General features: G+C 47.5%; 4 protein-coding genes across 12 annotated transcripts in view; 2 read left to right on the plus strand and 2 right to left on the minus strand.

Annotated features, from left to right (window-relative positions):
* The window catches only part of LOC123021008 (vomeronasal type-2 receptor 26-like), a 12127-nt gene extending 11327 nt beyond the window's left edge, over positions 1 to 800 (minus strand). Inside the window, exon 1 of the mRNA XM_044425375.1 lies at positions 500 to 800. Coding sequence (XP_044281310.1) covers positions 500 to 800 — 301 coding nt within the window. The remainder of the gene's footprint in view (positions 1 to 499) is intronic.
* A 10001-nt stretch (positions 801 to 10801) lies between these two features.
* LOC123021009 (vomeronasal type-2 receptor 26-like) lies at positions 10802 to 26179 on the plus strand. Its single transcript, XM_044425376.1, has 6 exons — positions 10802 to 10866; positions 17498 to 17789; positions 22120 to 22368; positions 23121 to 23183; positions 24107 to 24247; positions 25292 to 26179. Exons 1-6 carry the CDS (start codon positions 10802 to 10804, stop codon positions 26177 to 26179), a joined length of 1698 nt encoding a protein of 565 aa, XP_044281311.1.
* A 1867-nt stretch (positions 26180 to 28046) lies between these two features.
* On the minus strand, positions 28047 to 43091 carry LOC123021003 (zinc finger protein 436-like). 6 transcript variants are annotated; one of them, XM_044425363.1, is made up of 8 exons: positions 42758 to 43091; positions 39523 to 40347; positions 38904 to 39018; positions 37991 to 38049; positions 36451 to 36577; positions 34672 to 34767; positions 31034 to 32416; positions 28047 to 28127 (listed from the first exon to the last, which is right to left on the minus strand). In XM_044425363.1, exons 2-8 carry the CDS (start codon positions 39934 to 39936, stop codon positions 28117 to 28119), a joined length of 2205 nt encoding a protein of 734 aa, XP_044281298.1. In that variant the 5' UTR covers positions 39937 to 40347; positions 42758 to 43091; the 3' UTR covers positions 28047 to 28116. The 6 variants fall into 6 exon arrangements, with proteins under 6 accessions (XP_044281298.1, XP_044281301.1, XP_044281295.1 ...); XM_044425366.1 differs by lacking the exon at positions 28047 to 28127 and adding an exon at positions 28173 to 30541; XM_044425360.1 differs by lacking the exon at positions 28047 to 28127 and having other exon boundaries at positions 28173 to 32416.
* Positions 43092 to 44173: 1082 nt separating this feature from the next.
* LOC123021004 (zinc finger protein 397-like) lies at positions 44174 to 58505 on the plus strand. Of its 4 annotated transcripts, none has more exons than XM_044425367.1 (7): positions 44174 to 44213; positions 45419 to 45481; positions 45657 to 46097; positions 46790 to 46919; positions 48911 to 48993; positions 51736 to 51883; positions 55277 to 58505. In XM_044425367.1, the coding sequence occupies exons 3-7, from the start codon at positions 45684 to 45686 to the stop codon at positions 56443 to 56445; spliced, it is 1944 nt and encodes a 647-aa protein (XP_044281302.1). In that variant the 5' UTR covers positions 44174 to 44213; positions 45419 to 45481; positions 45657 to 45683; the 3' UTR covers positions 56446 to 58505. The 4 variants fall into 4 exon arrangements, with proteins under 4 accessions (XP_044281302.1, XP_044281304.1, XP_044281303.1 ...); XM_044425369.1 differs by lacking the exon at positions 44174 to 44213 and adding an exon at positions 44231 to 44296; XM_044425370.1 differs by lacking the exon at positions 44174 to 44213 and adding an exon at positions 44987 to 45026.
* The last annotated feature ends 4828 nt before the right edge of the window (positions 58506 to 63333 follow it).

The raw sequence follows: 63333 nt of genomic DNA on the forward strand, positions 1-63333 counted from the left end.
CCGGGTACTTACTCTCCTAATTTCTTTCATGGAGGGTTCCCGGAGAAGGGACTCTCCCGCAGATCTCAAAGGGCGGTCGGGCATATACGGACATAAGCGCTCATTTAGGTAGCCAGGACCCAAGCCATTTAGGGCTTTGTAGGTCATAAGATGGCAGCCAGGATGCCCATGTAACTGAGGGCAGCATAGAACATGGCCACAGAGTCTTTGTTGCACTTCAGGACAATCTGCCCATGCTGGGAGTACTTATCAGAGTCAGGGAAAGGGGGAGAGGTTCCCAGCCAGACGGTGGAGAAGACTACTTGGACACTGGAACAGGAGATGACAATAAAGTTGGCCAAACTCTTTCCCAGCCATCTCCTCACCCTGTTTCCAGGATTGGTGGCCAGGAAGGCCAGCACCACAGTGATTGTTTTGGCCAAAAGGGAAGACACAGCCACTGAGAAGATGATGCTGAAGGCTGTTTGTCGGAGGAGGCAGGTCACTTTCACTGGCTGACCAATGAACAGGAAGGAGGACAAGAAGGAGAGCAGGAGGAAGATGAGCAGAATGAAGGAGAGATCCCAGTTGTTGGCTTTCACAATTGGAGTGTTCCGGAAGTGAGTGAAGATTGCCAGCACAAAACCTGCGTTGACAGATGAGAAGAGGGCGCTGGAAGCCAGTGTGATCCCCAAGGGTTCTCCATAAAACAGAAAGCTGATGATCTTGGCCACACATTGATCTTGTTCCTTGTTTGGATGCTGATCTTCAAGACACTTGGTGCAGAGGACTGCATCTGTCCAGGGGAAGAGAAGTCTCATTTACACCATTCATCATTCTCTCTTCTTTTGCCTTCAAGGCAGAGAGCTTATGGTATCAAAAGAGCCAGAAAGGAAGGCTGGAGGAGAGGTTGCAAATTCAAAACATTATAGCTGTGTTTGCAGATATGAATAGTCAATATTTTAAAGTCTTTTTTAGGGAACCTATGCTGTTTTCCTGCTTGACTGTTAGATGCTCCTTGGTATTCAGGTCAGGCCTCAGTAGGATAATGTAGCACTTGGGCAGGAAGATGCAGCCCAGCAGCCCAGCGCCAGAGGCCAAGATGGAGAAGACCTGCACGGCCACCATGTACTTGCCCTTGGTCCTCAGGTAGGTGGGCACGAAGGAGACCCAGACACTGCAGAAGACCAGCATGCTGAAGGTGATCAGCTTGGCCTCGTTGAAAGCCCCAGGCAGCTTCCTGGCAAAGAAGGCCACTGTGAAGCACACAGCAGCCAAGAAGCCCATGCAGCTGGGGGCAGTGTAGAACATGGCCACAGAGCCTTCGTTGCACTGCAGGATGATCTTTCCTTCCTGGGAGTGCATGTCAGACTCTGGGAAGGGTGGAAAGGTGCCAAGCCAGAGGGTGCAGATCATATCTTGATCAGTGGAACAAATGATGACAATAGAGTTGGCTAAACTCTTCCCAAGGCATCTCTGTACCCTGTTGCCTGGCTGTGGGACCAGGAAGGCCAGCACCACAGTGATGGATTTTGCCAAGAGGGAAGAGATGGCCACTTAGAAGATTATGCTGAAGGCTTTCTATTGGAGAAGGCAAGTCGCTGGTCTTGGTTATCCAATAGACAATAAAGAGGACAAGGAGAGCAGGAGGGAGATGAGCAGAATGTAGGAAAGGCCCCGGTTGTTGCTTTGACTATGGGAGTTTCCAGGATCTTAATGAAGACGCCTAACATACAGCTTGTTGTTACAGGCAGGAAAAGGGCAAAGGACATTCTGCATAGGAGAGGAAGCTGGTAACTTTGAGAACACATTGATCTTGCTTCTTGTTTGGATGCTGATCTTCTGGACATCTGCTACAATGTTCCACATCTGAGGACAGGGATTAACAAAGAAAAGGAAAATGGGTTGTATAGTATCGACCATCTCTCTATCCTTCTGTCCTCTAGAGTTCTGTCTTTTTTTTATAAAGATTTTTATTAAAATTTTTAAACTAAAAACTAAAAACATCAATCATCAAATACATCAGACGTACTGGGTCAGCCCCTTATAACGTATCTTTTTAACATTCTATAATCAAATTCAAATCAATTTATAAAAATGTTAAGACATCTTTAAATCTAAGCCGAGTCCCGTTTCTCCAGCCAATCTTTAAAAAGGTCCCAAGTTTGATAGAAGTCAGTATCTTCTTTCTCCTTCAGTAATAGAGTCAATCTGTCCATTTCGGCACAGTCCAGAATCTTTTTTAAAATCAATTCCTCAGTGGGTAATTCCTCACTCTTCCAGTATTGAGCAAGCGCAGTCCTCGCCGCTGTGATTATATGTAGCATCAAATACATTTCTTGTTTGCTAATATTTTCCGGTATAATGCCTAACAAGAAAGTTTCAGGTTTAAAAGCTAAGGGGTTTTGTAGCATTTACTCAAGCCATTTATGTATTTTAATCTAATACTTTTTCACATATTCACAGGTCCACCACATATGGTAAAAAGTGCCCACATCATGTTTACATTTCCAACATCCATTTGACATATTTGGAAACATCTTAGCTAATCGACTTGGCGACAAATACCATCTATAAAACATTTTATATAAATTTTCTTTATATGAAGTTGCTAAAGTTACCTTAATGTTTCTCTCCCATAGCTTTTGTCACTTTTCTAATTTAATATTATATCCAAACTTTTGTGCCCATGTTATCATAGTTTCCTTGACCTGTTCCCCTTCCATTTTCCTCTCAAGTAAGAACTCATAAATTCTTTTAATCATTTTCTCATCTGTTTTTAGCATCACTTGATCAAAGGCTGTTAGGTCTTTATAAAACCCCCATATTTTACAATTTTTAGCATATCTTGATTGCATCTCCACCTTATACCACCAAGAGATATTTAGTCCCTGTTCTTGTATTTCTAGTTTCAGACCTCCATCTTTGTCCAAAATATCATCATATCTTATGATCCCTTCAAAATTCAATACATTTGGATACACAGAAGCTTCCATAGGTGAAAGCCATCTTGGTAATTTATTATACAATTTTGACTTTAACTTTTCCCACCCTGACATTAATGATCTTCTAATAAAGTGACTTTAAAAAGTCCCATGAGACTTAACCTTCTCGTACCACATATAAGCATGCCAACCCATTTGCAAAGCATGACCTTCAAGGTACAAAATTCCCTTATTTTGCAAAGTTATCCATTCTTTTAGCCAAGTTAAAATAGACACTTGATAATACAACATCCAATCAGGAAGACCAAAACCCCCATTCTTTTTGGTTTCTTGAAGCAATATTAATTTAATCCTTGATTTCTTTTTTCTCCAAATAAATCTCAAAATTTGAAGATTTAAATCCTCAAAAAATTTTTTATCAATTTTTATGGGAATCATTTGGAACAAAAACAAAAGTTTTGGTAGTATGTTCATTTTAACAAGTGCTATTCTTCCCATCAAAGACAATTGTAAATTGGCCCATTTTTCCAGGTCACCTTTAATACCCTTCAATAATTTATCATAATTGTCTTCTTTCAAAGTTCTACATTTAGCTGTAAGATAGATTCCCAAGTATTTAACCTTTTTAACAATCTGCAAATCCATTTGTTCTTGGAGTCTTTTTTTCTGATCTTGCATAAGATTTTTAACTGCAAGTTTCATTTTTTCTTTATTTATTTTCCTCCCCATAACCTCACTATATTCTTCATTCCATTGTAAAAGTTTAGGGATTGTTACAAAAGGTTCCTCTGTTATGAAGACCAAATCATCTGTGAATGCTTGCAATTTATAATTTTCATCTCTAATTTTAGTACCCTTAATGTTCTCGTCATCCCTAAAATTCTATTCAAAAAAGTCAGAATGAACAATAGGGATGACAACGGGCATCCTTGCCTTGTACCTTTTTGTATCTCTATAGCCCTTGTTAGTTCTCCATTAATTAAAATCCTGGCCGATTGTCTTTGATAGATACTTGATATCGCATTCATGAATTTTCCTCCAAACTCCATTTGAGCCATCTGTTGCTTCATGAATTGCCAGTTAACATTATCAAAGGCTTTCTGGGCATCCAAAAACAACAGAGCAATTGATTTTTCTGTGTGTGTCTCATAGTATTCTAGGATATCCAAGATAGTCCTCAGATTGTTCTTCATTTGAATTTTAGACAGGAAACCATTTTGGTCTGGGTGAATAAAGTCTATTAAAAACTTCTTAAACCTTTCTGCCAGTATAGAGGCAAAAATTTTATAATCCACATTTAGTAATGATATAGGTCTATAATTTTTAGAGTTCTGTCTTTTTAAACCCACAGTGATGAATTGAATAACATTTGTACATATTTCAGAAAACGATTTCTCAAAGAAAATGATTCAGAATTTCTCTTCTATGGTCCCAATAACCTTCCCTAGTTGAGAGGGAGGACCAGCATAGCAGCAAACTGGTTTTTCTTCCTGAATCACCTTGATGTATCCAGGGGAGCAGCTCTTGGAACACCTTGATTGTGGGAATGTCTGGCAATACAGAGAAGGAATATTGAGGTGAAAGTGCAAGTGGGAAAGCTGGAAGATCCAGCCATGGGAAAATGAAGAGGCATCATGGAGAGCTCTAAGGGGATTTGCCCACACTAGTGAAATGGACTTCAAAATGGACAAAGCGGTAACATGCCAGCAAGTATAGAGGGATTCATAACTGGGGAAAGAACTCCCAGCTCCACGGTGAAACTGGTGCGATGTCAACTGGTGGAGAAGGACCAAAAAAGAGGCGTTGGGCTTGCAGTAAAAGTTAAATGAGTATTTTGCATCTGTGTTCTCCCCAAAGCAGGATTGGGGAGATTCTATGGGGGATCGGATTAAGCCATGGATTTAGGAGCACAGATTAGAGTACTCCCCCCAGAAGTCAAGATGTTCCTCAGGGCATTGGACGTTACAGAGTCACCACACCATGATTGGATACACCCGAGGGTACTTAGGGAATCACCTGGGGTTCTCTCACGGTCATTCTTGAGGCCTCGTTGAGAACAGGTGAGGTTCCAGAGGAATGGAGGGTGGCATCAGTGGTCCCAATTTTCAAAAAAGGGTAGTAGAAGGGACATGGGGAACTACAGGCTGGTTAGCCTTATGTCCACTGTTGGGAAGACAACGGAAAGGCTCATATTATTTTATATTGTGTGTGTATATATACATATATACATACATATATATATACACACACACACACACACACACACACATACATATATACATACATACATGTACATATATATTATTATTATTATTCTAATATGTATATTTTAATTTCTGTGGTTTTAATTTATTGTTGTAAGCCGCCCCGAGGCTTCGGCGAATGGGGCAGCATAAAAATGTTTTAATAAATAAATAAATAAATAAATAAATAATAGGGAATGCTCTGGGATCCCTAGACAGGGAAGGGGATGGTGGCCATGCAACATGGCTTCTGCAAAAACAGGCCCTGCCAGAGAAACCTTGTGGAATTCTTTGACAAGGTCTTGAAGTGATTAGATGGAGGGGACATGGTGGATGTGGTTTCCAGGATTTCAGCAAGGCCTTTGACAAAATGTTGCATGATATCCTGGTTGTGAAACTGAGGAAATCTGGGATAGACCAATGCACTGTCTGATGGATTAGAGCATGGCGGATGGACAGAAAGCAGAAGGGTTACTATTAGTGGGGAATCATTGAGATGGGGCAGCAGGGTCCCCCAGGGCTCTTTCCTGGAACTCACCCTGTTCAATCTGTGTATCAATGACCTGGAGAAGGGGGTGAGAAGTCTGCTGGTCAAAATTGCAAATGATACAACAATGGGGGTGGAAGCTACAACTAAGGAGCAGGTACTGCAGATCCAAAAGGATCTGGAAAAATTGTGGAAGTGGGCTGGGGACAACAGGATGGAATTCAATGTAGATATGTGCAAGTTCCTGCAGTTGGGGCATAGGAATGGGTGTCAGGTTGGAGCACAAGTGGCTGGAGAGCAGCACTTGTGAATAGGATCTCAGGGTGCTGGTCGACTACATGCTAAACATGAGTCAGCAGTGTGAAGCGGAGGTCAAGAGGGCAAATGCCAGTCTTGGATGCATAGCAGGAAGCGTGGCTTTGAGATCAAGAGAGATATTACTGCCACTCTATACAACTCCGGTGTGCCCACAGCTGGAGTATTCTTGTTCAGTTCTGGGTCCCTCCTTAGAAGAAGGATATAGCAAAGTTGGAATCAGTGCAGTGAAGGGCCACTAGGGTAGTGGCCAGTTTGCAGGGTACTGCGCTTTGCTTTGTTTTTCTTCCGATTTATTTTATCCTTGTGTGTTTGTGTGTAAGTGGGTTTTTGTCTTGGAGAACTGGGCGAGTGAGAGGAACTGTAGGAGAAACAAGGCAGGGGGCCAAGGTAAGGTCTCAGAAGGGATAATGATGGCAGAGCAGGAGATGGCCCTGGCAGGAGTCACGGGTGTTGCTGTCCACAGGGAGAGCTGCGACATGTTCGCCCTTCTCCCCCAGGAGTGGCAGGGATACACTTGTCCTCGGTGCAAGATGGTGACCCTGCTAGAAGAGGAGGTGAGGTGCCTGAGGGCCGAGAGAGCAATCCAGGCCCCCCGAAGCAGCCCCCCTCTGGACAGAGGGTTGAGGGAGAGACCACGGGAGGAGCAGCTGTGGAAACATGGATGTATGTCACCCACAGGTGGAGGAGGCCAGCACGGCCTCCTCCTTCTCCTGGCACCAAACTGGAGCTGGGAAACAGGTTCTCTCCACTTGGGGAGGCTGGGGCTGATGAGGCCTTGGGGGAACAGCAGGACCCCCAGCCTGGGATATCAGGCAGCAAGGAGGCCGCTGTGGGAGAGGCAAGGACCAGGGCATGGCAGCCCACCAGCACCGGGAAGGTATGACGGCATGTGATTTTTGTTGGGGACTCCCTGCTGAGGGGCACTGAGGTGGCAGTGTGCTGCCCCAACTTGGAGACAAGGGAGGTTTGCTGCCTGCCGGGTGCACGCATCGAGCATGTGAAGGACAGAGTGGAGCGTCTTGTTCGCTCCAGGGGTCACCAGCCGCTCCTGGTGATCCATGTGGGCACAAATGATGCGGTAAGGCAGAGTGTGGTTGGGACCACCAGGGACTTTGAGGCCTTGGGGAAGAAACTCACGGAGCTGAAGACCCAAGTGGCCTTCTTGTCAATCTTACCTGTCCAAGAATTTGGGCCAGGAAGGGGCAGGAGGGCCTCTGAGGTGAACGACTGGCTTAGGGTGTGGTGCCAGAAGCAACGCTTGGGGTTCCTTGACTATAGCACTCATTTTCTTGCCAATGGTCTTCTGGCAAGGGATGGGTTACACCTCACGAGAATGGGGAAAAGGTCCTTTGGAGATGCTCTAGCAAGCTTCGTTCAGAAGACTTTAAACTGAGCCAGAGGAGGGGTGAGTTCAGGCCCCCCAGTAACGTGTCTGTAATGGACAAGTGTGGGGGGAAGATCACGGCTCTGGGAACAGGGTTTTAGAGATACTTCAGGGACTGAAAGGACTCCGACAGAGAGGGGCCAGGTATCAGGGAGGATGGGAGGAAGGAGGAGGCTGGGAACTCCAAGGAAAGGAAGCAGTGGGAAGGAGTTGAGGTGCATGTACACCAATGCTAGGAGCATGGGTAATAAGCAGGAAGATCTTGAAGTTCTCCTGGGAATAGGAGGGTATGATCTGGTGGGAATCAGAGAAACCTGGTGGGATGAAAGGCAAGTCTGGAATGTGAACATAGAAGGGTATCACATTTTTAGAAAGGACAGGAAGGGAAAGAGAGGTGGAGGCGTGGCTTTATACATCAGGGAAGGGATAGGATGCAGTGAGATAGAATGCAGCACAGATGGGGATTCGGTAGAGGCAGTCTGGGTGAAACTTAGCGGTTTTGACAGGGAAAGAGACCTGACAGTGGGGGTATGTTATCGCCCTCCAGGTCAACTTGAGACACTGGATGATGTCCTGACAGGCTACTCAGGGCATTGGAATTACTAAGGCGCCAGGCCCTGACGGGTTACACCCGAGAGTACTTAGAGAGTTAGCAGGGGTTCTCTCACGTCCACTGGCCTCCATTTTTGAGACCTTGTGGAGAACGGGTGAAGTTCCAGAGGACTGGAGGGTGGCATCAGTGGTCCCAATTTTCAGAAAGGGTAGTAGAAAGGACATGGGGAATTATAGACCGGTTAGCCTTACGTCCATTGTAGGAAAAACAATGGAAAGGCTCATAATAGAGAGAGATCTAGTGATGCTAGATAGGGAAGGGAGGCTGACAGCCACACAACATGGCTTCCTCAAAAACAGGTTGTGCCAGATAAACTTTGTGGAATTCTATGACAAGGTTTTGAGATGGCTAGATGGAGGGGATGCAGTGGATGTGGTATACCTGGATTTCAGCAAGGCTTTTGACTAAGTGCCCCATGATATCCTGGTGGAGAAACTGAGGAGTTTTGGGATACACCAAAGCACTGTCCGGTGGATTAGGGCATGGTTGACTGACCGAAAGCAGAAGGTAACCATTAGCAGGGAATCATTGGGATGGTGGCCAGTGACAAGCGAGGTCCCCCAGGGCTCTATCCTGGGGCCGATCCTGTTCAATCTTTTCATTAACAACATGGAAGAAGGGGTGAACAGTCTGCTAATCAAATTTGCAGACGACACTAAAACTGGAGCAGTGGCCACAACTGAGGAGCAGGTACTCCAGATCCAAAAGGATCTGGACAGACTATGGAAGTGTGCAGGAGACAACAGGATGGCATTCAATGTGGATAAGTGCAAGGTCTTGCTCTAGGGGCATAGGAATAGCTGTCATAAGTACAGGTAGGGTGACAAGTGGCTGGAGAACAGCACTTGTGAAAGGGACCTCGGCGTACTGGTTGACTGCAGGCTAAACATGAGTCAGCAGTGTGATGCGGTGGTCAAGAGGGCAAACGCCACCCTTGGTTGCATAGCCAGAAGTGTGGCTTCTAGATCAAGAGAGGTATTACTCCCACTCTAGACGATTCTGGTGAACCCGCAATTGGAGTATTGTGTTCAGTTTTGGGCCCCTCATTACTGAAAGAATATAGCCAGGTTGGAGTCAGTGCAGCGTAGGGCCACAAGGTTGGTGGCCGGTTTGCAGGGGATGGGGTATGAGGCGAGACTGAGGGAACTGGGTCTCTTCAGCCTGGAGAAGAGAAGACTCAGAGGGGATATGTTGGTGACATACAGGTATGTGAGGGGATGTCACATGGAGATGGGTAGAGACCTGTTCTCCCCTGCAGAGGAAGGCAGAACACGCTCCGATGGAGCAAAGCTCAGGGAGCCAAGGTTCCGTTTGGATGCCAGGAAGCACTTCCTGACAGTCAGGACCCCGAGGGTGTGGAATAAACTTCCACAAGAGGTCCTTGAGGCCCCATCGGTGCGGGTGTTCAAGGATAGGCTGGATGCCCACATGGTGGGCATGCCGTGAGCTGATCCGGCTGGTGCCAGAGGTCAGACTAGATGCCCCGGGAGACCCCTTCTGACTCGCTCTGTTTCTATGTTTCTACTTTATTTAATATGAAAAGTAAATGTGCTCCGTTTTCAAAGTGTATACCCAGCGCTTCAAATAAATTTTCCAAGTTGCCAAGTTCTAAAGAAACTTTCTCTCTCTCTTTCTTTCTCTTTCGCTCTTCCTTCCTTCCTTTCTTTGACATAGCCAGGGTAGGATTAATTCAGCACGGGGTCACAGGGTTGGGGACGAGATTGGGAGAAATGCCTTAGGAGATGAGAGTGAGGGAGCTGGTCCTTCTCAGCCTCCAAGGGGATCTTAAAGTGACATACAGGACTAAACAGTGAAACACAAAAGAGCGTTGTGACCTGTTCTCCCAGAAGTGGAAGACAGGAAACTGTCCAATGGGGCAAAGCTCAAGCAGCCAGACTTCAGGTTATAGGTCAGGAAGTCCATCCTGATGGTCAGGACCTCAAGGATACAGAAAGGGCTTGCATGGGAGGTGGTGGAGGCCCCATCATTGAGAATGTTCAAGGAAAGTTGGAAAGCACATGCTGGAGCCAGGGGTCACACTAGATAGCCTGGGAGACCACTTCTGACCCCCTATTTCCCCATGTTTCCATGTATCTATGTTGGCTTGCTTTTTGGCTTTGCTAAAGAACACACTGGTATTACTGTCGTGGTTACTTTCATATTCTGCCTTTTTCCTTCCTCAATGGGAGTTTGCATGGTCTCCCTTCTCCCATGGTCCACTTTCTCCATACAAAAGTCCAATGAGGTAGGATAGGCCAAGAGTCAGTGACTGGTTCAACATCCTCCCCCTCCTCCTACCCAAAGTGAACTTCATGGCTGAGTATGAAGTAGGACCCGAGGTCAACAGCCCAATGGTGTAACAACCACGCCATGATTCTACTCCAGGGATTCAGTATTTCCTCACAATTTTCTGCAAAAATATTTTTTGCAGCAGCAAACAGGAAGCTGCACAGAGAGTTGCCTGTTGGGCAGAGGTCCTCCTGCACGTTGCAATTATTACACTCATATTAATTGGCACCAGCACCCCAGGGATTGTGCCAGGAAATGCTTTTGAGACCAGACACGGAAATAGCAGGTTCTGCTACAAGAGGAGGCAATATTTGGCACTGAGGATGGAATCAAAGGGGTGCTCATGCTTTCCCCACAGCTGAGGCTTGGGAGGTGCCTGACAACGGACAGGGAAGCTGCAACAGCATGGCTCAAGCAGCTTGTGCCTGGAGCAGAAGCTCCTCTGTTTCTGCATGAATAGAGCCACTGGCTGCCACATTCTTCTTGCAGGAGCTGCTTGGCTTTGCCTCTGGGAAAAGCCACAAGGCAGAAACCACAACAGGCATGCCCTCCAAGACCGTCCTGCTGCTCCTGCTGCTCCTGCAGCTCATCTGGGAAGCTGGGGCCAGGCAAGCAACAAGATGCCCCCTGCAGCTAAGGAGAGATCAATACGATCCCACAAATCTCTTCCGACCGGGAGACCAACTCATTGGCGGTGTCCTCCCTTCACTGATGGCCACAGAGCTACCGAGCTCCTTTGACAGACCGCCATTAATACGCATAAAAATGTAAGTGCTCCTACAGAGATGTATTTTGTGCTCCTCCAGTGAGGTTTGACCTTTTAAGACACCCAAACAAGCCCTGTCAAGCCCTGGGTTCTTGAAAAACAAGCCTCATCTTAGAGCCATCCTGCCATCTACACATTTCAGGATCCATTCCCTAAGTCGGAAAACTTGCTCATCATCTCTGCCACTGGGGATCATTCTCAACAGTTCCCGTTGATATCAGACTATAAAATGAGGTTGGAGTGTCATTTTAATTCCAACAAACAAACCTGCCTTTCCATCTGTACCTATCTGACAGAGCACAGGCTAAGCAACTTCCTTCAAATTTAAGTGCTGAACACCCTCTTGTGAATCTGTTCCTTCAAGACCACTAGGAAAACAATTCCACAACAGCAAAGGGCCACCAAGCAGATGCATGTTCAATGAGTTCCTGTCTTAGCAGCACACATTCCTTCATCCTGTACTATGAGTTCAGAAAGGGGTCTGCACCTCTAACTTAAAAGTCTCCACCAGTTTTACTTCCCTACAAACCTTAAGATGTGAGCAAACACCACAAACAGAATCACAGTTATTGCTATGAGCAATCTCCTTTCAAAACTCTTTCCATAAATTCTTTCAGAACTCTTTTCAAAATTGGATCAACTCTTTTCCCTTGGGATATTTCAGGGAGGTAGCAAAAGGTGTAAATATGGGAAAGGGGGAACTGGACCTGCCTTTTCCCAGCACTGTCTTTTAACTATATGTGTTTTCTTCTGAGTCTGCTACTTAAGGTATGAGAAACACGGTGTGCAAGAACACAGACAGGTGCAAGGGAATTCCAAGATGCCCGGTCAAAGTGTTCACAGCCTTCTCCTGTTCTAAAACACCTTGTTTGCCTCTCTCCAGAAATCATATTAGCTTGTGCATGTTAAGTGCACTCCCCAACTATCTGACACCCAAATTTCTCTGGGTGGTACACATCCACTAAACCAGCACAGAAATGAAATGTTGGTGCTTTGCACAATCCAAAGTCATTCTTCGGTTTTTCAAGACAACTCCAACAGCTCCTGAAATAGAAACTGCTAGCAATGGATTGCTTATGCAACTTTCCTTATAATGTCATCAAACCCATGGCATTCCTTGCTGAATACAGGAACTGCCTGGATGTTCAACCAGATCACTGTGGGAGATCCATGCTCTACCCCGCCTCCACTGAGCATTTATGAGGAATCTCATTCTCCCCCACCATGGATCAGGCATTCATGAACTTGCTGATGGGTGCAGGGTAGTCTCTAACAGGTGTGGGACCAGGCAAGGCAACTCTTTCTGGCCCCACACAACATCCAGGAGAAGGAAAAAGGGGAGAAATGGGGGTTTCTGGTGCTGCTTTTTGCAGGGGAATCACCATGGCCCCCTTCATGGATCACTACCTTGCTGTGACAAAGGGGCTTGTGTAGCTTGGTGAAGCTCTGAGTTATGGTGTGTTGCGGCGCCCAAGATGGGCAGGTCATAGCAGAGAGCTCTGACAAAATGAGATCCACTAGAGAAGGAAATGGCAACCCTTCCAGTATCTTTGCCATGAAACCCCCATGGACAGGACAAAAAGCAAAAAGATATGATACCGGAAGATGAGCCTCTCAGGTCGGAAGGTGTCCAATGTGCTACAGGGGAAGAGAAGAGGGCTAGTACTCATAGGGTCAGAAAGAATGAAGCAACTGGGTCAAAGTCTAAAAGACATTCAGTTGCAGATGTATCTGGTGGTGAAAGGTGAGCCTGATGCTGTACAGAAAATGACAATATAGGAACCTGGAATGTAAGATCCATGAATCAAGGCAAGCTGGACGTAGTCAAACAAGAGATGACAAGACCGAAAATCAACATCTTAGGAATCACTGAACTGAAATGGACAGGAATGGGTGAATTTAATTCAGATAACCATCAGGTATACTACTGCAGGCAAATTTCCCTCAGAAGAAATGGAATAGCCTTCATAGTCAATAAGAGAGTAGGAAAAGCAGTACTGGGATACAATCTCCAAAATGACGGAATGCTCTCAGTTAGAATCCAAGGCAGACCATTCAACATCACTGTAGTCTAAGTCTATGCCCCAACCACTGGTGCTGAAGAGGCTGAAGTTGACCGGTTCTGTGAAGACCTAAAACACCTTCTAGAATTAACACCCAAAAATGATGCCCTTATCATCATGGGGGATAGGAATGCTCAAGTAGGAAGGCAACAGATAACCAGAAAAACAGGCACGTTTGGCCTTGTGGTACAAAATGAAGCAGAACACAGGATGGTAGAATTTTGTCCAGAGAATAAGATGGTCATAGCAAACGTTCTTTTCCAACAACCCAAGAGACAACTCTTCACATGGACATCACCAGATGGTCAAAACAGAAATCAGATTGACTATGTGCCCTGCAGCCTAAGATAGAGAAGCTCTATACAGTCAGTAAAAACTAGATCATGAGATTCTGGTTGCAAAATTTAGGCTTAAATTGAAGAAAGTAGGGAAAAGCAATAGGCCACTCAGGTATGATGTAAATTCTATCTCTGATGAATAAACAGTAGAGGTGACTAATAGATTTAAGGAATTAGATCCAATAGAGTGCCTGAAGAACTGTGGATGGAGGTTTGCAACATTGTACAAGAGGTAGCAACTAAAACCATCCCAAAGAAAAAGAAATATAATAAAACAAAATGGCCATCTGAGGAAGTTTTACAAATTGCTGAGTAAAGAATCAAAGTGAAAGGCAAGAGTTAAAAGAGAAAGATACACCCAATTGAATGCAGAATACCAGAGAATTGCTAGAAGAGATAAGAATGCCTTCTTAAATGAACAGTGCAAAGTAATAGAAGAAAACAATACAATAGGGAGGACCAGAGATCTCCTAAAGAAAGTTGGAGATATGAAGGGAAAGTTTCATGCAAAGATGGGCATGATAAAGGACCAAATGGCAGGGACCTAACAGAGGCAGAAGAGATTAAGAAGAGGTGGCAAGATTACAGAAGAAAACAGAAAAACAGCTTAATGTTCCTGACAACCACGATGGGGTGGTCGCTGATCTCGCACCAGACATCTGGAATGTGAAGTCAAATGGGCCTTAATAAGTCTGAGAAACAGCAAAGCTGGTGGGGGAGACAGTATTCCAGCTGAGCTATTCCAAATCCTAAAAGGTGATGCAGTAAAAGTGCTTCTCTCAATATGCCAGCAAATTTGGAAAACTCAACAGTGATCACAGGATAGGAAAAGGTCCGTTTACATTCCGATCCCAAAGAAGGGCAATGCCAAAGAATGTTCAAACTACCACACCATTGCACTCATTTCATATGCTAGCAAAGTTATGCTCAAAATCCTACAAGCTAGGCTCCAGCAGTATGTGGACCGAGAACTACCAGAAGTACAGGCAGGATTTCGAAGAGGGAGAGGAACTAGAGATCAAATTGCCAACACACGCTGGATCATGGAGAAAACTAGGGAGTTCCAGAAAATCATCTACTTCTGCTTCATTGACTATGTTAAAGCCTTTGTGTGGATCACAACAAATTGTGCCAAGTTCTTAAACAGATGGGCGCACCAGACCATCTTATTTGTCTCTTGGGAATCCTATATGCAGGTCAAGAATCAACAATGAGAACTGGACACAGAACTATTGATTGGTTGAAAATTGAGAAAGGAGTTTGGCCAAGGCTTTATACTGTCTCCCTCCCTTTTTAGCTTATCTGCAGAGCACATAATGAGAAAGACTGGACTAGATGAATTACAAGTGGAATTAAGATTGCCATGAGAAATATCAACAACATCAGATATACAGATGATACCACTCCAATGGCAGAAAGTGAGGAGAAACTAAAGACCCTCTTGATGCGGGTGAAGGAGGAGACCACATAAGTTGGCTAGAAATGCAGCATTAAAAAAACTAAGATTATGGCTTCCAATCCTCTCACTTCCTGCCAAATACATGAGGAAGAAATGGAGGTAGTGACAGATTTTAGTTTCTTGGTCTCCAAGATCACTGCGCACAGTGACTGCAGCCATGAAATTAAAAGATGCTTGTTCCTGGGGAGGAAAGCTATGGCAAATCTAGACAGCATACTAAAAAGCAGAGACATCACCCTGCCAACAAAAGTGCATATAGTCAAGGCTATGGTTTTCCCAGTTGCAATGTATGGCTGTGAAAGCTGGACCATAAGGAAGGCTGAGCGCCAAAGGATTGAGGCCTTTGAATTGTGGTGCTGGAGGAGACTACTGAGAGTCCCTTGGACTGCAAGGAGGTCAGACTAACAGGAGATCATCCCTGACTGCTCTTTAGAAGGCCAGGTACTGAAGATGAAACTCAAATAGTTTAGCCACTTAATGAGAAGGAAGGATTCACTGGAGAAGGCCCTAATACTGGGAAAAATTGATGGCAAAAGAACATGGGGATGGCAGAGGATGAGGTGGATAGATGGAGTCACTGGGACAGTGGGTGTAAGCTTAGGTTGACTCTGGGGGATGGTGGAAGACAGGAGAGCCTGGAGGAATGTTGTCTATGGGGTCGCAGTGGGTCGCACATGACCTCACTTCTGGCAGGAAAGCAAGCAGCCATGGCCTGCACAGCAAGCAAATGCAGCGATGTCCTGAGCTACTTTCCCCACAGCTGTCCTCCATTGAGTTCCATGTGCCTTATATGGCAGTCAGAATCTTAAATGGAATGTCATTTCCTTCTGAGTAGCCATGCACTTCAGCTAGTTTTTCCTCCTGGCAAGATGACAAAAGAGGCATGAAGAAAATAGAGAAAGGTTCCCTTATAGCTTTTATAAGGACTTAATAGCATTTGATAAAATGATTTTAGAATCAGGTGAAAAAATGATTACAAGGTTGTATAACTTTCTTTTAGATATGAAAATGGTAGATGAACAAGTTAAAGAGACTATGATAACATGGGCACAAAACTTTAGGTATAATATTGAGTTACAAAAATGGCAAAAGCTGTGGGAAAGAAATATTTAGATAATTCTAGCATCTTCATATAAAGAAAACCTTTATAAAACCTTTTACATATGGTATCTGTCACCCAGTATATTAGCAAAACTGTTTCCAAATATGTCAAATAGATCTTGGAAATGTAAACAAACACCTAGTACCTTCTATCATTTGTGGTGGACATGTGTTAAGGCAAAAAAGTATTGGGTTTAAATACACAAGTGGCTTGAGGAAATGCTGCATAAACCATTAACATTTAAACCTGAAGTCTTTCTATTAGGCATTATTCCTGATAATTTTGATAAATAAATTTTATATATAACTTTACATATAACAACTGTGGCGCGGATTGCGTTTGCTCAACATTGGAGAAGTGAAGAGCCACCTAATGAAGAGTTGATTTTAAAAAAGATCTTGGACTGGGCAGAGATAGACAGATTTACTTTGTCTTTGAAGGAGAAGGAAAATACGTACTTCTATCAAACTTGGAATATTTTTTACCATTGGTTAGAGAAACAGAACTATGCGTAGAATTGAATATAGTTATTAAATGTAAAAAAAAAAAAAGAGTGTGATGTCGACCCAGTATATCCGATGTCCTGAATAATTGTTGTTTCTAATTTTGAATTTATAGAGAAATTAATAAAATTGTTAAAAGAAAAAGGAAATTGAGAAAGGTGTTGCAGAGATGTCAAAGTTTTTTCAGAGTCTTACGGGGTGCGGGGGCATCTTTGTAGCAAAGTCACTTCTGAAGACATGGCATGGCATACTGCAGGAAAAAGAGCAGAGGAATGTCCATACTAAGGATTGGCCCCACCAAGATTTCTGGTCATACAGGAGCAAGGACCCTGCCAGCAGGATGTGGGGACAGCACAGGCCTCAAGCCCAGGTTCCGCAGCAAACAGCCTCCCATACCTGGAAAACTAGCAATATGAAAAAAACAGAGGAGCTGTCCAAGGCTTTCAGAGAATGCTGCACTGCATGGAAGCTTTTTCTGATCCAGCACAACTCTTCCTATGGTATTTTCCTCCCATACTGTGCTCCTCAAGTTCTGCCTGATCCTGAGACACCCACACATATCAGAGCCCTCCACATTCCCTGGGGTGTCTCTGGCCAGCTCAGAGGACTTCTGCTGTTGATTCTGGGCCCCTCTTTCCAGCAGGAGCATTTGGCCACTCTTCCAGGAGGACACGGCTTGCTCCCACTGTCCGAACTGGAAGGCTCACACAGATGCAATCACCAGGACTTAGGCAGGAGGAAGCCCCCAGGGAAAGCAGAAAATGCCACCAGAGAGGGAAAAATGATGCAACCTTGCACTACTCCAGTTCATGGTTTTAAGGTTATTTAGCTTTAGTTAGTTAAATTTTCCATACTGTTCATTAGTAACAGAGCTCTCAGAATAGAGAAGGTGTTGAATCAACAAGCAATGGTAGGTCTGTTGCAGCAAGTTACATAGGTTAGTTTATTTTACTAAAACCAGTTACATTTATCTTAAAATATCGATGAGAAACATCTCTTTTGCTGCAGACAACCAGATGTAACCTACTTCTATGACCTGGCCTTCTTGCATGCCATCCATGAGATCAACCAGAATCCGGACCTCCTGCCCAACGTTTCTCTAGGCTACAGCATCAACGAGAACTATTACTGTGCCCGGATCACCTATGATATTGTGCTGGATCTGCTGTCTCCTGGGCAGAAGAACATCCCAAACTATATGTGTGGGAGACAGAGGGACCTGCTGGCTGTTGTGGAAGGGGCTGACTCGGAAATTTCCAGCCATATTTCAGCCCTGTTGGGGACCTACAAAATCCCACAGGTAGGCATCTCACAGCTTATGTCTCATTCCATAAGATATTTGAGCACATTTCCAGTGATAGTGACCATAGTGCTCTTTCACTTAATACACTACAAGCTGTATTTATCTCTCTGATTCAACAAAATGGACATCTGCTGGGAACCAGAGGAGAAAAAAGGAAGTCACCATGTTTCCCATTCAAGGGAGCAGACTATTTAACGTGCACCATTTCCAACTGGCAAATGCCACTCCCAGGTCCTTCAGTTCTAAAATCAAGCAAGAAAACCCAGAAGGATCCAATATTTCTGGTTCAGCACCATTCACGCCTGGAGGGGAGGGGAGGGGAGGGGGAGTCGCTTTGGTTTACTGAGCCTCCATCTCCCTCACAGGACTTCTGGTCCCTTCGAGGCCAGGGCTGGAGTGCCTCTACATGGTGTTGGGTGACCGAGACAGATTGGGGATTCTGTTGGTGTACCGTGCACCCTTCTGCCCAACAATCTCCCTGCCTGAGCTGATGGAGATCGTCTTGGACCGGGTGTTGAGGACCCCCAGGATGTTGGTCCTGGGGGACTTCAATCCCCATTCCAAGACTGGTCTGACCGGGGCAGCTCAGGACTTCATGGCCTCCATGATGGCCATGGGGCTGTCTCAACATGTCACCGGCCTGACCCATGAACGTGGACACACTCTGCACCTGGTTTTCTCAAAGGGGCAGGAAGAGGGTGGTCTGAGGGTGAGGAATTTATGTCCGACTCCCCTGTCATGGTCAGATCACTTCCTGGTGAGGTTTGTGCTCAAGAACGACCTCTCCCTCTTTAAGGGTGCGGACCCAATTGTGTGGGTCCGCCCCCTGAGCCGGATGGATCCGGGTGGATTCCTGAAGGCCCTGGGGGAGTTTCCAGCTGACAGGACTGGTGCTCCTGTCGAGGCTCTGGTTGAACTGTGAAACGGGGAGATGACCAGGGCTGTTGACACGATCGCCCCTAAGCATCCTCTCCTGCCGGGCAGAGCCCACTCTTCCCCTTGGTATACACCTGAATTGCGGGCGATGAAACAGGCTGGGAGACAGCTAGAGCATAGGTGGAGGAGATCACAGGATGAATCTGACCAAACACACTTAAGAGCCCATTATCGGGCCTATGCTGTGGTGGTGAGGGCGGCGAAAAAGAAATTCTTTTCCGTTTCCATTGCCTCCTCAAAATGCCGTCCGGCACAGCTTTTTTGAGTGGTACAAGGCCTGGTTTGCCCTGGCCCTAAGAAAGATCTGGTTCCACCCTTGAAGGCCCACTGTAATGACTTTGCCAAGCATTTCAGGGAGAAAATCGCTCAGATTCGTTACGAGCTAGACTCTACTAGTGATTCAAAGGTTTCTGGGGAGATACCAATGTCACTGTCTGGTCCAAAATTAATGGATGAATTTCAGTTATTGCGGCCTGATGATGTGGACAAGGTGCTTGGACGAGTACGTCCCACCACTTGCCTATTGGACCCTTGCCCATCTTGGTTAATAAATAACACCAAGCATGGAATTGGGATCTGGATCATGGAAGTGGTTAATGCTTCTCTGAGGGAGGGTCGGGTACCTGCCCCTTTAAAGGAGGTGGTAGTCCAACTGGTCCTGAAGAAAGCGTCACTGGATCCAGATATGGCCACTAATTATAGACCAGTGGCCAACATCCCGTTTCTGGGCAAGGTGTTGGAGCGGGTGGTGGCGGGACAACTACAAGCATTCTTGGATGAAACTGATTATCTGGACCCATTTCAGTCCGGCTTCAGACCCAGGTATGGTACTGAATTTGCCTTGGTCACCCTGTATGATGACCTGTGCAGGGAGAAGGACAGGGGGAGTGCGTCCCTGTTGGTTCTCCTGGACCTCTCAGAGGCGTTCGATACCATCGACCATGGTATCCTTCTGGATAGGCTAGCGGGATTGGGGGTCGGAGGCACTGCCTAGCAGTGGTTCTGCTCCTATCTCAATGACTGATTCCAGAAGGTGGTGCTGGGGGACTATATCTCGGCACCATGGCAGCTATGCCATGGAGTACTGCAGCGATCCATTTTGTCCCCTTTGCTGTTTAACGTCTACATGAAACCGCTGGCAGAGGTCATCAGGAGCTGTGGGCTGCGGAATCATCAGTACGCTGATGATACCCAGTTCTACCTCTCGTTTTCCACCAATCCAGGTGAGGCAGTGGCTGTACTGAACCGGTGCCTGGCCGAGGTAATGGGCTGGATGAGGGCCAGTAAACTGATGCTCAATCCAGACAAGACAGAGGTCCTGTCTGGATTGGGCTTCGGTGAGGATGAATTGAACCTGGTCCTGAATGGGGTTGCACTCCCTCTTAGGGACAAGGTCCACAGCTTGGGAGTGCTCCTTGACCCAGAGCTTTCACTGGAAGCTCAGGTGACAGCGGTGGCGAGGAGTGCTTTCTTTCAGCTTCAGCTGATCCATCAGCTGCGCCCCTACCTGGAGTACGACTGCCTGGCGACAGTGACACATACGTTGGTGACTTCCCGCCTTGACTTCTGTAACGCGCTCTACGTGGGGCTACCCTTGAAGACAGTCCAGATACTTCAATTGGTTCAGAATAGAGCTGCCAGGCTGACGGGGACTGGGCGTTATGTTCACATGACTCCAGTCCTCCGTCAGCTTCACTGGCTTCCCATTGAAGTCCGGGCCCAATTCAAGGTGTTGGTGATGACCTATAAAGCCTAAACGGCTTGGGTTCTGGTTACCTGAAGGAACGCTTACGTCCATATATGCCCACCCACCCCCTGAGATCTGTGGGAGAGGCCCTTCTCCAGGAACCCTCCGTGAAGGAAATTAGGAGGGTGAGTACTCGGAGGAGAGCTTTCTCTGCGGTGGCGCCCAATCTACCCAATCTATGGAATGCGCTCCCCAAAGAGGTACGCCTGGCACCGTTATTTGTTTTTCGGTGCCAGGCAAAGACCTTTTTATTCAAATGTCATTTTAACTGCTAATAGTATTTATTTATTTTATTATTTGGCCAGGGCAAATTATTTTATACTGTTAATGTATATTATTGTAATTGAAGTTATTTATGTTGTGAGCCGCCCTGAGGCTTCGGCGAATGGGGTGGCATAGAAATTTTCTAAATACATAAATAAATGTAAAAATAGATAATTTACCAGAAATCTGAACATGAAAAGAATGTCATGGGGTCTCTGCAAAAGCAAGTGAGTGAGGAAACCCCACTATGTACTTTATGACTTTTTGGGTCAAGTTAAGTCCTTGCCTTCCTCACAGGTCCCCTTCCCCCCCACAGAATCTCCTCTGGAATTGGTGGGACTAATGGAGATACCCAAGAACAACTTCCTTGGGGTTACATAATCTTGACATGAGTTCTCTTCAGGTCTTTCTTATTTACTTTGTCTGCAGCCTGGAATTTTTTTGCCCTCTCTACATATCTTTGGCCAAACCCCTGTGTGCACCATGTAGAGGAAACCTGACAACTCTTCAATTCTAAAATGTTGTTTATTGGAAGGGAGAAGCACTGAAATACATGCAACAAGGGGTTGCTTCATGCAACAGGCCACTGAGTGGTGGATCTTGCAGCTGACCCTGCAGATCGGCTTTGAAGGGGATTTGACTAATCCCATTCCTTTGGTTAACCGATCAGCCACTTCTTTTCTTTACTGCCACTTTCTCCAAGTAGTTGCCAACATCCAAGTAAGAACCAAGCAAGGGGTTGCAGAAAAGGCCCTCAAACTATGTCAAAGCCAGGACGTAGGGAAATCAAAGTGAGGAATGCACTTCTGAGGGAAATACCCTGATCCACTTGTGGTTTTTTCTGGCTACACCTAGCACAGCAGCGCCTGGGCTTCTCACTTGCTTCTGTTGGCCAGAAATGAACAAGGAAATGTCCTTTGACATGGCTTCAGACCAAGAGGCTAGCAAAGACCTCTCCTTGGGCAATGGAAAATGAAAGCAGTCCAAGCCCATTTGTTAGCATGAATATAGAGGAATAATTTCCACACATAGGTCCAACCTCCCTGAACGTGATGATGTCACGTCACAGGACTCCCCTATTGTGACTACCTCCTTATGCTAGCAAAGAAGCATATCTCTGAAAACAAGTTGCTGAAAGAATTTGGAGTGGATGCCCTCCTGTTCCACTGCTGGGATTCCACAGGCAGCAAGTTTGCCATTCTACCAGTAGGGAGGTGGACTAGATGGCACTTATAGACCCCATGGGTATTGGAGCCCCTTTCCAGGATATCGTGCGGCACCCAAGAGGGGCGGGGGGAAGGTTGTGATTGTAGAACCTCTTGCTTTGTGTTGGGGTTTGTGTTCCAGAGCAAAATTTGTGTCTCTTTTCTTCCTTGGCAGGTCAGCTATGCCTTTGTCACCCATGACCTGAAGGATAAGGCCCAGTTCCAATTTTTTTACCGTGTGGTCCCCAAAGACAGAGACCAGTACCTGGGAATTGTCCAGCTGCTCCTTCATTTCAGATGGACATGGATTGGTCTCTATGTTCCAGACAATGACAACGGGGAATGGTTCATGCAGGCCATGACTCTTCTGCTCACAATGAACAGCATCTGTGTTGCCTTCACACTGAGATTCCAAGAAAGGAATGTTCTGAAATACAACATTTCCGTTCCACCTGCTCTCCTATGGAGACAAGTCAAAGTCTTTGTCTACTATGCGGAAACTCGCTCTTTCAATGATGGAATGTTCTTTCTACAAAAAATGCTTGATCTCTGGGCAGAACCTGCTCAAGGCAAGGTCTGGCTCACAACAGCCTTGTGGGACATCAGCTCAACAGTGACCCGAAGATTTTCCTCTAGGAAGCACAGCCATTGGTTCTTTTCCTTCTCAATCCAGACAAGCAACAGGCCAAAGGGGGGCAACTTTGATCATATTGGCCCTTACATGTCAAAAGCATTTCGTTGCTCATATTCCAAATACACTTTGTCAGTTAAAGGGAGGAGAAGATGTGAGCAGAAGGAGAACTTGCCCCTGGAGGTGCTTCAACTGACTCTGTCGGAGAACACCTACAATGTCTATAGAGGTGTCCAGATGGTGGCAAGAGCCTTGCACATGGCGCATGGTTCCACATCACAGCAATGGGCAAAGGTGGCAGGAGAAAGGCTGGACTTTGGGAAGCTGCAGCCATGGCGGGTATTCCTTTTCCTTCACATGTCTCTTTTGCATAAAGGACAGAATTACTCACTGGTGGGAGCAGGGCTGGCAGATTTGGCATCTGGCAAAACTACCCAGAAGAGGACACTAGGAGCACTGGTCTGCCGGACAGAGGCCAGTGGAAGCTATAATTTCTGCTGGCCAGGAAAAGGGCTTTGTTTCATCCCCTTCCCATTGTCTGACAGGCGCTCATTAAGTGTGGCCCAAATGAGATGGCCAGCATGGGCTGGATGGCTGTGATGGTCAAGGTTTGGGGTTCAGGAGCAGAGTGAATCCAGGCAAACCATGCAGTTAAGTTTCATGATGCTAAATGGGCAGGAGTGAGGGAAGCAAAGCATGGAGAGGCTCATATGTGGTGGGCACAGCCCATGAGGGCAAAGGAGCGGAATGGGGGGAATCTGAACTTTGCTCCATTGCAATCTTTGGCTGGGTCCCCAAAATGCACCCTCTGACTCACTCAGACATTTTGAGCTCAATGTTCCAATTTTTCAAACGTTGCAGGGGGCTATACCAGCCACTACTCTCCACAGCATGGCTGGACTAAGAGAAGGATCTGCCATTGGGTGACCACCAACAACACCAGCTTCAAAGTGTCTGCTGGGGGCCCTCCAAGGCTGTAGGGCTGTGCATCATGGCCCTGCAGTGTGCCCATACAAGCACCAGAGACATCGAATTCAAGAATTCCCCACAGGATGCCAAACTATATTGATGAATTTGTTTCAGATTTTTTTTTCTCAAAAATGAAGCAAGGGAGTAGAACATGGAGTGAACACCACAAGCAACATTTTGAGATTCAAACTCAATGAGGAAAAACGATTGCTGTGGACATCCAGACCTCCAAGAACTTTCTGGCAAGCTCCTATGCCAAAACCCTTAGGGGCCAATCTACCTGAAGGTGTTCTGGGTCACCCTGTGGCCACTTTGTCTTCCCCTGGAATCCCCTTCCTTTTTGAACCACATGTTCAAAGTGGAGAAACTCCCTCCCAAATCAGCACAAAGCTGAAAAATGGGACTCAGGAATGGAGCTCAGTTCTGCTTTGATTTCAATTGCATTTGAGCCAAAAGGACACTGCCAAGAATGGCATGGAGGATACCTGCTGCCATCTGAAATTGAGAGAATGGGCAGTGCCAAAATGACTGGCATTGTTTCTACTCTTCTCTCTCTTTCCAGCTGCACCCTTTCCTGAGAAAGTATGGCTTCTCCAATGCCTCCCTGGATGGACTGTACCTGGATGGAGACGGGGAGCTGACGGCCAGCTTTGATATCCTGTTATACTGGCTGGAAAACACCACTTCACTAGTGAAAGTGAAGGTTGGGGGTCTAGAGAGGCAGGAATTGTCAATACCTCTGTTGCACCTGGAGGAGAATCCCAATGCATGGCCTAACCAAGTAAGGCAACCCATGTCTTCTGATCTTATACAAATTACGGCAGAGGGCACTACCACAGCCCTTGTGGACTGTGCTGTTGATGCAGCAAAGCTAAAGGAACCATGCCAAGCTCTCCACACCCTATTTTTTCCTCTCTTAGGGATGTGTGAGAGATCCATTCTGGAGAATCCATTTTGGGAATCCACTAGACCCCCTGGCCTGGGCTGCCCAGAAACTGAATTTGATTTTTCATAGCTGCTGCATACTAGTGAACATTTTCACTGAGCTTTTACAGCATGCCAAAGATCTCTTTCTTGGTACTTCACCAGTTCACAGCCCACCAGCTTAAACATGGAGTTGAGGGTTCTTTGCTAACTTATGATTTCCTCTACACTTGCTGGCACTCAGGGGCATTGGCCATTTTGACATTCACTTCACTAGATTGGGTAGATACCATTAGAGCTCTTCGTGATGCATCTTCAATCTATCATTGTTCGTTCTTCCAGCTTCCCCACTTGCACTTTCTCCTCAATATTCCTTCTCGGTATTTACAGACCCTCCCACAGTCAAGGTGTTCCAATAGCTGCACCCCTGGATACGTCAAAGTTATTGTGAAAGAAAAGCCAGTTTGCTGCTATGCTTGTGCTCTGTGTGCAGAAGGGACCATCTCCACTCAGGAAGGTAAGCAGGGACATAGAAAAGTTACACGGAATCACGTCAATTGAGAAATCATTTTCCAAAATATTGGAATATTGGAAAACGCAACCAGCAACCCCCTTAAAGGGCGAGGAAGGGGGCGAGAATGGTCTCTTCCACTGCAGGAAGCTTCAGTCAAGGTCAGTTTATACTGTCCAGGATTCGTTGTGGGTTTAGAAAGGCAGAACTCTAGAACACAAAAGAATAGAGAGAACTAGAGCTGATACCAAACAAACCCCTTTTCCTTTTTTTTCCTCCTCCTCCTCAGATGCAGAACATTGCACCAGATGTCCAGAAGATCAGCATCCAAACAAGAAGCAAGATCGATGTGTCCTCAAAGTTTCCACCTTCCTGTCCTATGAGGAATTTTTGGGGATAATCCTTAATTTCTTTGCCCTGCTCTTGTCCTTCAGCACGAGCTGTGTGTTAGCAATCTTCATTAAAAATCTGGAAACACCAATCGTCAAGGCCAACAACCGAGACCTCTCCTACATTCTGCTCATCTCCCTTCTCCTTTCCTTCTTGTCCTCTTTACTGTTCATTGGCCAACCAAGGCTAGTGACCTGCCTTCTGCGGCAGACAGCCTTCAGCATCATCTTCTCAGTGGCTGTCTCTTCTCTCTTGGCCAAAACCATCACTGTGGTGCTGGCCTTCCTGGCCACCAAGCCAGGGAACAGGGTGAGGAAATGGCTGGGGAAGTGTTTGGCCAACTGTATTGTTATCACCTGTTCCACTGTTCAAGTTGTGATCTGCACCATTTGGCTGGGCACCTCTCCACCCTTCCCTGACTCAGACATGCACTCCCAGGAAGGACTGATCATCCTGCAGTGCAATGAAGGCTGTGTGGCCATGTTCTATGCTGCCCTCGGCTACATGGGCTTCTTGGCTGCCGTCTGCTTCACGGTGGCCTTCCTGGCCAGGAAGCTTCCCGGGGCCTTCAATGAGGCCAAGCTGATCACCTTCAGCATGCTGGTCTTCTGCAGCGTCTGGGTATCCTTCGTGCCCACCTACCTGAGCACGAGGGGAAAGTTCATGGTGGCCGTGCAGGTCTTCTCCATCTTGGCCTCCAGTGCTGGGCTGCTGGGCTGCATCTTCCTGCCCAAGTGCTACATTATCCTTCTGAGGCCTGACCTGAATACAAAGGAGCATCTAACAGCCAAAAAGGAAAATGGCATGTGATACTTCAAATAGATTTTTAAATACTATTTGTTTTTTTGAAATGGTCAAGAGAATCTCTTAATAACCAGAGTAGTGATGTGAGGAACTGATGCTGAAAGGGGGTAGCTAGAAAGGAGGGATGAAAGTGTGCAGAGAGGAAGATGGGGGACTTGAGGTCATTTTTCAGGAAGAGTGAAGGACATGATGCCTCCTCCCACTGAGAGTCCTGGCCAGGGAAGGCAGGCTCCTTCTACTGGCAGAGAAATACGAAGCATTAGGCAGGGTTTTTTTTTTTAATATTAGCAAAGCATGAGATAACTTATGGTGCTGTTCTGCTATAGAAGGGAAAGACATCAATTGAAGTCAAGCAGGGTAAACCTCAGAAAAGGAACTTCCAGCTTTTGAGGGAAGTCTGAATGTCCACTTTACAAAATTCTGGAGAGCCCAAGCCTCGGGACTCCATTCTCCCCCATGGCCTGATCCATCTTTTGTCAGTTCAGCCCCATGCCAGGCTTGCTTAAGCCTCGGGAGAGCAGGGTCCCCACCTGGCACTCTGCACATGGACTAGTTTTGCCCATGACTCACGTGGCAGCAGGAACTCACTTCACTGGACTAAACTCCAGGACTGGCAGCTCCTTTGAGCTCACCCTTTCTGCAGATGGGATTCCTGCTCCTCCGGTCTCTTCTCTTACTTGCTAAACCAGTTTTAGTGCTCTTTGTTCACAGAGGTTAAGACATGTGGTTGTGTGATTCACACTGTGCTGCTTTGTATTAGAATTTTGAACACCCTTTGGGTGTACTTAAAGGTTATGCATCTCTCTTTCATATAATAAAAAAATCATATTCTACACACGTTATCTGAAAATAAATCCTGAAATAACATGCAGAAACTGAGGTATTATGTTTCCAATTCCTGCAATGGGCCTTGTGCCTCTTGGGGGAACCACAGCTGGAACATCTACATGGGTCCCAACTAAAACACAGTGGCAACACCGCACCAGATTCCTAGAGGACAACCAAGCACTAATACATCTTCACCTGGTTGACAAATCTCTAGCGTATTCCAAGCCCCTAAATGCTGATACCTTTCCACCACAAGTACACACAAACACACACAGAAATTTCCATGAACAAGGTATACCAACTTCCCCAGACCATTGCTGCTATTACATGCTGTGAGGTCTTCTCCAACTTCAGGTGAGCCTGTGTATGAAAGCCCTCAAAGATGCCCTGCCCTCCACTGCCCTGATCACCTCTTCTAAATTCAAAGCTGTGGATTCCTTTGTGGAATCAATCCATCTCACATCTGGTCTTTCTCTTCTTCTGCTTTTGACCTTCGCTATCATGATGGTCTTCTCCAGGGAGACTTGCCTTCTAGTGATGTGCCTCCAGAACCACACCTTACTGTGGTGAGACTGTTTTGAGTGCCAGAGAAGCTGAGAGCAACATCATCAGAAAACCAGACCTCCTCACCAGGCTGGTCTCCCAGCAGGTTCACCCAAGCTGGAAGGGTCCAAGCAGAGACACTAGGATGCACCCACCCTCTTCAGGAAGAACAGTCACATCAGCGGAAGAGAAGGGATCTCTCCAATGGTGATGGGGACAGAGGAAGTTCTGAAGGGCAGCTCCTGGACAGCAATGGTAGCTGGTGACATGGGCAGAGCATCTTCTGCACACAGTGACAGTGATGCGCCAGTTAACCCTGCTCAGAACTGCACCGAAGGTGGCCATGGTAACCCACTTCTGTATCTTACCTTGAAAACCTTGTGATGAAACAGTCCAAATGTTAGGCCTCCAATGAATACATATCACTGAACCATACCAGTAGACAGTTTCTGGCCTGACAAGCCCACAACCTGACAAGGAGGTTTTGGACCAGTTCAGTGGTTTCTGCTGTCTCAGTTCCTGCAAATAAAGCTTGGATAGTAGTTATCCTCCTGTGATCCTAGGAATATTCCTTATTCCAAATCTGAAAAAGAATCATTTGCTTTTATCAATAATCAGAGACAGATGATAAAGCCAAGTTTCCTTTTATTCAAATAAATCCAAGTTCACAAAACTCCGGAAGGATTATGGTATGATTCAAGAGATTCCAGAATTAAATGTTTTGTAAATCCAACTTAATATCCGTCTCATGGGCCTTGGGTAGGAAGTCTGTCCTTGCTAACAGACAGTCAGCTCATCTGAAATAGCTACTCCCAACAATGGCAGGACACCAAAAAGATACGAGAAGGGACCTGGGCATACTATAACAAGGCAAGATGCCCCGTACCTACTTATGCAACAACGACAGTCAGGAATGCTTTGGGAGGGTGCAGTGGGGTTTACAATTCTGTCCCTGATTTAATCAGAAATCTTGCGTATTTGTGTATCTAGATTTGCACCTAATTCTCTAGAACAGCAAAAAGACCCATTTCATCTGGATTTAGTGTCCAGAGACTAGAGGGTCTCCTATAATAAATCTGAATATTTACAGAAACACGTGAGTTACTATGTACAGTCCAGCTCGCACTATTTTTCCATGAAGGGGAAATGGAACTAAAGATCTGCATACAGAGTAATCAAAATGCAATAAGGTTTTGCTTTCAGGACATGGCTTTTGGTCTACAGAAGCCCCTTTCCACGTTCTTAGTACAAGAAGCTGTCCTGGATTCAGACCTGAGACTTACTACTTGTGAAAGGTGCAACAAATAAGAATAAAATGCTGCTTTTGCAATAAATTTTAAACAAACCAAGTGAATCATAGAAATGATCAAAGTTAACAGCAAGCATTGTTAAAAATCAAGGAAGCAAATAATTTGCAGGGCACATGGAGTCCGGCTTTAGTGGGGGAAGTTATTGTGCTGACAGGAAAGATAAGTGAACTACTTATGCTGACAAAAGGATTAAATGGGAACTTGGAGGGAGTGATGACCTGCCTGGAATGGATGATGAAAGGCATTTGGACAATAAAAAGAGCATCTAAAACCATATAAGGTAGAGAACAAATAGTGGACGAGGGTCTTTGAACATGTGGTAGTGGGAGATGTGAACAGGGGCGGTACTTCACGTGATCACGCAGACGGGATAGGCTGTAACCCCAATGGACCCTATCCAATGGGGTCTCAGGGGAGGGAAATATGCAGCCAGATACAGGGATAAAATGGAGTGATTCAAGCTGATTGTGTGTGCCTACCTGTTGGGTGCACCTGCTTTTGCAAAAGCGATTCTTTTAATAAATTAGTGCTGCTTGAATTCATGGTTGTCAGAACTTTGTTTTCTAGGAATGTTGCTCACAAAGGGGACCAGTTCCCCCAGGCAGGTTCTCCTCCTTTTGACGCACATGACTTTTGAACTACATAAGCCTTAATTCTCCCATTGCACTCTGGAGCAATGAATGCACTAATTGGGACAAAGACCACAAGGCTGAAACACATCCAGCAGCATTAATCATTAGTCAGTGCACATACTAAAGATTTAGCAAGCCCTCTCTTCATTGGAAGACACTTGGTTAGATAGCGCTGTCAGAACATTTCCATTTTAAAGTTTTAGGGTCTTTCTACTCGTGTAAGTGCAACCTACAACCAAAGGGTGCCAGTGCATAACAGTTCTCCATCCAGGACGCCAGCCAAGCCCTTCTCAGCATTGTTCCGTTACAGTCCTTTTATTTTCAACACACACCACCAAGGAATATGCTGCATTTAGAGTATGCGCTTTAAGATTCTGCCCACTTGATCCAAAAATTTCTTATTCATCAGTGAATGGGAGAAAAAATAAATAAAAGGAGGATTGCTAAAATAATAAGAGAGCAGAGACCTGAATACCTGGCTGCTAGGCAGGACTTGTCTGGGGAAGGGTCAGCAAGTTCTGAGGGAAGGACCCCAGAGTAACATCCCCTCTCCTCCACTCATCAGAAATACACTTGAAAGCATCTTTGCTCAACGGCTGGAACAGCACTTCCCAGACTGCTGGGGGTTGCAGTCCAAGACCTGTGGAGGGCAGAAGGCTGGCTGGAACTTATCAGGCCAGAAGAATGAGAAAAGCAGAGCTATTTATTGGAAGGGGCATGAGTGGCACAGGGGGCTTGTCATTCCAAAGGTTGGCAGTTCGAATCTACACAACCGGGTGAGCTACCATCACTTAGTCCCAGCTTCTGCCAACCTAGCAGTTCAAAAGCATGCAAATGCAAGTAGATAAATAGGTAACACTTTGGGGGGAAGATAACAGCGTTCCATGAGCTTCAGTGTTGAGTCTTGAGGGCCACATGACCACAGAAACTGCAGATGAACAGATGAACTCTGGCTCCCTCGGATAAGAAACGGAGATGAGCACCACCCCTTAGACTTGGACACGACTGGACTTGATGCCAAGGGGAAACCTTTACCTTACTTTTTACCTATTTAGCTGAAACAAGCCAAAAGAAAACAATTACAAATGCCCATGTGTTCTTAAGAGGAGATTGCTACAGCATCACAGCAGAATGGAGTGCTGCGCATATTCCCCCTGCAAGCTTATGGCTTTCTTTCCCCTTTGAGTTCGAACGTGAAACGAGTGAGCATTCAACTTCCTTGGCACTCTCCTGCATACATGAAAATGGAACCAGTCACTCCACTGCTCTCAACCAGTCCCAGCAGCTCTCCGCTCTTGCACTGAATCCATTTGGGACTAAACCCAGGGACACCTCCCCTCCAGTGCGTTTCATGAGCCCTGGGGTGCCATCATCCCAGGAAACATTTTATTCAGTGATGCTGTGTGGGGGTAGGAAATAGCTCGTTCCCACCTAGTACTGTGATCACGTGTGTGACTCCTCCACTGTGTGACCCCTTTGATGGGAAGTTAGGCCAGAGTTTGTTCCAAAGTTCATGCCACACACTGAGCAGGTAAATGGCCTCTCACCTGTGTGTGTTCTTTGATGGGAGCTCAGGTGTGTCAGCTGGATGAAGCTCTTTCCACACTCAGAGCATTTATATGGCTTCTCCCCTGTGTGGATTCTCTGGTGCTTTGTGAGATTTGTACTCTCGGTGAAGCTCTTTCCACATTCGGCACATGTATACGGTTTTTCCCCAGTGTGGATTCTTTGATGCTTCATGAGGCTTGTGCTGTCACTGAAACTTTTCCCGCACACTGAGCATTTATACTGCTTTTCTCCTGTATGAACTGTTTCATGTGAGCACAGCTGTGAACTCCTCGTGAAACTCTTTCCACACTCCAAGCAAGTATAAGGTTTTTCTCCAGTGTGGATCCGGTGATGCTTCATAAGGTTTGTGCTCTCTCGGAAGCTTTTCCCACATTCTGCGCATATATAAGGTTTCTCCCCAGTGTGGATTCTTCGGTGTGAAGTAAGGCTCGAACTCTGGCTGAAGCTCTTTCCACAATCCAAGCATGTATATGGCTTCTCCCCTGTGTGGATTCGGTGATGCTTCCTAAGACTCGTGCTCTCGTTAAAGCTCTTCCCACACTCAGAGCATCGGTAAGGTTTATCCCCTGTGTGGATTCGGAAATGTCTTCCAAGGCTGGAGCTCTCACTGAAGCATTTTCCACACTCTGTGCATGTATATGGCTTCTCACCAGTGTGGATTCTTTGATGTGAGCTCAGGTGTGTGCGCTGGATGAAGCTCTTTCCACACTCTGAGCAAGAATATGGTTTCTCCCCGGTGTGAATTCTCTGATGTGTTGTAAGATTTGTGCTCTCACTGAAGCTTTTTCCACAGTCCAAGCATGTATATGGTTTCTCTCCCGTGTGAATTCGGTGATGCTTCATGAGGCTTGTGGTCTCATTGAAGCTCTTCCCGCACTCGGAGCATCGGTAAGGTTTATCGCCCGTGTGGTTCCTGAAATGTCTTCCAAGGCTGGAGCTGTCACTGAAGCACAACCCACACCGGGAGCAAATATAAGGCTTCTCACCCGTGTGGGTTCTCTGATGTGAGAAAAGATGTGAGCTCCTCCTGAAGCACTTCCCACATTCTGAGCAAGTATAGCGCTTCTCCACTGGGTGAACTTTGTAACTGCTCACACGGTTTGCGCTTCCTATGAAACCCTTTGTGCACGGAGAGCCCGGATACATCTCCCCGGAATGAGCACCCGGACCAGTGCCAGGGCTTTTCATCCCAGTGAAGAGTTTTGCACACTGAGTCATTTTCGCCCTGTCGTTTCCTAGATAAAAGTCTTCTAGCACTGGGAATTCAGGGACAGAGGCAACAGATTTCTTCTGCCATTTCTGGTTTGAGTCACTTTTCCACCTGGGCTGATCACCCTCTTTCTTATTCTCTCTTGTATCACCTACAGGAACAAAAAGAGCAACCCAATGAGAAAGAAACAGGCTCTCCAAAAGAGATGGAACTCACATTTGCAGAACCAAAAAGACTAGTATCCGGGTGCTGGCTGGCATAAAGAAATAGGATGTGGTATATTAAGGAGTATTAAGGTGAGTGCCACCCGCCCCTGGACGCTTTGAACTCCCACAATCCCTGTTTCCTGGGATCAGGGAAGCTGCCATCTGAAAGATCTGGAAGATGCCAAGTCACCTACCCAAAAACAGAACGTTGAATGCTCTACCTGTGCAAAGGACCTTTAGGCCTGGGTGGCTTCCCCAAACCCGAACTCTGAGGCATAGGCCATGTGATGCACATAATATCATACCCCAAACACACACCTTGAGGCTTGGCCTTGCTCCTGATTGGTCCTGGTTCGTTTTATGAGTAAGATGCTATTTGCAACTGAAGCTGCCGTTTTATACTCAAAACATTTCACATTTTAAAATCTGTGGCTATCTTTAATATTTTACAATGCCTTAAAGGAATTTTAATCTATTACAGTGGTACCTTGGCTCATGAACTTAATCCGTTCCAGGACTCTGGTCGTGACCCAAATTGGATGTGAGCCAAGTCAAATTTCCCCTTAAGTTTCAATGTAAATAATGTTAATCCATTCTGTAACTTTTTTTTGTAATCACAAAACTTTGAAGCAAAGTGACAAAGAACAAAGATTCTTTGTCATCTCCCCCACCCCCTGAGCACGATTGCGGCCATCTCCATCCCCCAGCATGACTGCGATTACACCCATCAGCCCGGCACAAGCTCGACCATGATCGCAGCCATAGCCAGGGGCGATTGCAGGCATGCTCAGGGGGGGAGACGGGCACGATCATGGGTGTGCTGTGGGGGGGAGATGGGTGTCCCAGCTCAGCCCCCGCAAAGTGGGCCCGCGATCGTCACCCGATGCAGAGTTCGCAACCTGAGGCAAAAATTTTCAGAAATTGGTCTGAAATCGGTTCACGACCGATTTGGTCGTGAACTGAGGCCAAGATACCAGTGGCTGAGATACCAGACCGAGATACTGTAATTCTTTTTAATTCAATGTTTAAAATGTAAAATTGGTTAACATATAGAAACTGGCTCTGCTATTGCTGGCCAGTTTGCCTCTTTGCTTGGAGGCATTTCAACAGGGGCAGTGGGATGCGAGGTGACTTTGCAGGTTAAACCGCTGAGCTCTGAACCCACCGATAGGAAAGTCGGCAGTTCGAATCTGTGCAGTGGGGTGATCTTCCGCTGCCTGTCCCAGCTCCTGCCCTCCCAGCAGTTTGAAAGCACATGAAAGCACAAGTAGATAAATGGGTACCCATCTCGGTAGGGAGCTAGTGACTTGCGTGGAAGTGAGAAGATCAGTCCATGTTGGACTTGCAGTATCTGTGCTGGAGAAAGACCCCAGCAGATGCTGACGCTCCCACAGACTAGCTGTTCTGTGCTAGCTAGCACGCCCCCTGTGGTGCCGTGTGGATAGCACGCGAGTATGAATGGAAGAGCTAGCAATCTTAGGCAGCCAAACTACTCTGCATCAGCACTGCAGACTTCCTGGCTCATTGAACCAATGCCATACAAAATAGCGAAACAAACAAATCATGGCAGTGACAGTGCAGCTCTGCACAGATTAAGGATCCATCCAGATCACCTCTGGGGGCCTCTCCAGCTTTATGATTCCACTTTTCCCGGTTTACAACATCTTTCCAGACATCCTCAGACTGTTTTCCCCAACATATCCATCCAGAATCAAAATCAGGCTGTTTTAGCCGAACGTCATGGAGAAATTGCCACCTGATATTAGGGCTGGGATGAATCTTGGTGCTATTCATCCCTCTGGACTTCCGCTAGTGCTCAACCTAGTCTTTGAAAGTGAGCCAAGACAAGGGGAAATCTGAGGATGTCAGGGGAGCGGAAGCTGCGCAACCAGTAACCTCCTTCTGTGTTCCACGCAGCAGCAGCAGGAACACAGCCTGTGGCTTCTGGCTGAGAGAGGGACACAGCTGCAGCTGTGAAGGGTTCTGTTCCTAGCAAGAGATGTGCACACAACCTTCTTCTTGATGCAGAAGAGGGATGCTGCCTTAAGGACACACGAGGCTCCGTCACTGGCGAGTGCCAGGACCATGACCAGAGTCTGGGGAGCCAAGCCCAGAGAACTCCCACCTCCAAAACGGATTCCTCGCATATCCCAGCCCGACCGTGCCAGCCGAGTCTTTCACCCCGCAAGCACACACGAACCTGCTGCGCTCTCTTCCTCCTCGTAGCCCTCGGCCAACGGATCTTGCTCTTCCTTGAGCCAGGAGATGAGGTCAGAACTCAGAGGAAGCAGTCCTTCTTGGAGGACAAGCAAACAAACATTCGGGTCACTTTGGGTCATTCCAACGGAAATGTACGGGCATTTCCGAGAAGCCTGTGAGGGGCCCCCTGCAGCCCCATCCCTGGGAGTCCAAAGGTGCTTTGCTAGGATCCTGAGGCTCTGACTGTCGTGGAGGGAAGAGATGCCCCAAAGCAGGTAAGGTGTCCTCTTAGAATTACGCGCGCCCTCCCCAGGCAAGTTGGGAGACATGGTCTGAAAGATGCCACTAATATCTTTGCTGCTACTTTTTTATTTTTTGTATTTATATTTTTTGTATTTATTTTTCGATTTATATCCTGCCTTTTTCTTATTTAGGGCTCAAGGCAGCTTACATCGTTCTCCTCCTCCATCTTATACCCACAACAACAACCCTGTGAGGTAGGTTGGGCTGAGAGTTTGTGACTGGCCCAAAGTCACCCAGTTGGCTTCATGGCCGAGCGGGAACTAGAACCCAGATCGTCTGAGTCCCAGTTCCATGCTCTTAACCACTACACCACACTGGTTCACTTCTCACCCTGCCAACTGCTGAACTTCCTCAGGTGGTGTACAATAACTTAAAAGTACAAACATTACAAAAAGATAAGCTGCAGAACAAAATCGACTGAAAGGAAAGTGCTTGGGGTGACTAAATCACTCCAGAATCCCCATAGAAATTGCTACACAGGATGAGTTTTGGACCCCCAGTCAAAGCCCCTATCCCCAGTAGAAAAGAGACAAAATAAGGTTCGGTTCAGATTTTCCTGGTCTCATTTTAAAACTAAGATTCAAAGCTAAAAAATCCAGCATACAGAATTAAAGTTCACTAAGGGAAAGCCATGCTAAGATTTTGATTAAGGTAGTAGGCCAAACCATTTTATGTCAAGAAAACCAGTGGGTCAGCTAGTGCGAAGCAGATTTTCACCACTGTAGGAACATGATTTCACACAGCAGTGAAGAAAGGCCAAGGGATGCGGGGGTCAAGAGGGCGAACACCACCCTTGGTTGCACAGCCAGAAGAGTGACTTCTAGATTGAGAGAGGTTTTACTACCATTCTAAACGACTCTGGTGCGCCCACAACTGGAGCACTGGGCTCAGTTTTGGGCCCTTCATTACAGGAAGGATATAGCCAGGTTAGAGTCAGTGCAGTGCAGAGCCAGAAGGTTGGTGGCCGGTTTGCAGGGGATGCCGTATGAGGCGGGACTGAGGGAACTGGGTCTCTTCAGCCTGGAGAAGAGGAGACTCAGAGGGGATCTGTTGGCGACATTCAGGTAAATGAGGGGGTGTCACATGGAGGTGGGTAGAGATATGTTCTCCCCTGCAGAGGAAGGCAGGACGTGCTCCGATGGAGCAAAGCTCAGGGAACCAAGCTTCAATTTGGATGCCCAGAAGTACTTCCTGACAGTCAGGACCCCCAGGGTATGGAATGGGCTTCCACAGGAAGTGGTTGAGGCCCCATCAGTGAGGGTGTTCAAAGATGGGCTCGATATGCGCATGGTGGGCATGTTGTGAGCGGAGCTGGCTAGAGCCGGGGGTCAGACTAGATGGCCCGGGTGGCCCCTTCTGACTTGCTCTGTACCTATGTTTCTATGATTTGCCTATGTCAGCCTTTAGCACCGTCTTTAGGGAGTACTGTAACCAATGATTGTATGATCTCTCTGACGAGGCAGCGAAAGACCCTTACCCAAAGAGGCGAGGGTCCCATAATTCTCCTCCATGACCTCCCTGTGCAGAGCCCTCTGGCCTGCATCCAGCAGGGACCACTCTTCCTCTGAGAAATGCACCGTCACGTCTGCAAAAGTCACCGGATCCTAAGAACAGAAGAAAATAAATAATGCCCAATTCACAGATAATGCAACATTCCCAAATGACAGTCAAGTGAATTGGATCATAGGTCATCTGTGAGAATCCATATTACTGTTGAGTTTTTCCCCCCAATTTATATACTATCCAACTGCCAGACTGCAACAGAGCAGTTTTGCATCTTAAAACCCCCAAATAACCTGAAATACTTAAACAGCAACCCAAAATACAGCCATGAAGAAATTAAAATATTAAGGACATTTAAAAAATTAAAAAGGAAGCTGTATCATTCATTATAAAACTAGCAATAGAGAGAAACTGTACAAAGAGCAAGGAAACTACCAAGAAATTGGTGATTGGAGGAAAGCAGGGGAAGTGTTTTTATTTTTTATTTATTTAAAACATTTCTATGCTGCCCCCATCGCAACAAAGCCTCAGGGCGGCTCACAACATAATAAAAACATATAAATACTACTAAATACAATAAAGGTTAAAAAGCCTGATAACATCTCGGCTAAAAATTTAAAATCCTATAAATATATAATAAATTAACAATTAAAATAAGTTTTAAATAAAAAGGTCTTAGCCTGGTGCCAAAAAACAAATAACGACAGCGCCAGGCGGACCTCAGGGAAACCCATGAAAGCTCTGCTTGAACCTTGACTCAAAGTTAGTAGTTAATTTAAAGTTAGTTAGGTAGTTAATTTAAAGCTTTTATATACCGTCCCATTACTGGCATCTCAGGATGGTTTATACAAGCAACTCCCATATTAAATAACACTTACACCACCCAATAGCTAAAACTCTCCGGGTGGTTCGCAATAATTTAAAAAGGCTTAACAGTCTGAAACACAGTGTAAGAATTTAAATGTGTGAGCTATAATATAACACAGAGATAAAAACAGAGATAAGACTTAGTAGTAGTATTAAGATATAAAATAGGATTTTAAAAGGGGCTGCCCCAGCACCAGTCTCTGCGGCTGGTCCAGCTGGGGTCTCTCTGGAAGACACAAGCACAACTCTTCCCCTTAAAGACGAGTGCCCAGTGAATCTGGAAACACAAAACTGCCCAGCATTTGGAGGGGAGGGGTCAAACAGTGGATCCAAAGCTGCAGCATGACCTCAGCCCATAAGGGGGAGGGGAGGGGAGGGAAGGGGGAGGCACAGCTTTTATGCGGATGGCAAAATGGGAGTTCAGGTGAGGGCTACCAATTTGGGCAGCTTGGAAAAGAGACTAGACACATTCCTTGTCTAAGCTCACCTCTCTCTCCCTCCCTCCCTCTGACTCATACTCCATTTCTCTACCAAAGATTGCAACTCAAAGATAAGAAAGGGTGCCCTCCTCCTCACAGACCAGGAAGCCCCCAGACTGCACCCCCCCTCAAAAAATTGGAGCTCTCCCCCAGTTATTCCTATCCTACCTGCTCCATTTCTACTCCTGGAGAAGACTGAATCGGGATCACCAGGGACTTCCCAGCACCTGAAAGGAAGACAGAGGCGGTCATAGCAAATACAGTACCGTTAAACAAATCAGAACTCAATTCAGCAAACCCCTTACAGGAGGGAATGGGCCCATGTCCCTTCGGATTCCCAAACTCTGGATTCCCAAACTGGACCTCGGAGCTGAGGATTGGGAACTGGTGAGCCCTCTGCACTGCAGGGAAAGAAGCAGACCAGCTGCTCTTGGAAGCTGGGGAAGCCATCTCAGAAACGGGGGCTGTGGGGCAGAGGCAGCTTTGCGAGCAGTGAGACCATGAAGGCCAGATGACGAGTAATCCTGAAACTGTTCTGGCCCCACTCCCTCTCCAATCAGAGAGGCTGTTTTGGCAAAAAATTCAGCCTGCAAGGACAAAAAGAGGAGACTGCCTCCTCCGCTCCCCTCCACACACACCTGAGACCGGGTGTCACACCCAACTGCACCCTTCAGGAAGCATAACCAGCCGCATTGCCCCAAAAGTGTATCTGCTTATTTCTTTAAGATCCAAAGATTTGGGGATCAAGCAAAAGGCAAATGAGAAGATGAGCACTCCTCGTTTCATACATGCTGAAACCACAGTTCCTTGGATGCCTTTCCATGGGAGACTTGCCACACGAGTTCCCCAGCAGTAAAACAAATTGGCATTTTTTTTAGGGTGCTCACTGCATAGACCTGACAGTTCTAAAATTTTAAGCAACCTGGCAATCCCAGTGAAAAAGTCGCCATTTGATTGGGTTTGATTTGTACTCTCCCTTCCTACCAAGAAAAATGGCTCACAATATGCCCCAAATCCACTCATTTTGGGGAGAGAGTGGAACCATGCCACCCCAAAAGGACCTCCATGGGGGCATCTTTACCTGGCAAGGTGGCCTCTCCATCATTTTCCTGCAAAATCCCATTCACCAAGGGCCTCCGCGTGTGCTTTTCTGCCACAGGGAACTGGATGGCTCCATTGGATAGAATCCCCTTCACCTGCAGGCAGAGTCAAGATTCCAGACAAGCAATGGATCTTGGATCAGATTACTGTAATGTGCTCTAAGTGGGGTTGCCCTTGAAGATGGTCTGGATACTTCAGTTGGTTCAAAACAGAGGTGCCAGACTGCTGACGGGGGCCGGTCACTATTCTCACATAATCCCGGTCCTCTATCAGCTTCACTGGCTCCCCATTGAAGTCTGGGCCCAACTTAAGGTGCTGGTATTGACCCATAAAGCCCTAAATGGCTTGGAACCAGGATACCTGAAGGAACATCTTTTTCCCTATATGCCCTCCTGTCCTCTAAGGGCTGCAGCAGAGGCTCTGCTCCGGGAACCCTCCTTGAAGGAGGTTAAGAGAGTAAACACCTAGAGGAGGGCCTTCTCTGTGGTGGCGCCCTTGGATAACTTCCAGGAAACAACAGGTAACTGGCTGATATTTTTAGAGTACCTTTCCACGAATGCCCAGCCCCTGGGAGGGTATCAGATTAAATTCTGTCTCACCTGCTCTTCTTCCTGCTTCCCCTCCTCCAACTGGCTCAGGAGGAATCCTTCTGCCAGGGCCACTGCCTGGGAACAGGTCTCCGGCCTGCATTCCCTGACCCAGCTCTCCATCTCCAGAGGAAGGATAGCCAGGAACTGCTCCAGGATCACCAGATCCAGCATCTGCGCCTTCGTGTGCTTTTCCGGCTTCAACCACTGATGGCAAAGGCCGTGGAGCCGGCTGCAAACTTCTCGGGGCCCATCAGCCTCCTGGTAGTGGAACTCTCTGAAACGTTGGCACTCGGTGGCCCCATAGCCCGTTTGCAGTCTCAGGATCTTCTGCTCTGGTGTCTCCCAGATGTGCCTGCAGCTCCCCATCTCAATGACATCACGGCCTCTTTCCTCTATACTGGCACATGCGCTTGGCTTGCCCATCTTAGCTCTCTCCTCCAGCTTGGCCTCCCAATTTCTTTCCTTACCCAAGGACAACAGAAATTGGGGTGAAGCAAATTCAAGCTCTTCTCTATAACGTCTCCTTTTAGTCTATGATTTATGTATTTATTAGAGTTATATCTCACTTTTTTCTTATGAGGAACCTATATTAACAAGGGCCTTGCCCATGATAGTATGCATACTGTATTCTGTTGGCATCTCCCCGCTTCTCTGCCACAGAAGCACCGATCACGTAGGAAGGCTGCTTGCACTCCCAAACCTGCTTCTGCATCTGGATACCGGATCCGGATATCCTCCATGAATCTGCCCAAGCCCCTTCTAAAGCATTCTCAGACTGGTGGCCATCAGAAAATCCTGCGGCAGTGCATTCCAATACACCAAGCGGAGAACCACCTATAAGAATATAAGAACAATGCCAGATCAGACCGAAGGTCTACCAAGTCCAACACTCTGCACCTAGCAGAACCCACAAGCAGGACATCTGTGCAATAGCACTCTTCCACCCATGTTCCCCGTTAACTGGCTACACAGGCACACTGCCTGTGATGCTCAAGGGGACCCATAACCGTCAGGGCTGCAAGCCATGGATAGCATCCTCCTCCATGAATGTTCCCAGTTTCCTTTTAAAGCCAGCCAGACAGGTAGCCATCACCCCTTCCTGTGGCAACAAATGCCCCCGTTTAACCACACACTCTGACCCATCAGCTTCACAGCGTGACTCCATGGCATATTATGCATTTAGATGGCAGAACAAAAAGAGTTCCCTTCCCACTTTACCCCTGGTGGGCACAGCCTTTTAAACTCATCATGCATCCTCTTGCTGGTTTTATAAGCAATCGTGGTACAGCGGTGGGTGCATTAGAATACAACTGAGGAAAGCCGGGCGCAAGTCCCCAGTCAACCATACAGACTTTCAGTCAGTAACTAACTCTCAGTCCAGCCCACCTCACAGGGCTGTTACAAAGACAAAATAAAGAGGGCTCCTCTGAATGAAAGGCGAGGTAAAAATGTCATGAATGGGTAGGAATAACCTCAACAGCTGCAATGGCTACATTGGAGGCAGCCTGACTCTGCACCCCAGTTGCTGGGGGCCCTGGGTGGGCTGTGCCATTGCACTGAAGTCTGATCCAGCACAGCTCCTGTTATTTTATGATGTTCAGCTCCAAAAACCGAGATGTATTGGCTTTGGCTTCCAAACAGAATGGCTTTGAGAGAGGATCGGGCAAATTTCTGGAGAAGACTACCAACCGCTACTAGTTCTCATGCAGTTCGAGTTTCAGAGGCGAAAGTCTGTCTACACCAGTTCCTGGGGGGCATGGGCTGCAGAGATCCTTGCAATGGGGGGGTGGCTTCCCAAGGGCAACTGGTTGCCCCCATGAAACGACCTTCTGGCCTGAGCCAGTGCGGCGCTCCCCGCGTCCTCACCCTCGCGTGAAACCAGGTGGAAGCCGCCCTCGCTGGGGGTCGCGGGTCGCCCAGACCACGCTCTCCCTCTTGCCCCCCACCCCGCCCCCTCCTCTTCCGCTTGGCAGGTGCAAAGTGCCCCCCGGGGCCGCACCTGGGGGCAGGTGGGGCAAGTGGGGGCGAGAAGGCGGCTGCGGGTCTAGGGCCGAAGCTCACAGGCAGAGGCCGCGCCCCCCCCCCCACCGCACACACCAGGGCTGCGGGGAGCTCCCGCGGGGGTAAGAAGCGAGGCTGCCCCCGCCCGGGGCAGCTCCGTCCGCGAAGCCCCCCGCCCCCCCTCACCTGCGGCCTGCCGCGCCGCGCGTGGGAAAATCCCGGCCGCCTTTCCCACGGGAGGGGGCGGGGCGCCTCCGCGGCGGGCCGCGCTAGGCACGCCGCCTCGCTGCCCTTAACCCCACGCTGGCCGCCGTCGGGGCAGGGGATGGGGCTTCGCGGGGGAAGAAGCGCTGCGCCGCCGCCCCTGCTCTCTTTTCGCCCCCGACCCCCAACCTGGACTGCTCCCCTTTTCCTCCCCACGCCCCCTCTCCCCCGCCCCTTCCTCCCCTCACCCCCCACCTTTCCTCCCGTTCTCCCTCCCCCACCGGCGCCCGCCCCCCTTTTCATGTTCGCTTCTCCAGCGCCCCATCACCGACCCGCTTCGCCCTCCCTGGCTGGGGAGGAGCAATGGGGGTCCCAGAGACAGAGAATTTCCCCCACCTGGTGGCGCAGGAAAAAGCTCCTCCACGTAGTTCAGCCACGCAGAATTAAGCTCTTCCCTGCCCCACCCCCGCCTTCTCTTTCCTTGCCCCAAGCAGCAAGGCCCGTGCCCTAATGAAGGGCAGGGCCCATCCCGTCCAGCATTCGGCCCCCACAGTGGCCACCCTCCATCAGGGGACCTGAGGAGAAGGACAGGAGTGCTACAGCACCCTCCTGCCCGTGTGCCCCAGCAACCGGTGTCACAGCTTCTGAGAAGGGAGGGTGCAAAGAGCCATGAGGACTACCAGCTTTGGATAGCCTTGTCCTCTGGGCATTTGCCTCGTCCTCTTTAAAGTGGCCCAAGTTGGTAGGCATCATCCCATCCCTTTGACTATGTGCCACATGAAAAAAGTCCTTTTAACAGTAATTTAATTAGTTAATTTCTAGATCACCCCACAACTGAAGCTCTCTGGATGATTCACAACAGCAAGTGTGTGTGTGTGTGTATAGTACTAGTAAAACATGACAAACATCATAAAAGTTAACAATACAAAAACTTAAAAACAAATAGAAACAGAAACATAAAAGCTATACATTGCTTACACTATGCTCCTATTAAACCATGTCTAATAACCAGAAGTCTGTAGTAGAGGACAGGCTTTACCTGATGGTGAAAAGATAGTAAAGTTGATGCCAGGCAGACCTCAGTGGGGACCTCGGTCTATAATGGGAGGGGGCCACCACTGAAAAGGCCCCTTTCCTGAGCCTCCTTCAGAGGTACCAATCAGGGAAAGCCACCAGACCTTGAAGGTGGCGTTTGGGTAGATGAAGGTCAGGAGAGGCACTCCATCAAGTATTGTGGTCCAAACAGTGTAGGCCTTTACAGGTCAAAAGCAACACCTTGAATTAGGCAGCCAGCGCAAGCAGGCCGGAACTGGCATGATGTGATCAGACCATCCGAACGTTGTTGTTAGTCGTGAAGTCGCGTCCGACCCATCGTGACCCCAAGGACAACACTCCTGCAGGCCTTCCTGTCCTCCACCATCCCCCGGAGTTGACTTAAGCCCACACCAACTGCCCCAGTGACTCCATCCAGCCACCTCATCCTCTGTTGTCCCCTTCTTTTCTGGCCATTTACTGTTCCTAGCATTAAGCTCCTCTCCAGTGAGTCCTTCCTTCTCATTAGGCGGCCAAAGTATTTGAGTTTCATCTTCAGGATCTGGCCTTCTAAAGAGCAGTCAGCTCTAGCGTGTGCATTTTGCACAAGCTGCGGCTTCCAAGCAGTCTTCAAGGGCAGCCCCCGGAGAGTGCATTGCAGTAGCCTGGGTCACAGATTGCCCGAGAGCAGGCTACCTTCTTTAGCCCACCAGCCAGCTTCATGGGATGACCCCCTCGGGTTCGAGGATTATGGAAGAAGGAGAAAAGTCCCCCCCCCCTCCAGCAATACTTAAAACACCTCTCTAGTGCAACCTCCCCCCCACCCCTTTCTCGCCTTTTCTCTGAGCCAAGCCTTCTTGCCGGAGCTGCTGCACCCCGTCCTGGGGGAGCCGCTGCAACCCTTCTCGGCCCTTCCTGCAGCTCAACGAGAGCTCGAGCAGATCTGCGCACGATCCTGCAGCGGGCCGGCCCAAAGAAGTCCCTGTGGGAGCACGGCCTGGGATAGCTCTGAGGGCGGCGGGTCTATCCGCGCCGGGTCTATCCGCTGCACGGCAGTGGCGCTCTGGCCAGGCAGCCGCCTCGAGCAGCCACTGCCATCAGAGCCCATCAGCCTCGCCCCAGGGACGCAGCCCTTCCTCGGCGTCCCCGCGGGGGCTCGGACTACAGCGCCCATCCGGCGGAGTGCTGGTGCCCAGCGCACGGCTCCCAAACGAGGCCCGCGTCTTGGGACAAGGCAGGGGGTGCTGCTCGACCGCTCCGATCGTGGCGACTGCCGCCCTCCCTGCGGTGTGGGCTCGCCTTCCGCGCTGGGCGGACTGAGAGAACGAAACTGGCTCTCGAGGGGTTAATGCCACCGAGGGCGGGCCTAGAGGGGCGCGGCGGCGGGCGGGAAGGAGCGGCGGGCGTGGGCAGTGGCGTCACTTCCGTTGCTCGGCCACCCGGAAGGAGCACTCGGGCGCCAGGTAGGGTCTCGTTCGTCGCGTTCCTCAGCCCGGCGCCCTCGAGAGGGGTGGGATGGCACGTCCCATCATCCCCATCCTCCAAGGTTCATATGCCTCAGATTGGTTTGGCTGGCTCGTCTCATCATTCCCAGCCACCACGATACTTTCCAGTTTTGTGTGGATGGCCAATTCCATCCTCCCCAGTCTATGTGACTACCCGGATGCTCTCCCAAGTTTGTTTGGGTGGGAGGTCCCATCATTCCCAGGCACCCAGACCATTAGGTCCTTTATATGCCACGGATGGGTTAGGCAGGAAGCCTCATCAATCCCAGCAGTATGGTCTGGCTGACCCCCTCCAGAAATGTTTGGATGACACACCCCATGATCCCCAGCTTGGAAAGTCGACATGATGTCCCCCAGCAATGTGTGGAGAGCAATACCCGGCATCCACAGCACACGGACAGAAACTGGTCTTTTCTAAAATATTAGATGGCTGGCTGGGCACGATGGGAGTTGGTGTCCAGCACATGGAGGGGGTGGGCAGCAGTTGGTGTAGCTAACCACAATCCAGATTATTGGGTGGTGGTCTGCCCTTTGGAAAGCTGCTCCCCCTGGTGACTGGTAGCGACATGGCAGAGGCCTGGAGTGGTCCCAGGAAAGGATCACAAGTTGAAGCAAGGTGGTGGCAGGGAAGGACCTGGAAGGACCCATGGCCTCCCACAGCTTTCCAAAGGAGAGACCTGTGCTCCCCGGGGAGGCAACTGACTGTCAAGACACACAGATGAAAAAGACACTGGCATCTTTATCTTTGTGTCACTCTCAAATACAGACTCAGTAAGTGCTCGCAATGCAATCTGTGAACTCTTGAGGCATCCAGGGTTGTTCTTCCAGAATGATTTTTGGAAAGGTGTTGGTGCTGGGTGAGGATTCTTTCTGTTCCATTTTCTAATGAAAAAGACAGCTGTGTCAAATATGAGACTGGTTGATGAGCATCTCTAACAAATCTGATGGGTTTTCATCACAGTTCTTGATAATAGCAAATTATAGTGTTCCTCCTTGCCATAATCTGAAGAAAGGCTTTGATAGATGCTTCTTCATAGGTCCCTCTGAATGTTTATAGAGTTTTGCAGGACTTGATAATGGGGGCAGGAGCATGAAGCAATGTTTTTCAGTCCACATTCTCATTTCTGATGCTCACAGATTCTTTTTGTATCTTTCCTCCACAGGGGGAATGTCTGACTGATATCTGGAAGAATCCTGTTTGGCTTGTAAAGTCTATTTTTGTGAAAGTAAGCCTCTTTAGTTTAACGGGACTTAATTTCAGGCAAGTGCATGTACAGTGGAGGCCTGAACAAACTTGTAGGCAAGAGAGATTCTTTAGCCTCTTATAATGAATCAGGGCCCTCTTCACACAGTCCATGAATGAAAGCAACTTCAGAGCTACAGGATCCTTGTCTCTTCTAGGATCTGCCTTTGAGCCCTGAGGGGAAAATGGATGTTCAAAGCCCAGCAAGAGAGACGAGAGCAAGAGGTCCTCAGGCCATCCTGGTGGGGAGCAGTGAGGAATTTTGGGAAAGGACTGGGCAAAAGACCCTAGAAGCAGAGGAGGTCCATTTGGACGTCCAGCGCCGGCACTTCAGAGAGTTCCACTACCAGGAGGCTGATGGGCCCCGAGAAGTTTGCAGCCGGCTCCACAGCCTTTGCCATCAGTGGTTGAAGCCGGAAAAACACACAAAGACCCAGATGCTGGACCTGGTGATCCTGGAGCAGTTCCTGGCCATCCTACCTCTGGAGATGGAGAGCTGGGTCAGGGAATGCGGGCCGGAGACCAGTTCCCAGGCAGTGGCCCTGGCAGAAGGGTTCCTCCTGAGCCAGGCAGAGGACAAGAAGCAGGTAGAGCTGCAGGTATGAAAGAATTTTGCCTTGGTAGTTCCAAGGGTTGGGGAATGTGTGCTGTGACGTTGAAGCTGATTGGTGGGAAGTTTAGGGCAAATGAAAGGAAATACTTCTTCACGCACTATATAATAATGCTATGGAATTCAGCAGTGGGAGGTGGTGATGGCCACTATTTCAGATGGCTTTAGAAGGGGATTGGAGAAATTCATGGTAGTGGGGGAGGCTATCCATGGCTGCTAACCTTGCTGGCCGTGTGCTCCCTCCTCCTCCAGAGGCTGCATGCCTGCACACACCAGTTGCTGAGGAGCTTGGGCAGACACAGGTCGTGCACCCTTCCTGCCCACGGGATCCTGTGGACAGCTGCTTTGCCACTGTGTGAAGGGAGTGCTGGACCGGATGAGCCATTGGTCTGATCTAGCATTGCAGTATTTATAGTAGGATTATCTCTTCCTGCTCATGGAATGACCTGCCTAAAGAGTTTCCAAAGCTCTAGCTCTCTTTAAGCAGAACATTCCGTGGGTCAGCTCCGAAATTTGGCACTCATTGGCTTTTCTAGACCATTAATCCAGGAGGTGTGGGAAGCTTCACTCCAGCTGCAGCCATGACTGTGGGGATGGCTGAACTGGAGAAGAGAGGAATCATTACCTCTTCCTGCTCCAAGCCTCTAACGACTCTCCCTTGGTCCCTGTCTGCTGTATCAGGCACTGGAACCACTGACGAAAGCAGGCGCAGATTCCACTGGGAGGAAGAAGGGTCGGTCCAATGCCATTCACAACCTGTTCTTTGCTGAGCTCACACAACAGGGGGATCAAACCTGGAGCACCACCCCAGGTAAGGGAAGATGCCTTCTGCCCACGTTTTGGAGCAGTGCGCAGATTCTAGGAGAAATGCCCCCTCTCTTTCTCTCTCTCCCCCTTCCTCTTCTTCATCACAGATGGTAGAACCTCTATGCAGGGTGGACCCTTTTTAGCAGGTTTTTTTTCCATGGATTTTTTAAAAAATCAATAGAATCAAGCAGTTAGCAATTTCAAACTTGCAGGTATTATATTTGTGCATGGAGATAAAAGTGAGCATGGGGGACTTCCTGGAAGCTTTGCTTGCTTTGTTGCTAGTCACAATGTCATGCCAGACCCACCGTGACCCCATGGACAACATTCCACCAGGCCTTCCTGTTCTCCACCATCCCCCGGAGTCCACTCAAGCTCACGCCAACTGCTTCAGTGACTCCATCCAGCCACCTCCTTCTCTGCCGTCCCCTTCTTCTGCCATCTATTGTTCCCAGCATTCGGCTCTTCTCCAGGGAGTCCTTCCTTCTCATTAGGTGGCCAAAGTATTTGAGTTTCATCTTCAGGATCTGGCTTTCTAAAGAGCAGTCAGGGTTGCTCTCCTCTAGGACTGACCGGTTTGATCGCCTTGCGGTCCAAGGGACTCGCAGGAGTCTCCTCCAGCACCACAATTCAAAGGCCTCAATCCTTTTGCGCTCAGCCCTCCTTATGGTCCAACTTTCACAGCCACACATTGCAACTGGGAAAACCATAGCCTTTACTATACGCACTTTTGCTGGCAGGGTGATTTCTCTGCTTTTTAGTATGCTGTCTAGATTTGCCATAGCTTTCCTTCCAAGAAGCAAACATCTTTTAATTTCTTGGCTGCAGTGACCGTCTGCAGTGATCTTGGAGCCCAGGAAAAATAAAATCTGTCACTTTGTTTGCTACTTACTAGTAAAATGAGCATGTTAAACACTGGACTGGTATGATTAAACAAACCACCATGACTTGCTTATTTATTTATCATATCTGTCCCCTGCCTCTTTTTCTTTTAAGGTATGTGAGGCAGTTCCCATAATTCTCTTCCACCTCTCAGTCTTAAACTCACAACAACAACCCTGTGAGGTAGGTCAGACTGAGAGTGTGACTGGCCATAGGCACCCAGTGAGCTCCATGGCAGAATGGGGATTTGAATCTGGATTGCCTCAGTCTGGGTCTCGCATTTTATTTCATTTAGCTGGCCTCCATTTTCCTAATTATCATTTTCCTAATGATTTTCTTTATCATCCAAACCAAAGCAGCATGATCTGTTCGAGGGAAGGACAACCCTATAGCCAGTCTTATGCTATTTGTGAGTTGTTTCACCCTTTATTTATTTAAAGCTATTACAGTGGTACCCCGGGTCACGAACACCTCAGTTCACAACCAAATCAGGTCACGAAAAGAAATTTCAGGGGAAAATTGCCTTAGGTTGTGAACTCCACATCGGGTGACGATCGCGATTGTGCCTGTCTTCCCTGCATGATCGCAGTTGTGTGTGTCTGTGTGTGTGTGTGGCAGGGGAGATGGCTGAGATCATGCTCGGAGGGGGGAGATGGCCACGATCACGGTCATGCTCGGGGGGAGATGGCCATGATCTTGCTCGGGGGTGTGGGGAGATGGCCACGATGCGGAGCTTGCAACCTGAGGACATTTTTTTCTGAAATTTCTGTTCACAACCTGATTTGGTCGTGAACTGAGGCGTTCGTGAGCCAAGATACCACTGTATAATGTCAGCCCCCCAGCCCAAACCGGCGATATGGGCCCATTTTCTTGCTCAGGATCTTGCTGACTTGCTGGGCACAGCAAAGACCTTTTCCCTCAGGCAGCATCCGCGTGCCCCCACAACGTTGACTCACCAGCGCCTAAACGTCGGCCAAGGTTCCTTTGCTACCTCTGATCTCTAGGTCAGAGCATGCTTGCTGGAACTGAGAGCCCTACTCTTAACCACTGCGTAATCTGATAGGGACATTTTCCCAACCAAAACTGTTTTGGCCCCCTTCCTTTCCCTCACAGGCGATGGGCTGGCATCACTGATGTTTTCTGAATCGATGCCTCTGGATGGTGGAGCAGAAGCTGTTACAGACCGGGCAGCTCAGGTGGGTGAAGGATCACTTTGGATAACACCAGAAAATGTTGGATACCTTTGCACAGAGGAAGGGATGCTGTGAGGAAAGGGGCAGGCCAAACAGATCCAGTCTTCACCTGCTCCAGAGAGAGTCGCAGGAAGTTCTGAGAGACGAGACCCAGAAGGGAGGTGCGAGGAAAGGAGGCTGCCGAAAGTGAGAGGCTCAGCTGCTAATTATAGAAAACCACAAGCTGAGTTTGCGGAATGGAGATCTGGCTGGCTCTGGGCGTAGCATATTCTTATTTCTGTCTTGGGCCTCCCGCTCTTTCCTGTTTCGCTTCAAAAGTGTTACATTAAGTCAGTTTGTACCATTTTCTGAAATGCTGGGTGGATTCATTGAGCATGTTTCTTCTGTGTCGACCCTGTGGCACACTTATTTCAGATTGTGTTTTTTGAAATGTGTATTTGTATTGTTGTCTATCTGATGGTGGTGAGATGCTTCAGACACCATCTTTAGAATCAGAGCATGCCAGCATGCCTGTGCCAGGCCCCAAAGCGAAGCCTGAACCTGGGTCAGACTTGGGCTGGGGAAATGCAGAAAAATCAGAAAGGGTCCAGATGAGGACAGGGTTTGGAAACACTGCCCTGTGAGGAGAGATTGTGAGGACTGGGCATGTTCAGCCTTGAGAATAGAAGACTGAGGGGGCACATGAGATCCCTCTGGAAGTCTCAAAAGCTGTCACAAAGAGGAAGGTCAGGATCTCTTCTCATTGATAACAGAGTGTGGGACATGGAATAATCAAATCAAGTTGCGATAACCCAGATTCAGGAAAAGCTTCCTCACTGTCAGAGGAATACAACAGTGGAACCAGCTGCCTGGAGAGGTGGTGGGCTCTCCCACACTGGAGACATTCAGAAAGAAACTGGACAGCCACCTGAGTGGGATGGTACAAATTAGTGTCCTGCAACAGCAGGGGGTTTATTATTTATTTATTTATTAGAACATTTATATGCTGCCCCATTCGCCGAAGCCTCAGGGCGGCTTACAACATAATAAAAATTACAATAGTAACAATATAAAATATAAAATAACAATATAAAATAAATAACAGTATAAAAGAAGTCGCCCTGGCCAGAAGACTCTATGGCCTTCTTGACCCCTTCCAACTCTACTATTCTATGATTAAAAGGAGTCCCAAAACATCTTGTGAACAACAACTTTGGGAAGGCTGTTCTAAGGCAAATTTAAAAAAACATAAAAGCACAAGAAAAGCCATGCTGGATCAGAGCAATGGTCCATCCAATCCAGTACCCCATTCATGTGGTGGCAAACTGCTGTCCTCAGGATTCTCCAAGCAGGATGGGTGCAAGACCTCCTCCTGCCCAAGCTCCTCAGCAACTGGGGTACACAGGCATACCACCTCTGGTAAAGGAAGTAGCACTTAGCCAGCAAGGCCAGTAGCCACTGCTTACCTTCTCCTCCTCCCTGAATTTGCCCATTCACCATATAAAGTTGAAGTATTTCCTTTTCCCTGTCCAGGATTCCTCACTCATCAGCTTTACGGGATGCCTCTGGAGCCTAGGATTTTGGGAAAGGGAGGAAAATGTCTTCTTATCTGCTTTCTCCACACTGTGCATAATTTTAAACCCCTCGATCATGTCTCCCCCAACTCACCCTTCTTCTAAGCTAAACAGTCTTATTTGAGCTAAGCAGTCATAATAACATGGATGTGACTCTTTTCTACTTTATTTCTCATAATAATGACTGCATCAATGTTTCCACCATCTTTAAGGTAAGGAGGCTATTCTATGATATTATAGAGCCTGTGTGGTGTAGTGGTTAAGAACATGGGACTGGGACTCAGACAATCTGGGTTCTAGTCCCCGCTCAGCCATGGAGCCAACTGGGTGGCTTTGGGCCAGTCACAGACTCTCAGCCCAACGTACCTCACAGGGTTGTTGTTGTGGGGATAAGGTGGAGGAGGAGAACGATATAAGCTGTCTTGAGCCCTTTGTAGGAAAAAGGCAGGATATGAATCGAAAAATAATAAAAAATAAAATAAAATATTAGGAAGCCCTGCTTACTCATGCAAAATTATTAGGAAAAGAACATGTGGCAGGAGAGAAGTGTGTGCACACATTTTGGAGTTTGTGGGATGCACAACAAGCCTTCCTTAAGGGAATTAGGCTTTAGGGAAACAATTCCCTCCTTCCCCTTCTTTTTAGTGCTATGTTGCATTTCTTTCCCACATTCTCTACCTTGTGAGAAACCCAAGGCACACCCCAAAACTTCAACAACAACCCTGTGAGGTAGGTTGTGCTGAGAGTGAGTGACTGACCTGGATTCACTCAGCTTCAAGGCTGAGTGAGGACTAGAACCTGAATATCACGCGTTCAAAGTCCAGTGCTCTCATCACTATATCACACTGCCTCTCATGGTCAGGTTATCTTAATAATGTGCAGGTTCTTGACCAGGACAAATGCAGCCAGTCCAGGGAAGCTGCCCACAGCAGAGCCAGCATTGACCAGGACATGAGTTCCGGTCCCCACTCAGCCCTGAAAGCCCACTGGGTGACTCTCAGCCTAGCCTACCTCACAGGGTTGTTGTGAGGGAGCAGAAAGAGCTGGGCTTAGCCCAATTTAGATGGCTTCAGAGGCGGGTTGGGCTGGTTCTTGGAGGGGGATGCCATCAACGAATGCTAGTCCTGATGGTTTTATGCTGCCTCCAGTATCATTCCTTGAGCCTCAAATTTGTCTCCTGCAATCCCTGAAGGAAGCAACCTCTCCTTTCTTTGCACCGGGACTTTTGCATTTCAAAGAGGAAGAGGAGGAGGTGGAAAGGGGAGCTATGCTGGATCCAGCCCAGAAGCCTCGTCCCATGGACATCGTGGGAGACAACAGTAGGAACCTGGACTCTCCGGGTAAGGAGCCAAGTCCCAATATTTGGAGACTCCTAATCTTTCTGCAACGGAGGGCTCTACCACTTTGCTGTGGGAGCTCATGCCATGACCAGGGGGTGGCTAATGAAGCTCAGCACCGACTTCAGGGATCCCAAGTGTGGCACCCACCCACTCTGAAAGCGTTCCCCTAGATGGCACCTGCACAGCTTAACAAAGTCCTGTATTTTTAAAATCTCAATGTTTTTGTAAATATACCTCTCGGTGCCCTTTCTCTGCCCTCTTTGGTGCTGTTTCTCATGACCTTGACCCTTGCTGTTGCTTCCCCACACCGCTTTAACTCACTGTTAATCCTGCCTCTTTGCTTCTCACTTCGCTCCTCCTCCTTTGCCCTGTTATTTCTTCTTCCCCAGCCCCCTTCCTCACTCCTCCTCTCTCTTCCCTGACTAGCAAGCCCCACAGCAGCTGTTGAATGGCCCTTCTTCTTTTGCCATCAATTGTCCCCAGCATTAGGCTCTTCTCCAGTGAGTCCTTCCTTCTCATTAGGTGGCCAAAGTATTTGAGCTTCATCTTCAGGATCTGGGCTTCTAAAGAGCAGTCAGGGTTGATCTCCTGTAGGACTGACCAGTTTGATCTCCTTGCAGTCCAAGGGACACGCAGGAGTCTTCTCCAGCACCACAATTCAATGTTTGACCATGTCCAGCTTGCCTTGATTCCTAGATCTTACATTCCAGGTTCCTATGGAGTACAGATCTTTACAGAATCGGACTTTCCTTTCACCACCAGATAAATCCACAAGTGAATGTCCTTCTGGCTTTGACCTGGTTGCTTCATTCTTTCTGGTGCTACTAGTACTAGCCCTCTGCTCTTCCCCAGTAGCACATTGGACACCTTCCAATCTGAGGGGTTCATCTTCTGGTGTCATATCTTCTTGCCTTTTCATACTGTCTGTGGGGTTTTCACGGCAAGGATACTGGAGTGGGTTGCCATTTCCTTCTTCAATGGATCACGTTTTGTCAGAGCTCTCTGCTATGACCTGTCCATCTTGGGAGGCCCTGCACAGCATAGCTCATAGCTTCATTGAGCTACACAAGCTCCTTTGCCACAACAAGGCAGTGCTCCATGAAGGGGATTCTTCATGTACCAAACAATTTAAATGTCAATATAAAACTAGAAAGTCAGCAGTTAAAACGGAGGAAAAATGAAGTAGGATCATTTATTTATTTAAAGTATTTATATGCCGTCCTTTACGACAATGTCTCAAGCCAGCTTAAAACTTTAAAACCCACAAGCGATGAAAACAATCAATAAAGTAGTACAATAGATAGAATAAAATATAATCAGTAAAAATACAATCACATTTTTAAAAAAGCTACTGTTAATGTCTAAAATTACTGATTTTTAAAATGACGTTTGAAGAAAAAGGTTTTCACCTGGTGCCGAAAAGATTTTCACCTGAATCTGAAAATTAGGATTCCCATTCCTGTATCTAGTACCAATCAGCTGCTCTGAGGGCAGGAAGAGAAGAAAACAAGGGCAAAGGGTTTGATTCTTGAGTGGGGAGAAGTAACACCATAAGGGGATGAGTGGGAGAGAAAGGGCAAGGCTGGAGGCTCAGAAGCAGGGCGAGAAGGATGGAGGTCAGAGTGGGAGAGAAGCACAGAAAGCAGAATCTGGGAGTGGGAAGAGAGAGCAAGCACAAGGGGAGAGGTAAGGGGATGGAAACAGATAGGGCTGTCCAGTGTGTCATGAGCAGAGCCGGCTGGAGTTGGGGGTCAGACTAGATGGCCCAGGAGACCCCTTCTGACTTGCTCAGTTTCTCTATTTCTGTGATTCCATTCCCCGCTGCCTTCCAGCTTCCTGGCTAGCCAAGGTCCGACAGCAGCCTTTACGTGACTAGCAGCATCTTCCACGGGAGCCACTTTGAGATGGTCCCCACAGCTGTTAACCAGGCTCCCAAATGGGTCCAGAAAGGTTGGTAGAGACACCAGAGGCTTTTTGGATGTTCGGTTCTGGCACATCACTGGCCACACTCTGCCTTCGGCTCCTGGAGGAACTCGCCTCTTTGTGGAAGGGGCTACTCCATTCAGCAGCATCGCAGGGGGCAGCTCTTCCCCAGCCTGTACCGTCCAGATTGCGTATGGGATTTCAGATGGTTAAACAATCCCTTGGGCATGTGGGGAGAGAGACATGGGCTAGGGCAAAGCTAACATGCCGGGATCAAGGCTTGGTGATTTTAATTTGTGGATCTTGCAGGAGATTCACCAAGTGTGTACAGTCCAAGTTTATCTAGGCCAGTGATTTTCAACCGCCAGTCCACGAACTGGCACTGGTCTGCCGGCATTTCCTACCGGCCTGTGGATGAGCCATGGTCAGGTTACACAGACCTACGCAGGGTTAGCTGTGCTCTCACTGCCAATTCCCCACCTCTTCCTCAGGCAAGGAGACTGGGGGCGCAGGGAGAGAGGCAACTCAATGGAAGCCAGCTGGGACCCATGCCACACTGGTCTGCCCTCTGAGCATGCCCCAAAGACCCAGCCTTTTCCTTTCTCTGCTGTATTTTCTGCTGGGAAGGGAAATGCAGAGGTGAGGTTGTGCTGAGTGTGTTTTCTCAGCAAGTCTTTGCTGGTGTGCATGGAAGTTTGAGTGGGTGAGGATCCCTGGATTTCATTATTTAACATTATGAGTATTATCGTATCAAGCAACTTTGTCTGATTGTGTATTGATCTGCTGTTAATATTGTATTTGAATTTGTATTTGCTCTGAGTATTGCATTTATATTGATTTTGTCGTTTGCTCTTGTAAATTTTTGACCAAGTATTCTTGAAAAGAAGCAACGGCAGATTTTGCAGTAGCCCTATTTGAATTACATATTGCTCCCTAAAAATTTCAGTTGTGTTCAATTACATTTAATTTCATATTTTCTTCTTTTATTGGAAACATAGAAACAGAACCAGTCAGAAGGGGTCTCCCGGGCCATCTAGTCTGACCCCAGCTCCAGCCGGCTCCGCTAATGCCATGCCATGCTTACCATGTGCATTTCCAGCCTTTCCTTGAGCACCCTCACCAATGTGGGCTCAACCACCTTCCAGTATTTTTACTGCTCAGTTTCTGGTTGTTTTAGATCATTTTCAATTTTTTTGGTATTTAAAAACTAATACACAAAATACTATATTATGTATATAATGCTTTTTATTTCCACTCCAGTGGTTCCCTGAAATAATTTTCCTATTTTTGCCAGTCCCCAGCTGTAAAAAGGTTGAAAACTACTGATCTAGACCATGTGATTTTGTTGAATGTTTGTAGCCTCTCTTTGGAAGTACTGTGGCAGCCTGACTGGACATGTAAAGCTTCTCTGCAGCATTGAACCCTCAGTCCCTATCTTTTCTTAACAAGTTTACCTCCTTATTTCTGCAGGTCACAGATGGAAGACTGAAAAGGACAATGAGCCACATTCAGAAGGAAACAAGCAGCAAGAAATGGAAGAGAACTTCCAAAATCAAGAAGGACTAAAACAGGAGGAAGGGGAACAAACAGAGCAGCTGGGGAATGCATTTTCTCAGCGGGGTAATTTCCAAAAACTTCCAGTTTCTCAGGAAAAACAGAAAGGGACAAGAAGGAATGACTGTCCAGCCTGTGGGAAAAGCTTCAATCGCAAATCAGACCTGAACGTCCATTGGAGGATCCACACAGGAGAGAAACCCTATAAATGCCTGGAGTGCGGAAAGAACTTCAGGCAGTTGGCAAGCCTCTCATCACATCAGAGAATCCACACAGGAGAGAGACCGTATAAATGTGCCGAATGTGGAAAGGGATTTTATGACAAATCAAGCCTTGTTATACACCAGAGAATCCACACAGGGGAGAAACCATACCGCTGCTCAATATGTGGAAAGGGCTTCCACCAGAGCTTCGGGCTCACATCCCATCAGAGAATCCACACAGGAGAGAAGCCCTTTGCCTGCTCAGACTGTGGAAAGAGCTTTTATGACAAACCACACCTTGTTAGGCACAGGAGAATCCACACGGGGGAGAAACCATATACATGCTCTGAATGCGGGAAGAGCTTCAGCCAGATCACAAGCTATACTTCCCATCAAAGAATCCACACTGGAGAAAGGCCCTTTTTCTGCTCCAGCTGTGGAAAGAGCTTTTATGACAAATCCAACCTTCTGACACACCAAAGAATTCACACGGGAGAGAAGCGATATAAATGCCTGGAGTGTGGAAAGACCTTCAGCCAGAAAAAAAGTCTTACTTGCCATCAGAGCATTCACACGGGGGAGAAACCCTATCACTGCCTGGAGTGTGGAAAAAATTTTAGGCAGCAGACAGACCTGACCACACACCAAAAAATCCACACTGGAGACAGACCCTACCAATGCTTGGAGTGTGACAAGAGGTTCTATAGAAAAGCCGATCTAAACAGGCACCAGAAGGTTCACCCTGGGGGAGAAAGACCTATTATTGCTTGGAGCGTTGAGATGGCTTCGGACGGTGTGTCAATGCTGAGGCCTATTGGGGAATTTACACAGGAAAACCAGGGTTTAAGTTCGGAGATTAAGCAGGAGGACCTTTATTGCTAATCGTGTCCCTATCGGTCATTGGAGAATTCCCACAGCACAGACCATTGCTCCAAAGGGATGCCTAGAATGTGGGAAGAGTGGAGAGGGCTGGAGAGCTCCAGAGGCTGCTTGCTTTTCTCCGACATTTCTGCTGGGCTGAACAAAGCGAACGCCTTAGTGTGGTCTTCCCCCGAATCCTCCTTGCGGTTCTAAGCAAAGGAGTGAATTGTCAGGTCTGGGGAGCCAAGAGCCTCATATTGCAAAGCAGATTTTCCTTCTGATATTCCGTTCAGAATGAGCGGATGTATTTGAGGCAGGGTCTCTCAGATGCAGCTGCTTGCATGGAAAGACCATTTCCAAACCCACCTCTGGCTGGTGCAAGGGAGGGGACACAGCCAGAGAAAATGTGTAACGCCTATTCAGAGGGTCTGACTTTGCCCCCTCTCACTTGTCTGCCTGCCAAGGGGTCAGATCTTCCTATCCAGGGAGACCTTCAAATGGATTATTTCTTGTTTTTCCATGACAAATATACCACATCCCTTTGCTTGGACAAGGTATTCATCACAGCTGCTGTTCTTAACATTTTCTCTGTGCTCATTAAGTAAGCTCTTTCTTTTAAAGCACTTATTTTTTTCTTTTGTCCTTTTTGCATTGATCTTTTCTTCTTATGCTGCACTATAGCTTTTTGTTGGCTGCATTCTGGAAAGGTGGAGTGCAAGCGTTTTAAGCAAGTATATGAGCTAGAAGTGACACAACATGGAGGTCTTTATCACTGACCTCATGGATGGGAAGGCTTCTTCTCAGAAATCTTTCAGCCCTTGGGGAGCTCTGGAGGCTCTGAAGGAATGGGGAGGCCAAAGCCCCTGAACTGATTGATCAGGAACTCTGAGAAGGGCCTTCCCATCAGGACTCTTGATCCATCCAGTGTCCACTCAGCCTGTTCATTGTTGAAAGGCAAACATGCTCTCTGAAAAGGCATCTCTCGGAATGGTGGTGCACCTGCTCTGGCTTGACCTGATGGGAACGAAGTGAGCAGCATTGCTTCTGAGCCAGTGGTGGCATCCCCGGGCTGCAGCAAACCACCCACCCAAACTTCACAATGAGAAGTGGCTGGTGACACTAGTAGGCAGCGCCCTGACCATAAAAATACTTTAGATGCTGGAGAAAGTAGGGGAAAGACGCCGCTCCAATTTCTGCAGGACCTCGGGAGCGTGCCAGAAAGAAGCCAAAGAACTAAGATTCCTGGTTTGTGGGAGTTTCCCCTGCAGCTTTTCCTAGGGGCCCGGCTTCTTTGCAGCACTGCAGCCAGTGATGTCTTCCCTCCTAGCCACTGCTCTTCCTTCTGCCTCCCAGAGCACGCTCTCGGCCTTCTCTGGCCTTCATCAGGTACAAGTCCTGGAGGAAAAGGGCTAGATTCTCAAGGAGATCCCCCTGGTTTTCATTAGATGTTGTGGCTTATATTTACAACTACAATTAAATGCCCATTCTCCTCAGTCCCATTTGTGGAGCATCCTGAAATGAGGATTTTTTGAGTGCAGTCCTGCTGATGACCCATCAACTCCCAGTCTTGGAGGCTAATGAGTGTCCTGTGCAGGACTGGAAGAGGGATGGAAGCAATTTTATTCTGTTCCACATTTCTTCTCAGTGGGTTTCTTGCCTCTAGTGGCAGCATTTCTAAATGGCATTAAAAGAGGCTGTGGAGGTCCCAGGAAAAATTCTAGCCTGACCTCCCAAGTCACCTCTCATCTTTGTCCACCCAAATACCCTGTTACCCTTCTACAAAGTTCTTTTTGGAAGGGGGAAGGGGGCAGATGGTGGATTCTGCCCAGCTCAAAGGGCTATCTCTGACCTCTGGTCCGGGTATCCTACACCCCACGGAAGCACTCCAGGGGCCATAGGGCTGTGAATCATGGAACAAGAGCCTGCCACACAAAGTTGGAACCATGACAATTCTGGCAGGAGAGTCATCAAAATGCTTAAGAGTGAGGGTTTCTGTTGCTTAAGTGTCCTGCAAAGGTTTTCTCTGCATATGTTTCTCCCTTCAGTCCCTTTAACATCAGAATAAACGGGATTCATTAAAAGCTTGTGCATTGGTATTTTGTCTATACATCAGAATGCTACTAAATGTGAGGCCGGAGCACTTCCCCCCCACACACAAACACCTCCTCCCTTCAATGGCTAGATAAACTCCTTTCTCTTCTCCTTTCGCTTTCCCTTGACTCTAATTGTCCCAAGCAGGGTAGCCGCCTCCTCTGTTGAGCACTCTCTATAGTAACAGGCTGTTCAACTGGTGGCCTAGTCACGTTACCTATCTGAGGAATGTTGCCTTCCTCTGGCTGAAGAAAAATTTCAGTCAGGCGGGGGAGGAGGTGTGCAATGGGCACCAAGTAAAAATCTTCTTGTTCTAAGGCCTGACTGGGATCTTCTTGTTCTCTCACACATGCTAATGACTCCTGTGAGTCGTTAGGTATGACACTAAATTCTCTGTGATCATGCAAGGGAGCCTAAGGTGTGTGGACTTCCTTAGACCCACCTCCCCTGTATCTCCACGTGCTGTTCATTCTCTGTATTGTCTATTAACATGTGAGCCAGGGGTCCTCAAACTTTTTAAACGGGGCCAGTTCACTGTCCCTCAGACTGTTGGGTAGGGGACGGACTATAGTTTGAAAAATTTTGCTAAAGAAACACCAAAAGCGACGCCCCACCACCACCACCTTGTTTCTCAACAAGGAAGTGTGGAGAGGAAAAATTTGCAAGGGCCTCCCACTACGGCTGCTGCCAACTTAAAGCGCAAACAGGGTGAATTTTACTCCTTAAAAACAAGGGAACAAAAAGCCCCAAATAGACAATTCTGTGGGGTGGACAGTAGAGAATCATAAAGCCCCGCCAAGAGATTTGATTTTGTTAAAGGAAACCCTCATAGAAACAGTAAAAGTGACCACCCCTCCCAGCCTCATTTCTCAACAAGGAAGTGTGGAGAGGGAAATTTCACAAGAGCCTCAGGCTCGCCAACAGACAGGGGAAAAAAGCAGACTGGTTTAAATGAACAAGCTGACTTAATGCAAACAGCAAAATGCTTAGAGGGACATAAAAATAGGTTCAAAAAGTTATATTTTTTTTCAATCCTTTTTAGTGTCTTCATATCTCTGTATTCCCACTCTGTATATGCATGCAATGCGGGGTGGGGGGGAGCCAGCATACACACAGTTGAGCTTTTACAATTAGGTGTGTGTGCCAGCTCTGCTCAGTTTCAGAGAAATCCTGTGCTGGCTCAGAGCTTTTGGGCACACTCGGAGATCATTTTCTCCAAGCGAGTCCAAAAGCTCTGAGGTGGGCCAGATAAATGATCATGGCAGGCCATATCCGGCCTGTAGGCCTTAGTTGAGGACCCATGGTGTAAGCTCCTTAGGGCAGGGAGCTGCACAGAACTTGGCTCACTGAAACAGTCGTGCATCCTGTGTGGTATCATGGAAAGGAGCACAAGGTGTTTGCATGTTCTTGTATCCACCTCCACTGCATCTCTAAAGATGCTTTTCTGTAGTTTCTATTAAAATGTAAGATCTTTGGGGCAGGGACTTGCCTGTACTCCTACAGCCACAGAATACATGAGTTGAACCCAAACCTGAACACTCCCAGCAGCATCTGTTCAGGCCTCTCCAACCTAATTATATCTCAGCATTGGGTTCCCCAAACCATTTCTGAACACCAAGGAATAGCTTGTAAGAATCTCTTCCATTAATAGAAAATGTCGTGCTCTCTAAGCAGAAGCCAAACAAGGCTACTAACGAAATCACACATTCCAGCAGAAGTTTTCCGATTGTCATCTTTAGGGTCCCTTTGGTAGAGTGACAGAAAAGTTGTGGAGCAGTTGAGAATTCTTCAGCATGCTTTTGATTTTCTTCTCTTTTGCCCTGGGAACAGACACGGAAGATGTTTTGACCAAGGCATCCACTGATCCGAGAGGTGCTTTCTTTGCCACTTCACATGCACGTTGAATGCCGACAGACTTTTACACCTGACTTCACAGAACTGCTTGCTAAAGCAGGCAATTCCATAGCATTAAAAGGTCCATACCAGCTATTGAACCTGACTTGTGATAGTGTTTCCTAATTTGGAGAGCAGCAGAAAACAGCTTAGAGCCTGGTTACCTGAAGGAGTGTCTCCTTCCATATGTGCTTGCCCACCTTAAGATTTAGGGCAGATGCCCTTCTCCTAGTGCCCTCCCTGACAGAGATTAGGAGGGTGACTAACCTTCTCTGTGGTATCATCCCAACTGTGGAATTCACTCCCCAGAGGGGTTCTCCTCACGCTGTCACTTTATTCTTTTTGGTGCCAAACCAAATCCTTTTTATTTTCCCAGTGTTTAAAAACCTGACTGTTTTTATTAGGGTTTTATTATTGAATTTTTAGGATGTTGTGTTTGTTTGATGTTTGTTTGTTTATTTACATTTTGTATTGCTAAACCATCCTGAGACTTCAGTAATGGGAAGGTCTAAAAAAGTTTTAAATAAATAAATATCCACCAAGGTCATCAGCAATGAAGAGGTCTGTCGGGGGTCCCACTGTTTTCAAGTGTGTGGGGAGAGAAAGGGGGCAAGTGCAAGATCAATTTGGACCTTTGGTGTGGCCAGTAAAAGGCAGCCTGGATACTGGAGCAAAGCTGCTGGTGGGACAGGCTCGGGCATGGGGTGAGGGGGTCACTATGTTACCTTGGCTGAAACCTGTCAGGGTCTGCGTTCCTGAAGCCATGGACTGTGGTGGTGAGTATCTAACTCCAGGCTAGAACATTGTGTTCTTTTCCTTGGAAACCTGTCCAAACAATCTCCTGGGAATGCATCCTCTGAACGCAATGCTGGACCAGATGAACACTTGGTCTGATATTCTTTGCATGCAGCTGTGCAAGAGCTGGCTAATAAAATGTTCTCTATTTGGTTTGGGATCACTGCATCAGCCTCAGAGAGAGTAAATTTCTCCTCATTCAGGTGTGGTAACTTTTGAGGTAGTGTCAGTACATTTTGTTTCAATAGTCTAAAAGAAAACATATCATCTGATTTGTGTGTGCGTGTATATATATATATGTGCAACTGAAAGTAAAAAGAAACAGAAGGAAAAGTATTTTTTTTCTTCCCGCTCCTCATCACCTTCTGGAATTTCCTGCCTACTATCTGTAAAAAGCAGGGCGCAAAAGAGCATCCCTGACTTTCCATTTTTCAATGAAAATAGCCAACAGAGCCTGCTATTCCTTGCAGAGGAACAGTAAAGCCACAGAGCAGGTTTTCCAAATGGACAAGACCACTGATTTTTTTGGAAAAAAAAAAGTGCTGGAACTCACATCGCCGCCGGCAGTAAGCACTCACACACACCAATCCCAAGCCGAGCAGCGTCCCAAGCCGAACAGTTTCCTATCAGCGCGGATACAAAAGCAGCCCACAGGGACTATGTTAATGATGTTTGCAGCTGATCTGCTCTGCCGACAGGCAATTCAAAATCACTTCATAAAATCCATTGGGAATGGTGCTGGAATGCCGTACCGGTGCGTTCTATGACAAAAAAAGCCCTGGACAAGACTGTGGAGGTGCCTGAAAGTTTCTCCCTCTGGCTGTCCTGGAAGAAAAGAGCAGAAGGTGCTGTGTGTGCAAACCAACTCCTTGATTGAACCCAGAGCAATGCTGCCATTGTAGCTGTGTTCACAGCACATGACAAGCAGTCCTGCATGACTACCACGGTTCACCATTGTTTATGCATGGTCTGTTTAACAGACGATCAAATTGGATCCTACATTATTGTGGTTTCCATCCTCCCCATGAATCCCATCAGCCTCTGTGCCTAAAATTCAATCCCAGGGTGCACAGCTCCCTGCCTCATAGATCTATGATTCAGTCCTCCTCACTTCCCCTTGAAATTCTGTGCCCAAATCCAGAAGGATAAGATGGATGTACTGCTAGAAGAAGCCTCCCGTGACTTGATCCATATCAGATGGTGGCTTATAGCAATAGCTAGCAGGATGGGTTTGAAAGTGAAATGGAACCTCTTCTAAAAGCCTGAGATTTCCATCAGCACAGAAGCCAGAGGCTCCTTCTGTGCTCCCATGTGTACAACATATTCCAGAGGTGCATAAAAAATATGGATGTGATGCTGTTGCACTTAAAAAGAAGCCCTGGGTTGATTGAACCAAGAATTAAAACTGATGAAAATGGAAACCAAGGACCATAGCAAGTGTATGTTCCATCTTGCTAGGGGACCAGCATTTGAATTCATTCAGTAACACATGAACTGATGCTACAGGTGAAACTGGTCACTAATATCTATAGAAATAATTTTTGAAAAGTTAAGGGCAAGAACACCTTATTTCATTAAAAAAACAACATAAACTTAAAGGAAAATATCTCATCATCCCCATTTTAATTAAAAACAAACTAAAACTTCAGTCTATGGACAAAGTGAAGCTTTCAAAAATCAGATGCCATCCTTAGCTTTTGGTGCAAGAGTTCAAGTCTGTTCAATAAAATAATGTAGCACTTGTGGGGAACGATACATCCCAGCAGGCCAGAGCAGGAGGTGCATGTCAGAAAGTTGCTTTAGTTTTTGTGGTGAGATGCTCCTTGGTATTCAGGTCAGGCCTCAAGAAAATAATGTAGCACTTGGGGAGAAAGGTGCAGCCCAGCAGCCCAGCGCTGGAGGCCAAGATGGAGAAGACCTGCACAGCCACCATGTACTTGCCCCTGGTGCTCAGGTAGGTGGGCACGAAGGACACCCAGACGCTGCAGAAGACCAGCATGCTGAAGGTGATCAGCTTGGCCTCATTGAAGGCCCCGGGCAGCTTCCTGGCCAGGAAGGCCACCGTGAAACAGACAGCAGCCAGGAAGCCCATGTAGCTGAGGGCAGCGAAGAACATGGCCACAGAGCCTT

The sequence above is a fragment of the Varanus komodoensis genome, unplaced genomic scaffold (assembly GCF_004798865.1).
Source record: "Varanus komodoensis strain SLA01 unplaced genomic scaffold, ASM479886v1 scaffold150, whole genome shotgun sequence".
Lineage (NCBI taxonomy): Eukaryota > Metazoa > Chordata > Lepidosauria > Squamata > Varanidae > Varanus > Varanus komodoensis.

What these genes read in the sequence shown, in the direction of transcription:
- LOC123021004 (XM_044425367.1), top strand. Translation starts at nt 45,684, where the DNA reads ATGGATGTTCAAAGCCCAGCAAGAGAGACGAGAGCAAGAGGTCCTCAG. An exon ending in AGAAGCAGGTAGAGCTGCAG is followed by an intron (nt 46,098 to 46,789) that starts GTATGAAAGAAT and finishes CTGCTGTATCAG; the next exon opens with GCACTGGAACCACTGACGAA. An exon ending in TAGGAACCTGGACTCTCCGG is followed by an intron (nt 51,884 to 55,276) that starts GTAAGGAGCCAA and finishes TTATTTCTGCAG; the next exon opens with GTCACAGATGGAAGACTGAA.
- LOC123021003 (XM_044425360.1), bottom strand. Translation starts at nt 39,936, where the DNA reads ATGGGCAAGCCAAGCGCATGTGCCAGTATAGAGGAAAGAGGCCGTGAT. An exon ending in TGGAGAGGCCACCTTGCCAG is followed by an intron (nt 38,050 to 38,903) that starts GTAAAGATGCCC and finishes TCTTCCTTTCAG; the next exon opens with GTGCTGGGAAGTCCCTGGTG. An exon ending in CAGGAGTAGAAATGGAGCAG is followed by an intron (nt 36,578 to 37,990) that starts GTAGGATAGGAA and finishes TTCTGTTCTTAG; the next exon opens with GATCCGGTGACTTTTGCAGA.
- LOC123021009 (XM_044425376.1), top strand. Translation starts at nt 10,802, where the DNA reads ATGCCCTCCAAGACCGTCCTGCTGCTCCTGCTGCTCCTGCAGCTCATC. An exon ending in GGACCTACAAAATCCCACAG is followed by an intron (nt 17,790 to 22,119) that starts GTAGGCATCTCA and finishes CTTCCTTGGCAG; the next exon opens with GTCAGCTATGCCTTTGTCAC. An exon ending in CTTCACTAGTGAAAGTGAAG is followed by an intron (nt 24,248 to 25,291) that starts GTTGGGGGTCTA and finishes TGCACCAGATGT; the next exon opens with CCAGAAGATCAGCATCCAAA.